Genomic DNA, 62609 nt, shown 5'->3' on the forward strand with positions numbered 1-62609 from the left:
GCCCTCACAACAAATCCTGACTGAAAACAATGGAAAAACATATTCAAAATGCATGCTAACATAAATTGTCCTGCTGATGTTTTTTAACATGGACAAACAGAAAGTTTTTTGAATGGTAAGGCAGACGTATCTCGTTAACTTGTTTGGCTTTGTGTAATGTTACTTCAATATCAGTGATGAAACCCTCTATCCAGTTGCTTTATCCTTTTAACAAAACAGCTCGTGGGACTCGACATCCATCCTCTGCCCATTTTTCCACATCTAAGATTAAAAATTGTGGGAGCTGCTGTTGTTAACCCTTATTTTATTTGTTTCTTCCCACCGGAGCCTCGCTTAACAGTTTCAATAGGGCGGCTGCATGAAATTTGAAATGTTGCAGCCAGAAACTCTTTTCATTGAATAGGTTATGTTCTGCTTAATATAGTGCCTGTTGATCTTCCAGTTATTATTTTACAGTAATTATAGACAAATACCATGTTTCTGTAGTGAGAACTATTAAATATATTTGATCAGTGAGGTTGATATTTAATTAGTTTTACTAAAAACCTTTTTAATTACTATAAGGGCTGGTCACACTAGACTTTTCCCTCCAGTGACTTCCATTCATGCGCATGTGAATGTAGGACACCGGAAACACAAGTGAATTTTACTATGAGAAAGAACACAACTTTTTGCAGCAATGTGGAGTAGATTGTGTATTTTTAAATTTTTTAATGATTTTTATTTGTTTATATATATTTCACATGCTGAAAGTCTATGACCATGACTTTAACTAGCTAATAGCATTAAAGTGTCCTGCATATTACCTAACTGATATGATTTTCCTCCTTTTAAAAACAGACCATTTTCATCTGTGTACACAACTGTTATCATCTGGGCTCTTTCTACAGCATGATGGGAGGACAAGAAAATAATCTCAATCAATTGTCTCAGTTTTTAGACAAACTGTACAGTGTTGATCACATTCATCATCACCCTTGTTACCAACTTTATTGTAAGAAGAAGTATCTCTATAGCCAGGGGTGCACATAACTTTTTTGGTCTGGTTCTCAAGGGAGTACCTGGAGATTTTGCTTGGTACTCACACTTTACACGACACATCCTAAAAGCTGTCCTAATCACTTTCCTCCTGACTGCTCTCCTCACTATCTTCTTTTCTCTCGAACATGGTAGATGATGATAATGATTTTTTTTTTTTTTTTTTTTTTACTAACATTAATGACAGCAAAGGCTGCTGTCACTTTAAGAAGGAAAGAACGGACCGAATAACTGACACACATCCAGTTTCTTTCTCAACACTTCACTTATGACATAACCGAGAGAATACTTGCCGAGACAGGTATTTTGACATAATTTTGTGTGTATGTTTCCTTTCAAGCGCAAGTAAACGCGAAAGCGGAATTAATTCGGTGTTCGAGCGCTGTCTGACTCTCATCATGCACGCGTTTCGGGGGGCTGTGCGCACAGATTACAGTTCGCGAGTCCCGATTTTTGCCTCTTCTTCCGCTTTTAAAGTCGTTTGAATGTGTTAATTGGCGAGACAAAACACGTCCAAATTACAAACTTTCACTCTATGATGGTTAAATATAGCAGTTAATCCGCGAATCACATGCGTGCCGAACCGTTGAACCTTATCCGTATGGATCACGGATTAACTGCGATCCGTTGCACACCTAATAATTAAAGAACACACATATTATCATGATTGCTATCTTACCAGAGATGGAGAAAAATCCTACTCCAGTAAGTAAACGTATCCCTGTGAACCGGTACTCAAAAGCGCTTCCCTCCATGTTTTCTGGTACGCATAGCTTATTTTTACCGCGCATGCGTACCGGCGTACCTCTTATGTGCACCCCTCTCTATAGCTATGAATAACTGTTATAATTTATGTAAGATTCAACTTTATCAGTAACTATGCTTAAAGGGGTGGTTCAGTGTTTTTTTCTAGGCTTGATTGTGTTTTTGGGGCACAGTTTAACATGTCTAAACGCTTATTCTACACCTCTGTTTCCACTGTCATTCGAACGGCTCGTTTGACTTCCTGCTTCTATAAAGCCACTCCCTCTAAAATATGCAATGTGCTCAGATTGGTTAGCTGACCCAGTGTATCCAGAGCCATCGTGATTCGCTGAAGCATCCGGAAACGCCACGCCCCTTATTATTAGTTGTTACATGTGCTTCAGTGGAAATGTAAATAATGGCGTCTATATTGCTGTATCAAATTGAGCCGAATCAGACCCAGATAAAGAGGGTCAAGCAGAAATTCTGCAATCATGGCTTTTAAAGGACGTTAATGAATGGTATTTCATTTAGTATTTGTGTCAAAGTGTTTACATATGCTGTCACTGCTGTTTGTTAGCTTTCAATATACAGTTTTATCCTGATTAAAGCTTTACTGTAGCCGAATACATGACTGAGTAGTTGCATTTTTGTAAAGGTAGCATTTAATTTATGAACAACAGTTTGTCTATGAACATAGACATTTGTTAGTGTTTGTTGGAGAAGTATGCAATAGAATTTAGCTAACTGGCTAGCAAAAAAAAACAAAACAACGAGTTGGTCTTTGTTTACGTCCTCTATGCAACCAAAAATAGCAACATAATACATTTAAAAGACATGTACAAACAATAAAACGTACTTACAGTTTGCAGCCAATAAACAGCAGCTTCTGCTTCTAAAGTGGGAACTGCTCCATCTTCCAGTAAAAGCCTTTGTGTAAATCCAGCATTGAACTCGTGTAGATTCTGGAAGCTTCTTCAGCGCCGTGTGAAAATATCACAGATTATAATGGGTTATATTATCTTTTGACGCACCGCTCGCGTCCGGTGTACTCAACTCTTTCACTTCCATTATGCTGCGCCACGTGTTTTGCAGGGTTTATGATGTCACCAAACCGGGAAGAAGCTTGTTGTAGTCCAAACCACACGTTTTTGTAGGCAATAAAATGCCATAACTTTAAAAGACAATATCTCCGTTTGCATTGAACTTTCAGTGCTGTAACTTTGCAGATGTTGTTTATGCTCAAGCAGCAACATTACACACTAACTAAAGTTAAAAAAGTGAAATCGCAATAAACCACCCCTTTAAGTTATTCTTACAACCCTGTCTGCCATTCTGGAAAGTTCATTTACGTCATATATTTTGGTTCCCTTTCAAGGGAGCTCGTGTTGCGTCGAGAATGATGCAGTGGGAACACTCTGCGTTGCTGAGGCTATGTGTGGATTACGTGCCTGTTATTTTATATATATATATATATATATTCTGTTACGAGCTATGATTGTTTTTGTGTCTAATATTTTAGCTAGGACATTTAGCATGTATTCTTGTGTTTGTTTACTGGCTGCATTTAATTTGAGAACTAAATGAAATATTGTCTGCTTTGGAAGTTTATGTCTGTATAAGAATAGTATATTCAGCCTCTCTAGACTGTTTTTACTTGTCTGGATGATATGGCTGCATTTAATTTTTTAGAAATTAAATGGTAAATACTTTTCAGAAGTTAGACATATGTAGCCTATTAATACTATATTCAGCCTTTCATCCAGACCGTTTATTTGTCTGTTTGATATTTGGCTACATTAAATTCTGGGGAATTATTCATCTGTTTTGGGTGAATCAGATGTCTGTATTAATAAAAATCTTTTTGCAATACATATTCATCCAGACCGTTTTTACTTGTCTGATATTTGGCTGCATTTAATTTTGAGAAATTAAATGACAATTACTTATCTGATTTTGGGGAAATTACATGCCCATTTTATTCACTATATTCTGCCTTTAGTCCAGACTGTGTTTACTTGTCTGGTTGATTTGGCTGCATTTAATTCTGAGGAATTGAATAGTGAATTCCCAAGGGGAAATGGATAACCCATCTCCCTTTGGCGCTATTAGCTGAAATCTCCTCCGGGTAAGACGAAGCTGAGGATTGTTGTTATCGCGAAGAAGGCTTTGGTGAAGAGGTTCTCACATCAGTGGTGTCAGACCTTTGAGGGCATCCCCTCTGGGGGAAATGGATTACACCTCATTTCACTTTGCCTATCTCCCTTCACTGCCTTCAGGGGGCAATTCTGCCAACCCCGCCTCCTCGGTGCTTTGGGGCGCAGAGGTCCCCAGCGAGTTCTAGCTTGGTTGTTCCCTGACAGTTTCCCGTTTCAGGGCACCGAATTGGCTACTCAAGTTATGTCAGAGCCCAGTCTCGAGCGGCTAGTTCTCTTAGTACAAGGTCTTTTCAGGGTAAGATGGATCTGAGGACCGTCAGGGGGCTCGCTCCCTCTGTGGAGGGTCTCAGAGCAATCAATTTGGCTGTTCCCTGCCGGTTTGCCGCTTCAGGGCACCAAATTGGTCACTTGAGTAATACCAGAGACCAGTGTTGAGAGGCTGGTTCTCTTGGCCTCAGAGGGAAAGTTGTTAACACCTCACTATATGGTGCCCGTTTCACTTCAGGGCCATCAAGGGGCTGTTCTGCCAACTCTGCCACCTTGTGTACATAATCCGATCCGAGGACTGTTTTGTTATGATCCCTTGAAAGGGAACATCTCGGTTACGACTGTAACCTTAGTTCCCTGAAGAGGGAACGAGACGTTACATCACCCTGCCATGCTTTCGGCGTGCCTGTGATTGACTTGCTTCGGCCTATCAGAAGCTGACATTGTTTGGTCTGGGTGTGTTGCTTCACAACGGAATCATGCAGAGCGTCCCCACAGAGTCATTCTCGATGCAACGTCTCGTTCCCTCTTTAGGGAACTAAGGTTACAGTTGTAACCGAGATGTTTTTACCGTTTCATTAAATAAAAAAAATAAAAAAATAAATAAAAAAAAACTGTAAACTGTATTGAAAATGTCAAAAATTCTGGTAACATTGTGGCAAACTAAAATAAATGTAAAATAAAACAGTTAAGCTGTTAGCCTGCACCCCCACTTTTGAAAAAACAAAAACAAAGTGCATAGCCAATGAAAACAGATACAGTTCCCTACAATCATAAGTATGGTCTCATTGTAAAGTTATTAGAAATTTATTTTTTATGAAATATCTTTATGAAAATAAAATTGAAGTTGGCCTGTAGAAATGTATAATTGCAGTTAAACCCATGTTCTATTTCAAATCTGTAGATCAGAAGTCTAAAACTATGCATTTTGTGTTTTTAAGACCATGTTTTTTTGTTTTTTGAGAAGACTCTAAAATGCTAGCTGAGGTTTGTCATCTTCTAAATGTGTATTGTCACTATTGCTCTGTGGTGCGAACTGCACCATTCAGTTTCAGAGCCATAACCAGGCTGGAGATGTGTGAATGTGTGCAGGGAAGACTAATTATTATTCTTTTGTCTTTTTTGTCATTAATGATGACTTTCCTTTCACAGTTTTAATCCCTCGTTTCTTTAATCAAACTTCTCCCATCACCTTCTTTGAAATTGCATCAAATGCCCTTCTTGAAAAAAAAGAAAAAAAAAAAAAAACATACCAATGAGCTTTACTATTCAAAATTATTCATAAAACATTCGCTTCTGGTGGCAAGTGCATAAGGGCTAGCTAGTGTGTTAGCTTAGCACACCATCAAAACATACCAATTTATGAGATTAATCTCACTTTATATTGTAAGTCAAGCATTTTAAATAACCTTCTGTGATCTGATGTGGCTTCAAAAAAGGCTATGTCAATTAACATTGCATTATAAATATACTCTGCTGAAAATAAAGTGGGATGCCATGAAAGGTATTTCTGGAATTATGGTTTTATGAATCTCACTCTTGGACTTTCTGCATGAGGGCGCCCTCTGGCTACCAGTATAAATGAAACAGACATTGTCAAATAATATGAACGCTGCTCAAACAACCTTCCTTTACCGACCATTTGTTGAAAACAAACAACATTTTGTATCTATTTAATAGTTTAACTGTTTATCTAAATGTGATGAAGTGCTTGAAGCATTAGAACATGAATGTTGTTCAGCATCATGAATGAATGAAGAAGGAAGAATAAACACCAATCTCTTTGTTCTTCAGTATCTTCAGTGTTTCATTCTTCAGGTTTCTGGATCACTCTTGTTCTCACTGTCCTGTCTTCACAGATTTCAGCTCTTCTTGATGCTCGTCTTCACTTGTAGGCTGATTGGAATATTCCAGCATTTATTGGTGAATTGCTGTAGGAGGAGCCTCACTGATGATGTGACTGCTGTGGGAGGAGCTTCATTGATGATGAATTCCAGTGTGGAATCTGTAAAAAAAAAAAAAAAAATATATATATATATATATATATACAAGTTACTGGGTTTGTTGTTAAAATAAATGCCATTTCTAAGCATTTATGTCTGTCAGTATATTCATTGTAAAGTAAGTGATTCAAACTCAAATTATTTTTATTGCCAATCATAACATTATTTTGCTTCTTTATTCAAATACAGTCAGATATAAAAAAAATATAGAAATGAATACAAATAATGTAATGTCATTTCATGTGAATAAAAATAATGGAAAGAAAAACCTTTTGAAAGCATAAACACCACAGAAATAAATATATAAATATTTTTTTATTGTATTTATTGTGCCATAACCTTTTTAAATGAAGAAGAAATTACTTGACATCCAATGTAGAGAAGCAAAACCACATGAAATGACTCTCTTTATACAAGTTGTGTTGTGTTTATCCATACGCAGCAACTGATCAGATCACTGAATTGATGACTTTGAATTTTAAAAATTAAGTAATCTTTAATCTGTAAGACTATACAGATTTTTCTTTGTTTTGTTATAAATTTGTTGCTTATAAGTATACAGATGCAGAAAAGTGCCTAGATTAAAAATGTTATGTCATCCCTACTCATTATCACACAATAAAATATTACTTGTCAAGTAAATAAATTACATTACTTCACTGCAGAGTGAAACATGACCCAGTAAAAATGACTTCCCATAATCCTGAAAATAGATTAAAGTGTTAGTTAATCATCATGTCGCTCCAAACCTGAAAAAACAACACAAAAAACGAGACATATCTTAATGTCTTATTTTCAAAAGAAGAATGTCAAATTTGGAACTACATGAGTGTGAGTAAATGATGACAGAATTTTCACTTTTAGGTGAACTATACCTTTAAGATAAAGGTTAACGTTTACCCCCTGAAAGCACAAGCGGCCCCTGCTTGGCCCCCTCAGTTACCCTGATCTAGAACCGCCACAGAGTATTTCACTAAGATTTTAGGACTAAAACCAGCTCCTAAATCTGTGAAAAGTTAGGGGTAGTCAAGCTCACTCCTAAGTCACTAAGACCAAATCACAAACAATTCTAAAATGGTTGTTGAATATGGCAAAATGATACCTTGACCTTGTTCTACAATATTTCTATGGTTAAATCACTGACAGAGACTCCTGCCATCAGCCAATCACTGTGGACATAGTTAGTAAGCGTACTGACATCATCCATAGCAACAAGGTCAATCCCATCCTTTCTCTTAGCTTAAAGTGAACCCTGGGTATTAAGACATGTATGGTTTAATATAACAAAGTCTCAGTCTCTTACTGAATGTAGTAGAAAACAATGTATGTTATTTTTAAAAAACCCACTGAAGGTGTGATCTGTCTTGTCTGTTGAAGCGTTGTCAGTGTCCTCTTGCTCTGCAATGTATGTTTCCCTCGGCGAGAACATGATGTGTGGCGTGAGAACGGCTTGTCGGACATAGCAACGGTAACTAAAGGGGGCGGGTCTTTGGTCAAATTGAGCACCAAATCTGTTGCAAATTGGATTACTCCAAGATCTGCAGCAGCCAGAGCAAGAAATGTCTTCTTTTAAATGGTGAATCAACTGTATTAATTCACTACACCTGTATTCAATACACCTGGGTCAATATGACTGGCATTTTATTCTCTTAAACATTTGAAAGTAGGGGGTGGCATATTGCTATTTTTCCCAGAGCGCTGGATTGTTTTCCCCGGCCCTGCACAGCCGATGTTAAACACATCTTAAGACTGCTCTTTATTCCTTAGTTAAAGTTGATCTCAGCAGCGTTGTGAATAGTTTTTAAGAGAGAAAACTCTTACCTAAGATCTTTTGCTATTTAGGAGAACTCTTACTGGTAAATGTTTTGTGAATACAGCCCCAGATTTGAGAGTTAAATGTGTGAATGTTAATAAATTCCAGTCATTCCTGTTTAGGGTGGGCATGATCGCTCATTCACAATTGGCATAATCCCTGTCTGCTGTTAATTACAGAGTCCAGGAATGCTGGGGAATATTTCGGACTCCCTTCTCAGGTTTGGCTTCATTATAATGCAAAAGAGACTATTAGGCTATGTGTCTAACATTAAATATCCAATTAACGTGTCCACCAAAGTGGTTTTAGCCAGCTGAAGAAATGCCAGTTGCTCTTCTGAAAACGGCCTGCTGGGGTGCTTGAGAATGATTTGGAGGCACAATGTTTTTCCCACTGACACATATTGGTTGCTATGATTTGGAATATCCATAACAGTAACGTGTTACTGGTATCTCATTTTTAAGAACTCATGAAATATTATTATGATATATAATAATGCATCAAAATGTAGTGTCTTCAGTTTGCCTAAAAGAACACAAAACGTTCAAATATTTATGCACCATTTACACATGGTACACATTCTTTCTTACCAACTAAATACAAACATTTCCATGAATCCAAAAATTTATGTCAGAGCGACTTTATACACACAGATTCGTTCTGCTTGTGTTTCATCAATGAGGCCAACTGTGAGAAAAGAGCTGATGCTGCAATGTCTATAATGAGAAAATAAAACTGTTTTGTGATTTAGAGACCTCCAGAACAAAATTAGGAACCTTTTAATACATAATACTTATAATACTTAATTATATTTATATTAAAATGTATATCTAATTAACATTATTAGCCTGTTAAATCCAGAGTTCTCGTTTATTTATCATCTAGGGATACTCCTACCAACCACTTGGGGTCGCTGTGGCTTTTTGTCTGAGGTTGAGCTCCTGTTGTTTTTGTCTTCCTAAGCCTCCATGACTTCATCTGTCATGCATCACTAAGTCATGATCTGGGAAATCTCCTCTGGGGCCTGATTTTAAGGTAAATCTTTATTGATATTTTGGGTGTAAATGCAAAAACACATTTATCTTTGTTTAGCTCTTGCATAAGTCTCAATATTCAGAATGAAAACGAGAGAAAGACACGCATATTGAGTCATACTGTTGGTGTTAAACTTTCTGTGACCCACTTCTTTAGCAATAAGAAATGTGCAAACAGAGACATGCGTGGATGGAATTAGACGTTTAATATTGTTATTGTAAAATCTCCAAAAGCATTTGGGCTGTTTTTTTTTTTTTTTTTAAATATGCCTGTTTAAAATGAAAATAGATATAATCTTGTGCATTCTACACCCAGTTAACCAAATTTGCATGCAAAGATAATCAGGACTGCAGAGCTAGTGAATATTATTAACAGCAGCAGCATGTGTAGCCTCTCCATGTTAAAAGGGATATTTAGTTATTTTGAGAGTGTATTACTTAACTAGGCTGTGCACCAAAATCCATTTTCATACATACAGAAGTGGCCAAAAGTGATGTCCGGAGGGGATTTTTGTTTTTAATGACCCTACAAGTTTGATTGAATGGGGAAATTAGTTTGGCTTCACTGCTCAGTTACTTGCATAACAGTCTTAAAAACCAGCATGAAAAGAATTGTGATAAGATCATGGATTGTGATCCTGTCTGGAACAAATAGTGATATGAGGATATTTTTGCCATATCACCCACCCCTAATTACACCACAGGGAGCTCTCTCTTTCAGCTCCAAGTGTGGAGAGGTTGAGTCAGTGATAAGCATGTGACTGAGAATAATGGCCTTTTTAATAATCTTTTGGCCGAAGACTTAGTGTTGGCGGATTGTGGATTTACCAATCGACAACCGTGTCAGACTGATGTCTGCAGAAGTTTTCAATCTCTTAATTGTGTGTACAGCCCCCTACCCTGTCACTGGGAATGTTATGGGTGATGCCCTGGTTCTTTAATATGGGTTTAGTTTAATTTGTGCTGCTATCTATTTTGCTTCCAAACCTCAGTACATTTTTAACTAACTAAAGTTAAAAAAAGACAAATCATGATCAACCACCCATTTAAGGCTTTGGTTATTATGGATAAGCCTCTAGCGTTGGCCTACTTGAACCATAATGACTGTCATGAGTGTGTTTTTAAAGACATAATGCTTGTTTTCAGAGACTGGTTTTCCAGTAGGTGTAACAATTCACTCAAAGCGGAAAAAAAAAAAAAAAACTCATCAAAACATCAGACAACAAAATTTAGTGTGATTTATTGCAAGAGAAGCAGTCATCCTCTTTGTAGTCATCCTCTGTGGATGGATTGTCCACCCACACTGTAAAACTCAATAAGTTCAGAATACTCAAAACATTTGAGCAAACTGATTATTTTTAAGTTAGTAGAAGTTAAAATGTTTGTGACAAGTGGGGCGGGGCCTAACCACAGACTCTACTCATCCTAAAACAAACACAACAGAACCCCTGTAAATCCCAACATAACACAACACTAACTTACGTCTCCCTATGCTAACCGTGTGCAGAAACAAACTAAATAAAACAATTTCAACATTTATTTATACAGTCTGACGTAAAACATGCAGGGAATTAGAAATCTGCTGCAACGCAATCATATTAAGTTCAGCTCACAATCAAATTTGAGTTCACACAACTTTAATTAAAAATGTTCTGTAATTTACTCACTCCAATGTCATCCAAGATGTTCATGTCTTTCTTTCTTCAGTGGAAAAGAAATGAAGGTTTTTGAGGAAATCATTCCAGGATTTTTCTCCATATAATGTCAGTTTCAGTGCAGCTTCAAAGAGCTCTACATGATCCCAGATGAGGAATAAGAGTCTTATTTGTTTTATTTGAATCTTATAAGTTTGAACTAATTCTTATATACTTGCACTAGCATATTATATATGAGAATTTAGTTCAAACTTTGACCTGTGGAGGGCAGTAATACACTTGGCAGTGTCTACACTGCTGGAATTCTACAAGAAGAAGAAGAAGAAGAAGAAGAGCGCTATGGCAAGACGAACATGAAAAAAGTATAAAAGTATGTAAATTTTTATTTTTTCTGAAAATGTCTGATGGTTTCTCTAGATCAGACTCTTATTCCTCGTCTGGGATCATGTAGAGCTCTTTGAAGCTGCACTGAAACTGACATTTGGACCTTGTTACTTGTTACAGGTGCCTGGTTACTGAAACCACACCCGCCTAGCTCGACGTGATCATGTTAGCGGGCAAAGGAGCTAGCTATCTATCTGTCTATCTATCTTAGATACTATCTAAAATATTAATAATGATAAGTTATATCATTAGAAAGTTCTAAATGTTTACTGTCAGTATACAGTGTCTTTTTTATGAGTACAAGTAATTGTAATTTGTGTCAGGTGTGCAAATGACAACACGAAAATCCAACGGGACTTCATACCTTTATAATGAAATGGCGATTGAGAGATGAATCCAATCCATGGCACTTGGGTAAAATGTCCATGAGTGCATTGAAAAACAAAAAACAAAAGCGTTAAATCCATGAAATATTGATATTATCCATTGTTTGTCATTGTAATAAATCTGACGAACAAAACTTTTAGCCAATGCCACAATCCAACAACGTGTGTTCTGTTTATCTTCTGCATGTGTGCACATCTACACATTACAACATTAACGCAGCAAGCCATATTATTGATATTAATTGTATAAAATCCCCAAAAAAAAAAAACAAAAAAAAAAAACCACAAAGACGGCAGATATGCCAAATTCAGTAGCTGGAATAAAGTGTAAGTGAAAGTGATGATATCCAAAAAATATCCATAAAGTGATGGCTCACAGACCTGTCACTCAAGTGACCACGCCCTTAATTATGAGGAACTTTAAGGCTTAATATAATTTAAACAAATGAGTTATAAAAAAATTCACCCCCCTCAGAGTTGTCATGAAGGGCAAAATTAGCTGTATAGACCAAAACTGCAATATGCACCAGCTGTAAACATGCTTTTTTCTGCTGTAAACTTGGGCATTTTAGCACGGGGGTCAATGAGATTCTGCCCTCTTCTGCAGTCTGTCTCTAGCGGCCGTATTGGCTTCAAGAGAAACTGGGGGAGGTTGCCGCTTGGTAAATTATCAGGAAATCTTAATTCGAAAGTGAACTAATCCTTTAAGTACAATAAACTTTCATTATTATTTGAGTGAAACAAACTCATTTCATCTAATTAAGTTCACTGTTCAGTTTTACAGTGGAGGATGTGCCCGAAGCTGAATATCTTATTCGGAAAGGCACAGATAATGGCTTAGAAAATGAGTAATTCTGCAGAATAATAGAAAAAATATTTATGTGAGGCTGACGCAGTCACTCCTTGTGATTGCTCACTAGGAGATAGAATAATATATCTAAACCTCTAACATCTCTACATAATAATGAGTGTGTGAAGTGAATGAGTGCAAATCAAATAATCCAGCTGCCGTCTCAGTGCATCTCTCAGAAATTAGTTTGGCAACAGAACTAAAATACTATATCATGCTGTAATGAAAGTCCACTGAGGCGAGTTGTGGTTGAGAACCCATGTGCAGTTTATTCTAAACGTGAACAAAATACAAAAACAAAGATCTGATTTGACTTGAACAAGAACGTGAAACTCAACAAAAGAGGTTTACAGGGAACAATACTAAACAGAGGAACACTGCAACGTGAGGGCTATATATACACTAATGACTAACAAGACATGAGAAAGCAATGAACAAAGAACCACACAGGACACATACACATGTTCTGCTATTTGATATGTTTATTCAAATCATTTAAACTGTATGATACATGAATGAAATAAGCACAGCACAGTCGCAAATCAAATAGCCACGTTGCGTCTCTCAGAAACCAAACCAGCTTTCTGTCAAGAGTAGCCTAATAATTAACTAAGACACTGAATCATACTCATTTTCTACCACTTGATATGTCTATTTAAATGTTTTAAACTTTGTCTGATAGGCTACATATTCCCCTTTCTCAATCTCTCATGGAGACCCATTCTTTATAATTTCTTCAGAATTGCATTTGTTTGCCTAGTAAAAGTTGTTTTAGCATTTTTCAACCACTGAATATTTTCAAGGTTCCCTAATCAGCTGATAGAGTCCGACTCTTAAATATAACAACAGGCCAAGGCACTCGAGTGTTATTGGAAAAAATATAAAAATCCTTTATTTCTACATTGCTTAAGTATTTAAAGGGAACCCCTGGAATTAAGACTTGTATGGCTTAATATATCTTAAATGATGTCTCTTACTGAAATACTGTGCACCTAAACAAAATGGCGCCCCCCATTGTCCAAATATGTCATGGATTTTTTAAAACGTAAATCTTTCATGGGTTTTCCAGTACATATTCCAGTAAGAGACATCATTTACATTATATTAAGCCATACAAGTCTTAATACCAGGGGTTCCCTTTAAAACCAGGTGACGAGTACTACACACCTATGTGTTGCGGCTAATGAGCCTTCGTCAGAGTCTGACTCTTATTTGAGGTTGTGTCGTCACATAACTCTTCAGAAAGTTCCTCTGGAAAATAAAAAAAAAATTCCCCTCCTTTTATTGAACGTTTTGTATTGTTTTAATTAGAAGATATTTCAGTATTTATTTGTCAGGATTGAGAAAGGTCCCCGAGCCAGGACTTGAAGTCAGTTGGCCTGAACTACAGCTCGAAGCACTGCAGTTAGAATAAATATAAATAAATGTCTTAAAAATCATTAATAAACCAATTATTTTATGTTTATATTTATATTTAGTTATACAAGGCATATTTGTTCAATGATAACTACAAAGTAGTTATAAAAGAAGCATGGGAGGACGCTAATGTGGTTTCACCATACATCCGGTTGCAGAAGTTAAAAAAGTAATAAAGTTTTTGAGTCACAGAACTATCTCCATGGAAATAATTCCTTCAAAAATATCATGCAAGATGTCTGGTGGGTATCCTTTAAAGATGGTGAAAAATGGCTCAATTTTTCTGTCAAGAAACACTGCCTTCTCACTCCAAATGTAAAAGCATACAACTTTGAATTTGCAATGCTGTTTGAATGTGCACCAAGTGTTCCTGTGTTGTCCTTATTTGAAATGCACCAGAGCATACCTCTTTTGACTGATTAAATAAAAAGACAAAACCTTCATGGGTTCTGTCCTGAAAAGCTTTCTATGAATCCACCAATTGAATGAGCTCCTAGGTTGTCTGTGACTGCACATTGCACCGTACCTTTGACATTTTTGGCAAGACTTGAAACAGAAACTCCTTTCCTCTACAAGATTACAAGATCTTTCAAAAGTGGTTCCAGAGGCAATGAATTATGTGCTGGTATATTTCCTAATACCCAATAAACTGCAGTTATCTTCTTTTTTTCCCCTTCCCTTGAAGTTCTGAGTGGATTACAGATTTCAAAGTCATCCACAAATATAAGATCAGGGAAACCCTAAAGTCATTTCCAGACAGAAACATGTTCTCCTTAAAGTATGTGCCATCATAAAATGATGTGGACTGCATTGATTCACACACATTTTTTGTGATATCAAAGCCTACAGCAGCTTTTTCCAGAATTTCCTTATCATTTAGATGTTTAGACTGTAATTAGACAGAATTAGATTCCCACAGAAAGGGAGTTCAAGGATTAGTTCTCTTTCAAATGAAAATTAGCCCAAGCTTTACTCACCCTCAAGCCATTCTAGGTGTATATGACTTTTTTCTTTCCGATGAACATATTTGGAGAAATATTAATAAATATCCTGATGCATCTGAGCTTTATAATAGCAGTGAATGGGATCAGTGATTATGATCCGAAGAAAGTGCTTCCATCCACATCCATCCATCATAAAGATGTACTCCACATGGCTCCAGGGGTTAATAAAGACCTTCTGAAATGAAGCGATGCGTTTATGTAAAAAAATATCCATATTTAACAAGTTATGAAGTAAAGCTTCTGCCAGACCACCTTCCATATTCAACATACGCAGAAAGTGTAAAACTCAGTTCACAAAGCTTATGCTACGCCCTACGCTTTCCCTATTCAACTTACGGAAAAAGTGTGGAGAAAAAAAAAATGGAAAAAGGCGGTCTGGTGGAAGCTACATATTTTACTTCATAACTTCTTTTAAAAATGGATATTTTTTTACACAAATGCAATGCCTTTATTAACCCCCGGAGCCGTGTGGTGTACGTTTATGATGGATGGATGTGGATGGATTTACTTTCTTCAGCTCATACTCACTGATCCCGTTCACTGCCATTATAAAGTTTGAATGTGTCAGGATATTTATTAATATTTCTGCGATTGTGTTCATCAGAAAGAAGAATGTCTTATACACCTAGGATGGATTGAGGGTGAGTAAAGCTTGGGGTCATTTTCATTTTAAAGTGAACTAATCCTTTCAATTTTACAATTCTATATATTTTTTTCTCCAATAGGCCAATTTCACACTTCCGGGTTTTTGGCTTCCGGAACGATCCACGCAGTGTAAAAGTTTTTCCGGTTACAGTGATAGAGATAGCCTCGATCAGAACCAGCTTGGGAATTAAAGTCGTTTTACGAATTAAATGTCATGAAAATGTTTGAACGTTCTTGGTGAATTATTGGTGAGACTACAGAGCTCTCATTAAGAGCTAAATTTAATAAGTAATTTGAAGTGATGGCGGTTAAAGTGGTTATATTCTTCGTGCCTGTTTGGCGCGGCTGTGCATTATCGCGCTCCATGTGCTGTACAGACGGTGCCTGCGTCTCTATCCATCCTAAATAGTAGTCTATGTGTAATATTCAGTGCTATTTAGGGTGGATAGTATGCACATTGGGATGTATAGAGTGCTTTTAGCGACGTGCTGGAGAAATGATCAGCTGGAAGCTCCCTTATCACGCAAGATCCTCTGATTCATGAAACAGGACCACTCGCACCCTGATATTTCTGGATATAAACCTTACAGTCTGATATAAACACTTCAGTCTCTCACTCATTTTCCTGTCGTCATCATCTTAAAGTGTGTATTATAGGCCTACACAGTATTATTGTGCTGTTGCAACATGCAAAGACTGATAGTTGTACAATGTGGTGTTGGAAATTAATTATGTCTTAGTTTGATCATTTTAATTGATCAGGATTAGTTATAACATATGCTTGAATGTGGGATGATGCCATATGATATTACATGCTATATTTTTAAAACATTAAACTCACGACAATATTATGTATCTCGATTTTATATCCCCCATTAAAGTATATATTGGGAGTTATTTTTTTAATTAATAAATTATATAAACAATGTTCGTCGTAGGTAATACGATCGGAGGAATTGCTGAATGAGTAGCTGCGTAGCCTTTACTGTATGACAGCTCATAATAAATCCACCTGCCGGTAAATTCGATCAACGGTCTTAGCGGCCGTACAAGCTACAAACCAGTAGAAAATAATTTCTTTGTAGATTATACAAAAGCGACTTGGAAAACAGACAAAACAGAAAAGGAAAGAAGCGATATTTGAGAAAAGAGCATATCAATCTAATAGACGTAGACGCATAGTGGAACTGACTTTACCCTGCGTCACGTGATTTACGATTCTCGTGAAAAAGGCCTATCAATAACAAAACACACACACACACACACAGGTTTGTTTTTGTGAATTGTGGGGACATTCCATAGACATAATGGTTTTCTACTGTACAAACCGTATTTTCTATCGCACTACACTATCCCGACACCGAAACCTAACCATCACAGGAAACTGCGCATTTTTACTTCCTCACAAAAACACACACAGCGTATCAAAGGCTGCCCCTTCCAAGTGCTGTGCTTTTTCCAATTCTCTGATTACTGATGGGCCAATAGCACATTTATGCTTCGGTCAATAATATTTCTCAATGCTTGCACTGATGTCTCTGATGAAATAAAATGGAATTATTCTACTAACAGATTAATTCAGTCGGCTGGAACATGGAAGCGGTTTTTCAGTTTAAGCAGCAAAGAAGCAACTTTTCTCACTGCAGTATTTTGTACAGCTTCACCTTCCTCATCCATAGACAAAGAAAAATGCCTTTTGAGTCCCTCTGTGTCATTTACATAATCAGCAGCTCTGCCAGGATCCAATGTTCTTTTCAGCACTTTTTAAAAGAACAGCAGGTTTAAAGTCAGCTACTGAATGAGTTGTATGCCTTCTGCTTTTGTGAGTAGCAAATGTTCCATACACATTTGTCTGAAAATCACAACCACAGTAAGCTCATTGGACAGTTTCTTTATAGTTGAGATGATGTGTAATGTGTGGAGAGAGAAAAACACCCTTAAAAATTCCCATTACATTTGCATTGCCATTTAATTTAAACAACAAAGACTATTACAAGCTTAAAAACTTGATCTAATGAATTGAATTACTTTTATATTTTGGAAAAATATGCCATAGTATACAAAAGATTAAGTGATTTAAGAAACAGTTGCTTTTTACACTGTCCAAACAACATTGTAACATTTCTTAATAATAAAAAGTAATAATAAAAAAAGTAAATTTTCTCTCCATCATGTAATTTCAAACCTTGGGAACTTCATTCATCTTCAGAACGCTGCCTTTACTTGCATCAAAGTGTTGGTCACTGTTCACCATCATTGTACAGCTGACAACATCCTTCAGATATCTTTATTTGAACCAAAGTCATAATGATTTGGATTTACATTTTTTTTGTGCAAAACTATCATGAATTCTAAGATGGATCCTACAGTCTATTTCGGCTTACAGTGCTTTGGGGAAATGCCAACCTGACTCAGTGATTCATGATTCACAGTTCACTGTTCAACATATGCACAAACAGTCTGCTACATCATCTTGAAAAATTACTGTAAAAGTTCTTATCTATCAAAGTCGATGGAACTGACTCCTTGACTCCATTTAAAACAGTTTCAGGAATAGAATACAAAACTGTAGTCGTTATTTCACACTAAATTTATTCTTTTCCCTGACACAAAGATTTAAACTGACTTTATTAAAACAACTTTAATTTAGAGATGACATTACCTTGAAATTTTGAGTAACACATCAACATCGTTACCATGCTGTCAATAATATATTTTACAGAGCTAAATTTCAGAAGAAAAACAACATTGGTTGAATTAAATAAACAAGAGAGAAGGTAAAAAACTCTTTAAATAATTATGTATAGTGATCCAGTGATGATGGCAGGAAATTATCTGCAGTTCATTTCTTTTCGTAGGCTCAAAAAGCTGCTTGGACAGGAGATGTCAAGATACTAGAGATAATAGGCCTGCAATATACACAAAAATATATTAGATACAATGATATAAGCTTATTGATGTGTTTAATATTGTTGGCAGGTTTTCATGATTTTTATGATAATGCGGTAAATTAATATTGCTCACCTCATTTCATTCACTCCTTGCTGATATAGTGCACTCAATTGCCATGCACTATATAACTCACAAAAGTTAGAGACAAACTGACAAATCGTGGAAATGTGGAACAACATGAGGGTGAGTAATAATAATGACATTTTTTTCTGGGTGAACTAACCCTTTAACTATTCTTAAAATTTTTTTTATTTATACCTAACATTTTATATCACAGCTCTATGGAGGCTTGTTTACACCACTGAATAAAAAAAAATAAAAAAATGTAATTGCCACTTTTTATCTCACAATTTTGACTTAATTGCTTACAATTGTGAGATATAAACTCGCAATTGCAAGTTATAAAGTCAAAATTGCAAGATATAAACTGCAAATTCAGTCTTTTTTTCCCACAGAATTGGACTTTATAACTTGCAATTGCGAGTTTATATCTCCCAATTCTAAGCATTAGATATAAACTCACAATTGCAAGAAAAAATTAAGAATTGTGATAAAAGAAGTCAGAAGTGAAGCACGTCCGTCTAATCTTCCAGTTAATACCAAAGTATAAAATCCAGCCTCTTACCTCTTCCCACTTCTTTTGACATCCCCAAACCCACATCATGACTGACTTCCAGGAAGTTGAACTGTTCCCCTCTGACGATAAACTCTCAAATCTGCCAGAAACACCTACTTCTTTTTTCCCTGAACAGATCATCTCGGGACTCGACTGCTTCTTGCCATAATGCATCTCGTCCTTCATCATCCTCTTCAGCTACAATCCCTTCTGTCCCTGTTGAGAAATGGTCTGTCAACGCACTCAGGAAAGCGCTATCCAACACTGGTATCCATTTCTTCCAGAGGAATTCAAAAGCTGCCTCTGCTAACGGTCCTGCCCCCCCACCCATTCCTTCCTTCTCCACCATCGGAGCAGACCCAAGCATAAGGCTGCTTCCATTAATGGTCCTTGTGCTGTAAATCATTCACAAATCTTATGATAGTTCAATAATCTCAAATCAGTTTTCACACAGTATTAGTTGTTTTCATGCCTTTTGCAGAACATTGCACCATTTCATGCTTTTCATCTTCAGAGAGATCTTTCTTCCTCCCCATATTGCATGAGAACTGTGACTTGCCTAATAATGTGGAACAACCTCTAAGTAGGGTTTCCATTTACCTAAGTTGACCTGGAAATCTATTTAACAAACCTGCCTGAGATTGACACCAGTTATCTATAACGATATGGAGAAATAAACAAACACTTTCTTTGAAAAACTAAAATCTGAATGTTTATTGTACTGAAATCCTACTGATATGTAACTTGCATAATAAATGGGTACATAGTGTATATTCATGGATACATTAAACTCCCCATTATTCCCACCAAACATTTCTATTTTCACTCAGCCTATGCTTTTCCATTACAGACTGAAGGCGCCTTGTGAGTAACGCGCTGTAAGACACCGTACCATTACTTTTACCTAAAAAGAACAATGCTGCAATTTTCTGGTGTTATTTTTGATTAGTTAGGGCATTCATCAAACTTTTCAACACACAGCCCACCCTCAGATTGTATTCAATCAATGCCCAAATCGTAAAAAAATATATTAACACTGTCTTGGGTAAGCTCAGCTCACCCCTGCCCATGCCTAGATCTGGCCCTGGCCCTGGTCCAAAGTCTCCTTTGTCACTACTGGTTCTGTCCAGCCTCCCACTCCCTCCACCTTTACAGATTCCATCCAGTTCCTCATCCTTGCCTCTGCTGGCTCTCTTCAGCCCTTTGACTCCTACTTCGGTGGCCCTGCCACACTACTCAGATCAACCTTGGACTTCCTGGTCTCCAGCTCTGCCTCGGTGTGAGGATTCCCTAGCTCCACCTCGGGCCTCCAAGCCCTGGACTCCACCTCGGCCTGTCGACCCATCATCTCCACCTTGGTTTCACAGTCCCTCAGCTCCACAGTAGTCTGTCATCCCTCAGGCCCCACTTTGGTCAGTAATCACCCTGGTTGCAACACGGACGTCCAAGTCTCTAGCTACACCTCATCCCTCCACTCCTTTGGTTCTAATGGGCTGCTCATTCCCTCCGGCTCCATCATTGTCCTTACTCTCTTCGGCTCCACCATGGCAGAGTCCCCCAACTCTACCATGGTCCTGCAAGCCTGCAGTTCTGCCTTGGCCCTCCAGTCTAATGGTGTCACCCACAGTCCTTATCTCCTCAGATCCATCTGGGTCTCCAACTCTCACGGCTCCACCTCTGTCAGAAGTCCCCTTGGGACTTTGCCTGGACTCACTGCCTGGACTCAAGCATTCTAAAATAATTGCCCTTCATTAAACAAATTATTCAGTTTTTGCCCCATATATGTGGTTACTTCATTGATTTAAACTTTAAAAACAGATTTAATATCATCCCGCAACATCATAACTGGATCAATGCTGGATCCCCTCCACCTGATACTTGTCTGAATGCTCAAGGAAGCTGTACACCACTGACGCAATAGGAGACAGTGTCTTGGGTTCAGAGCCTCCGCCTGTGGGAAATTAATATTTTGGTGGATGCATTATACCAGGGGTTCTCAACTCTGGCCCTCAAGATCCAGACGGCAGAGTTTAGCTCCAACCTTAACTGTAAAAAATTGCTGTACAAAAATGGCCAAATGCAATTCTGGGTAATATTTGGTGTTTTTAAGAAAGTAGTCTACAGAAATATTCTGTGAATTAACAGCGCTCAAAGTCGGCACTCTGTGGCTGTGTTTCAAATCACACCCTATACCCTCATTCAATATCTCCTACATTATAGAGGGCTGCATTAGGTTTGGGCTCCCATGAGACCCATAGCAAATCTCGCGGGAACGGGCGGTTTTACCTTTGCTGCGGGCGGGAGTGGGTGGACAGAAAACTTTGTGGGAGACCCACGGGGAATGGTGGGATTTGGCGTGTAATAGAAATGGAGTCAACACATGAAGTTGAGAAGAAAATTAAAGCGGCTGTTTACTTGACAAAAGCAAAGCAAGACAAGTCAGACACTTGGAAACAATTCTCAAAATTTGCATGTTTTATTTTGAGCATTCTTGAATTTAGTGTGCCGTCAGAGAGGACATTCAGTGTGTGTGGGTGAATCACGGAAGAAAGACGTGCAAATCTGGGACCGCAGTCAGTCAGCAATATACTTTTCCTTCATAGTAATATGGAGTAGCCTAAGTAATGCAATGCTCAGTGATCAGATTCATTTGTTTAAGTAGGCTATGTTTGTCAGGTTTGGGTGGTGGAAAGATGAAGTGAGGACTCAATAGTGCAGGAAGAAGGGCTTTATTTAATAATAAAAAATAAAACAAAACACAACAAACAAAACTACCCCAAAGGGGAAAACAAAGCTAGGCTTGGCATGGCATGGCATGACATGACATGACTTGACTTGACTTGACTTGAGAACAAACAAGGGAATATACAACGACGAACCAGCACAGGACTGCAATCACAGGGAGAATAAATAGGAGAGCAAACAAGGCAGATAACAAGGGAGGACAGGTGGGGCAAATGAACAAAGACACATGGCACAAAGAAACACATGACAAGCCATGTGGTCACACCAAACATAACAAAAACACAAGCACATGGCCAATGAAGACAAATCACAAGCCATGTGCTTACACAAGACGAGACACAAACACGCAACTATGAGAGAACCCATAAGCCGTGTGTTCACACAAAACAAGGCAACATGAGAGCATGCAGCCCGTGAAACAGACTGCGTGCTACACAACACAAGACAAAAACAACATGAAACAACCATGTGCTACACAAAACATGGCAATACAAGAGCGCCTGGCCAATAAGAACCGACCAGGCGCTAAACAAAACATGAGACAAGAAGGCACGGCAAGTGAAAGTACACTCGATCGCGCGCTCACAATAAAAGACAGGACTGGGAGCGCAAGTGTCCTAATCCCGACACAATTTCTATTTATTTTATTTATTTCGTTTTGTATTTAATTTGTTTAAAGTAAATCTAGCCTACTTTGTAAGTCCTATGTGTTTATTTAATAAGTTAAAGTTATTTCTTATTATGCTTTGGCTAATTTACTTAACAAACAGTTTAAATGTTAACAGTTTAATTGTTTGGTGAGTGTGTATGCAGTAGCTTGCGTTTAAAAACGGTTAAAAACTTGACATGCCTGATCATGGCCGTGATCAACCGTCAAGTGGATTTTGTTATTAATGTTATATTTTTCATATTGTGTGTGATGGTAATAATACTTTTCACTTTTTGGAGAACAAATGGGATAAGCCTTAGACTTGCTAACCTTGTTATAGTAAATAATTTTTATAGTAAAAAGTAAATTAATTTTGAATGTAAAAAATAAACAGAATTGTTTCTGAATAAAAAAATAGTATAGCATTGGTATATTGTAATTTGTCACTCTGCTGCTGTTGTAGAAATATGAAAAGATGTAGAATCATCCCTGTATTCCAGTATTTGACATTTGATTGAATCTTTCCTCTGTCTTCCATGACCCTTCATGTTTATTTCTGTAAATACAGCTAGAGTGTCATGCGAGGTGATAATATCTTCTCACCCAATAACTCGGTAGGGGAGGGAGGCATCCAAACCATCAGATAACCCATGAGGTTATCTAAGGAATTTGACAGGAGCTGATCTGTGAAGCTTCAGTCATGTTTCATTTGGAAACATTTTATTTCAAACAGAAAACAAGTTGGAAAAACAGATACAAATACATAAAACACTGCCTAACAACTAAACAGTATAACAGGGTGTGTTTGTGTGTGTGTGTGTGTGTGTGTGTGTGTGTGTGTGTGTGTGTGTGTGTGTGTGTGTGTTTCAAAACCATTTTCTAAAGTGGTAACTCACTTAAAGTTAAAACACTCACTGATCTTCCCTACACATCAAAAAATAACAGCAATATTTGAACCAAAAAGATAAAACTAATACAGGGTTGCTTTGGTGTTTGCTTTGTTGTGCTGTGTTTAGCCCACTCCACCTCACCAAAGACCACACAAAGCTGGAGATACAACAATGCATATGACACTGTGTTCCAAGTGCAAACTCTAACAACCTTGAAATACTAACCAATCTCTTTTTTTAGGCTGGATCCTTCAACATAGTGCACAAATCTTCCATTTCCTTTGGTGTGTTACAGGGCTTTTTGAGAATCTCTCGACCTTCAGGTGGTTCAGAACACATGTTAGTCCTAAGGCGTTCAGTGTTTTGGAGTCTCTCTTAGACTTGATTGAGACGAAGGAGTACAGCCCACTCAAACTTTGATGACTCTGGATACCATACACTCCATTATTCTCATAGACAAAACATAAAATTACTTTGTTTATATAATGAATGCCATACTGTTAGAACCACAATTTTTTTTCTAGTTGGTGTACACTTACTTGCCACTGATGTCCTTGTATTGTGGTCTTCAGATGGACTGCTCATGCAAAACACTGCTTTAAAAAAATATAGTAATAATAAATAAATAAATGATAAATTACACCAGTACATTTTAATTATACAGGCCTAATACCATCACGGTTAGATTACCATCACTGTCTTGTTGGGTTGTGACCAATAGCTGGTTGTCAGTTGTACTTTGAATTAGATTTCCTGATAAACCCAAAGCATCATTTAGAAAATACGTATGCAAATACACATTACTCAATGAACTCTGAAGCCTAATTGTTGTTACTTCTAAGTGGTCAAAAAAGTGCAATGAACTTACCTGTAATGGACGGGAGCAGGACAATGGAGATGGAGATCCACATGCAGGCTTTATTAATAAGAGCGTAGTCATACAGGCAGTAGATCAAACACCAGCAAACAGTAGCAAGAAGGCAAGGCAAGAGAGTAATCCAAACACAGGCTGTGGTCAAGGCAGGCAGCAAACGATCATCAAACAAAGAAACAGTCCATGGTCAAAAACACAGGCAAGGATAGGAACAAGGAACACGGAGACAAGGTAGAACAAAGGCTAAACAATACTCAGCCTAGTGATGGCCGATTTCGAAACACTGCTTCATGAAGCTCTGAAGCTTTATGAATCTTTTGTTTCGAATTTTCAAAAGATTTAACTGGGAGAACATCTATCAACTAATTAAGTTAATTGATATCAGGTCTGTAACATGATTAGTTATAAAAGGGATGTCTTAGAGAAGCAGAGTCTCTCAGAAGTAAAGATGGGCAGAGCTGTGAAAAAGTGCGTAAAAAGATTGTGGAATACTTTAAAAACAATGTTCCTCAACATCAAATTACAAAGGCTTTGCAAATCTCCTCATCTACAGTGCATAACATCATCAAAAGATTCAAAGAAACTGGATAAATCTCTGTGCGTAAGGGACAAGGCCGAAGACCTTTATTGGATGCCCGTGGTCTTCGGGCCCTCAGACGACACTGCATCAATCATCGGCATGATTGTGTCAATGACATTACTAAATGGGCCCAGAAATACTTCCAGAAACCACTGACGGTAAACACAATCCGCCGTGCCATCTGCAGATACCAACTAAACCACTGTCGGTAAACACAATCCGCTGTGCCATCTGCAGATGCCAACTAAACCATTGTCGGTAAACACGATCCACCGTGCCATCTGCAGATGCCAACTAAACCATTGTCGGTAAACACGATCCGCCGTGCCATCTGCAGATGCCAACTAAACCACTGTCTGTAAACACGATCCGCCGTGCCATCTGCAGATGCCAACTAAACCACTGTCGGTAAACACGATCCGGCATGCCATCTGCAGATGCCGACTAAACCACTGTCAGTAAACACGATCCGCCGTGCCATCTGCAGATGCCAACTAAACCACTGTCGGTAAACACGATCCGGCATGCCATCTGCAGATGCCAACTAAACCACTGTCGGTAAACACAATCCGCCATGCCATCTGCAGATGCCGACTAAACCACTGTCAGTAAACACAATCCGCTGTACCATCTGCAGATGCCAACTAAACCACTGTCTGTAAACACGATCCGCCGTGCCATCTGCAGATGCCAACTAAAGCTCTATCATGCAAAAAGGAAGCCATGTGTGAACATGGTCCAGAAGCACTGTTGTGTCCTGTGGACCAAGGCTCATTTAAAATGGACTGTTTCAAAGTGGAAAAGTGTTCGACATTTGACATTCTTGTTGGAAATCACGGACTCCGTGTCCTCCGGTCTAAAGAGGAGGGAGACCTTCCAGCGTGTTATCAGCGTTCAGTTCAAAATCCAGCATCTCTGATGGTATGGGGGTGCATAAGTGCATACGGTATGGGCATCTTGCATGTTTTGGAGGCACTATGAATGCTGAAAGGTATATAAAGGTTTCAGAGCAACATATGCTCCCCTCCAGATGACGTCTATTTCAGGGAAGGCCTTGTGTATTTCAGCAGGACAATGCAAAACCACATACTACAGCTATTACAACAGCATGGCTTCATCGTAGAAGAGTCCGGGTGCTGAATTTGACTGACTGCAGTCCAGATCTTTCACCTATAGAGAAAAAATACATCAAAGACGACCACAAACTCTTCAGCAGCTGGAAACCTATTTCAACACCAAAACTCCAGAAACTCATAACCTTGATGCCCAGATGTCTTCAAACTGTTTTGAAAAGAAGAGGAGATGCTACACCATGATAAACATGCCCCCGTCCCAACTATTGTGAGACCTGCAGCAGGCATCAAATTTGAAATTAGCTCATTTTGTGCATAAAATTTTAAAATTTCTCAGTTTAAACATGTGTTATGTTATCTGTTCTATTGTGAATAAAATATTGTCTCATGTGATTTGCAAGTCTTTTAGTTTTCATTTTATTTATATTTAAAAAAAGTCCCAATATTTCCGGAATTTGGGTTGTATAATGTGTGTGTGCGTGTGTGCGTGTATATATATATATATATATATATATATGAGAGAGAGAGAGAGAGAGAGAGAGGGGGGGGGGGGGAGATCATATAATCATGTGCAGCAGCATAACACGTTGACAACAGCTGGTTTAAAACAAAACACAAAAGGCTTTCTTTTTTTTAAATAAATAAACTGCTCGTCAAAATGTCAACACAAAGCATGCAAGAAAAGTGGAATCATTCAACAGTGTTAAATGTTAAGTATACATAGGGAGGCACACAACCCGTGCGATGACCCACAAGGTTATCTGAGGAATTTGAGAGGATCTCTGCCTAATGCACTGAAGCTCCAGCCGCGTTTCATTACGATTTAATAAATTCTTTGCGCAAGCCACGGTGCGGATCTGAGAAGAAAAGCAGTGCGAGCTCAAACGCAAATCTTTCCACATGCACGCGTACAGTATCACGATCAGATGACACTAACACGTGTTGTCATATCTCGCTGGCTCCAGTCCAAAATTAATCCAGGATTACACTTTAACACAGAGAGAACTCAATGACTAATAAACGCAGCTGACGGAGGTTTCAGTTTGTCGAAGACTTTATATAAACAGAAGACACAGGCGAGATCCAAAGCCAGATCTAAAAATGAGGTCTAAAGGAGTGTTTGTGCTGGTGTTACTCGGCGCGTTAACTGCTTATTACGTTTATTCACCAATCCCGAATAACATAGAAGAAAGATGGAAATTAATGCTCACTGACTCCTTCTTCAAAAGTTTAAGCCAGTTGGTAAGTTTGCTTGCATTCGTATTTTACATGGATTGAGCTGCCTGAAATATTGACAGCCATCATTTTAATGCCAGTTTAGACGCATGTATATTATCATGATTTGCAACGTCACTGCCATATATCTCGTATCGTGTTATTATTTTGGGCAGGGTTGATCAGAGAGTGTTATTACGCAACTATTCGCAGTTGTAACGCATTTGTTGGGTCAGTTACGCATTTGATTATTTATTTGGATTTCAGAAGCGTGTTTGGCATGACACCACACCAGTGGCTGATCAGGGCTGTGTGTAAATAGAGTGAGGCAGATTTACAGTTTACAGATTATGTCAATTCTTAATCCGACCATTATAGCTTATATAGTAAGCTTTGTGGCTAATAATAGAAGGAAATTGTAGCAGCAAATGCCAATTATAAATGCATGTGTGAAATCCACCTTTAAGTGTTACAACATGATTTGCTTAAACACCTAACTCTGTGGTGGTGTTGTTTCTCTTTCCCCTGGCTCAGTTTGTCAGTTACAAATGACAGTGTTTTGAAATCTATCTTATTAACTGTGTAAATTAATGTCACTGTTGTTACAACTGCTGGTTGAGTTGTAGCAGTTGGTGAGGTGGAACACTAATAAAAATATGGACATCAGTTTACATTTTTGAAGTGACATTCATCTTGTTAATGAAATGTACTGAAAATTCATGATTTTTTAAAAGTATTCCCCATCACCCTGACTCCACTTTTCATTCTAAACATTTCATTTAAAAAAGTAAACAAATAGGAAATGTTTACATTATTAATACATTACTAATAATACTGTACAAACAAATAAAATATGGACAACAACTTCACAGACTGTATTTGTATGTGTGCTATGCTGCATCCCAATTTGCGTACTTGTACTGTGCCCCCCAAAATACATTCTCACATCATAATTCTATCTTTTTTCTTCGCATAGCTTTGTTGATCCTGTCATCTTGTCATCTTGTCACAGTTAGCGTCCTCATATGCTGTCTTCACATGCAGATCAGAAGTTTTCTACTTTTTATGATTACAAGTTTGTCACATTCAAGTGATTTGTTGTTGGAAAGAACAGGAATCATGAAAAAAAAAAAAAAAAAAAAAAAAATTGTTTATTGGGAAAATTTTATTAAAGCCAAAATGATTAGCATAAAACATTCACCGCGCTAAATTGCTCAGCAAATACAGGCTATTTGTGCTGTGTTTAAAACATACAGTATGCTTCAAATGAGTAGGCCTATTCATATTTGTAAATATGCACTACTTTAACAACAAGACAAGGCAGTGTAGTTGTGAAAAAACAGAAAAAAAAAAAAAAAACTAATGAAGAATATCAGTCACAGAAGCAATCGTTCTCCCCTCCTCCATGTTTAAAGTTTATGGCATGCCCAACTCGGGAACACAGGTATCAAAATGACCCCCGAGCTTCCCAGAGTTAAATACAACCTGAGAGCGTTCATGTCCAATTTTTAACTAGGAAACTAATAATTCCACACTCCATATTTCAGTTCATTTAATCTACGTCTTTTATGCAGATAACTGAGAGACCTTCATCTGATCATTTATTTAAGGCAGCATAGATGTATCTTCACTGCCTTTGATGTCCCACAATCCTGTGTGTTGAATTCCCTGACAGTTGAGCTAAAAAATAAAGACGGCATCTGAAAGTTTGTATAAATGTGTGTCTTTGAACAACTTTGTATTTGTAAATAGTTTTAACATTTAACTTTCTATTAAGTTTACAACGTTGCTGCAGATGAATAAAATCAGGTTAGATATTAATTGTTAATCACACAAATCCCTTTATCTAAATCGGTCTCATGCTCCATGATTGTACTTTTTTTTTTCTTTTTTTTTTTTTTGAAGGGAGATTTTAAAAGTAAATGAATGATATGGTTGTGTGCCGCCTGTATACTCTTTGTATTAATCTATAGATATTGATGGGGCACGTCCCCAGTATTTGATATTCTTGCTCTGCTGCTTTGCATATGTATGTTATTAGGATTAGTATAGTCTTAGTGGTCTCAGAGCATTTGTCAATGTCAAAATGATTGAGAAGACCAATCAAATCAAAGAAGGCAGCGCTTTTTGTTGTACAGAAGCCAAGTGCGAATTCCAGCAATTTTAAGGGTAAAGCAGTGTGATGTAAGAAAAAGGATACACAGTAAACATTTAACATCTGACAACTATTATACGGTTGAAATATGAAACTGTAATCCAGTGATACAAACTACTGGTGAAAAACTAATTTTCTTTGTCAAATTTTGTGATTTTGAATTTAAAATATTATTTACGTGATTCATGCAATTCATAATTTAATGGGATGAGAAAAGAAACTGAGCCATTTTTGGCATATTAGGCATTAAGAGTGAATGTGTGCATATTTTAAAATCAAAATATTATTTGCAAATTGTGCAAATGCATTACAATAAATAATTTTACTGTTTTCTTTATTTTTCTTTATTTTCTGTCCTGCATACCCTTCTTAACTGTTCAAGGCACCACTGCTGGAAATAGTACAGTTTTCTTCATTTCTGTCAATGGAAAAAAAAAAAAAAAAAAAAAAAAATACACACATTGTCATGAAAAATGTCACAAAACTGTTTGAACACAGACCAGCCATGGACATATCAGTATACAAAAGTTGCAGACACTTGGGGGTTTCTTGTCAAAAAGATCAAATTATAGAAATAAAGGAGATGACGTATAAAGAAAAATACCCAAAGAACTCGAATATAGTAATGCATTTGATCTCTCTTTCTCTCTCGATGTTGTAAACTGTATATATATATATATATATATATATATATATATATATATATATATATATATATATATATATATATATATACAGACACAGCACACAGCATAAAACATCAATGGTGGGTCATGTTTAGGATGGATAGTATGTGAATTGATATGCATCAGTTACCCTCACAATTGCAGTAACTCATCTGGTGTTACTCTCCAATCTCCCCTGCACATCTCTGTAGCCTGATTATGAGTAACACATTATCAGTAACTAGATTAAAAAGGTTTTCATGGCAAATTTTGATGTTGTTAGATTGCTATCATGTCACTAGCATGTGTTAGCATATTGCTGCCATGTTTCTAACATGTTGTTTTGCATGTTGTGAGAATGTTTCTGGCATGTTTTAACACAGTGGATCTCAACTTTTTTATTTAACATTCAGATTCAGATCATCAGTTCATTAGGAAAGAGTTTCATGAACCGAACTGAGTGTGTCAGATAAAGGAGACATACATTACTGTGCACAGCAGTGGGTCCCCAGGATGGGAGTTGAGGAACACTGTTTTAACACACTGATAGCATGTTCCTAGCTAGTTTTACTATGTTGTTAGCATGACAGTAATATGTTGTGGCACACTTCATGTTGCTGGCCTGTTTTTACACGTTGTGAACACGTTGCTAGTTTGTTTTAATATGATGCTAACATGTTTGAGCACATTGCTTAGTCATGTCGGATAAATCATTTTTTTGAGTTGAATGCACATGAATATTTTGTAATTACGAATTCAGGATTTTTTAAGTTCACTTTTTTGAGTTGTAAGCGTGTCAGTGAGAAAACACGGTGGTCATAGTTAACGAATCCAACTTCTGTAGTTGATGGTAAATTTGTTCAGATTTTTTTTTTTTCATTTACAATAAAACTAGCTAATTTGCATGTATAAAATACAATAGTATTGTACAGTTATAATATAATTGTACTGTATATAGATTCAGTTTACATCATTCAATAAAATGAATTCATGAATTCAATAAAAAGCAAAAACACACTTGATAATTCATAATTTTGCAGACGTAGTAAAAAATGTAAAAAAATAAAAATCCTTGGTGTATTAAGGCCATCTTGATCTACCCAAAATGATTTGGCTTCACCTCATGTTATGATTTATGCTGCATTCACGTCACCGCGTAATTACCGTAATCTTGAGATGACAATACGTGACATTATACTCGGAGCTGTTCATAACCTCATACTGGGAATTATGCGTTTCTGTGGCACCACGATCAATGCCTAAATGAATCTACAGTGGTGAATGCTTTTTACGAGACAGAATCTCATACAGTAATTACGATATGGCGTGAACACACCTTTAGACTTCCCAACTAGTAATAAACTTCCCTGAAGGAATTTAATGCATCATGGGTATTGTAGTTCTAGAGCTCAAGCATGTGAGATCTTTGTAGTTCCAGTGCATTTCGTAAATAAGTAAACAGAGCTTGTTTTTTTCAACTCATCATGCAATTTATATTTTAAAAACAGCATAAATAATCCAGAAAAAGAGCATGAGAGAATGCTACAGTGGTGGGTATATTCTGCCCTTAAGCTTGGCTGCCATAAACTTTGCTGTTGTCATGACAATCAGCGCAACAGGAAAAAATAAGAACTCCAGAATGCATAGTCTGTGTCCGAAAACTTAGGCAGCTGACTTGTTTCCCCGCTGCCCTATAAGGCAATGACTTAGCAGACAGCGTTTGCGCACAAAGGTACCTATCGAAACCGATTTCTGAAAGGCTTCTGAGGCAGTATGATGGTCTAATGATCTACAACAAAATAGAGAGATCATTAACTGAGCAAATATTTGCCACAATACTACTGCAATACTATTTACTAATACAAAGTTGTTCAAAGACATACATTTATACACAAACTAAACTAACCACCAACTGTAACTTTCAGATGGCATCCTTATTTTTTAGCTCAACTGTCAGGGAATTCAACACACAGGATTGTGGGACATCAAAGGCAGTGAAGGATACATCTATGCTGTCTTCAAAAATTGATCAGATGAAGGTCTCTCAGTAGACGTGATATGACTTGATATCTTCTACTATAGTCTTTACTCATCTCACTTTACTCCCACAAAAACAGATTCAGTATTCCTCAAAATGAATAAAAAGACAAGTCTGCTATAATTAAATGCTAAAGAAATAAAATGTACTTTAATTTCACTTTATTAAACAATGTCTTTGCTTCAAGCATAATAATAAGCAAATATGCCTATTGCCTTTAATTAAATGTCAGGTCTGTTCAATTTTTAATTCATAATTTTTTTATTGCTGAAGTAAGAGTGCTCAACTTGCTTTTCCTGCATCCTATTCTTCTGCAATCCAAAATGGTATTGCAGCTGCAAGGTACTTTTGTGTTGCGCCCTCTACTGTAAGGGCATGGATTTGTATTTCCTTCACCCTGATACATTTATTTGACTTTTTTAATTTCACCTACTTACACTATGCTCTAAAAGTTTGTACTGTTTTTGTACATTCTTCTCTGTCATAATTGCGTCTTTAATGGACTGCTCTGTTGCTTAGTTACATGCAACCTGTCACTGTTTAAACTGCCCTGTCAATCATCTTGTCACAGTTATAATCCTCCACATTCAATTTAATTTCCTACCTTATCGGAGAGAAATGTAGTCACACGTGGATCTACCAGTCATGGGTCTTGAAGACTCTCTTCATGTGTTTGCAAAATGATGCATTTTAAAGTTAATGACCAATCATATCTTTATAAAAGTAAAAAAAAAGCACAATGCTGTTGCAGATTTAATATAATGTGGATAACATTGAATAAATTTATTTTCGTCAGGTTAGATACTGATAATTAATCACTCAAACCCCTTTATCTAAACTTCTCTACTCATCTCTGTTTTAATTTTTGCAGTAATTAGTTTATCCACAAGGTGGCAGCCATGCACTGGGGGTGTTGATTCACAAGGTAGTCAAAGAAAAACTGCATAAACAGAACAGACCGTAACACATGCGAGCTACAGTGACAATGGAGGCCGACATTTATGAGAGATTGTGTGAAGAGATTAGAAAGTACCCTCATTTGTACAACTCTAGAATGAAAGAAAATAAAGATGTTTATATCTGTTGTAACTTGTGGTGAGAAATTGCTCAAAAAAGTCATGTGAAGTATACTTCATTATTCATTGTCTTGTGTTAAAGTTATGCATTCGTTCTCAGTGTTCATTAAAAGTGTTATCTCCGTTCGTTCTGCGTCACGCATCTCTCTTCATTTGCATTATACGAGAAACTCCTGAGAGTGAATAAATATTAACAAAGAATTTAACATTTTATAATATTAATTTAAATGCTAATTGTTTCTGAGGTTTAGTTAACATTTAATAACATTTTTAAGTATTAAAAAATTTCAGTATAAATACGTAAGTATGAATATGTATTAGGTAAAAAGAACATTTTTTTTCCTTCAAAAATGTAATTAAATAAAATACAGATTCAGTATAAACTGCACTAGAGTAAAGTACAAATCTCTCCAAATAATATGCAATTATAGTAACCAAGTAAAATTACTCAAGCAATGAGTCTTTTACACCTTTGCTAGGTGGAGTTAGAAATTTTAGTCTCATTGGTAGAATAATAGTAATTTTTTGGAATATTGAAGTGTTTATGATTAATGATTTATCCATGCATGTTTGATTTAATCTTTAAACAGAAATGTCAGCTAGATTGTGTCAGGATTTTTCTCCATTTTGTCACCTGATGGAGTTTGGATTCCTTGCCGCTGTCGCCTTTTGGCTTGCTTATTTGGGGACACTTGATATTCAGCAATGTTTTTGATCTGCCTGCATTGACACCATTGTATGTGAATTGAACTGAGCTGGATGATGACATCACAGTTTAGATAAATTAACTAAATGAATAATTATTGATTTTTACAAAGGAATGAATCAATACTGAACTTACTTAAGCTGGACAGTGACACCATTTTCTTCTAGAACTGCTGTGCAGCCACATTAAAGCTGCACAGCATTTTTGTAAAGCTGCTTTAAAACAATATGCATTGTAAAAAGCGCTATATAAATAAAGGTCACTTGACTTATCTCTTCTCTGATGACGGGCATTTAGCAAATAAGGATTCCATCAATTCCCAATCAAGTTGCGCCCTAAATTATTTCTTGTTTCAGAAGTTATTTCATTCAACACTGTAGGTGATTTAGGATGATCCACGTCCATTAGAGTCCAAACATGCTTTATAATACTAACCTGCAAAATATCAAATGCTATTACTTAAAGAGATTTTAAGTTGGCATGACAATTGTGCGACGAAGGCTAATGCGAACATGCTGGAGTAACATCATTTAACATTAAGTGGCTTAACAAAGGGCTGTTGTGCATTGAAGCAAAAGTTTAGGGTGTTCTGGCTATTAGTGAGATGATCTCAGCTGATCATCCATGCGTCTGACTTGTTCATAACCTTTGTGAGAAAATACAGCCATGCATCATGTGGCAAGCTCTTTTGTGGAAGCCTGAGCACAAAATAACCCAAACCATTCCAATTGATTTGTATTTTTCCCTCTTCACAGGCAGAACTTAGTGAGCAGGTGGGACTTTTGGACTTTTGGAGAGTTATGATGTTCATCACCTTTGCAGAGCGAGTTGTACCTGTGTCAGATGAGAGGGTGCAAGTGGCAGATGAAGTTTTTGATGGGGTAGAGGTGATTGTGTATCAGCCTACCCAGCAAGAAGAAACAGGAGAGCTGAGAAGAGCCATCATTTACCTGCATGGAGGAGGATGGTGTCTTGGCAGCTCCCGTGAGTCCCATTAACCACACACTCAGTATAATGGAATATTCTAGCTTTCGTATCCTAATAATAAAGTAAATATATTTCTATTCAAACTGCCCACTGGAATGTCATTTAATTTATGATCAGGGTCAGAAATCAATGGGAGCTCAGAACAAAAATTCCAACAAAATGAACAAAAATGCCCCCTAAATTCAAGATGCGAAAAATGATACGACTGTCGAGATTGAAGTGGAATGCGAAAATAAATGAAGTGTTGCATCAAAGATGGTATGCTCAAAATGTCAGAGTTTGTTTCAGAGCACACTCACTGACTGAATTCTGCACTCTTGCAAATTCTATTATAATAATCAACAAAGTATGGTATGATGTAAGTGATTCATTGTGCAGTAGACCACTTCAGTGATTAGAACAGTTTTTCTGACGGTGCAGAACTCGTGCTGACCTGAAATCTGCTACAGTGATGGGAATGTTTGTTTTTTCTCTTCTGTATACAGTTTAGTTTGAATGACTTTTGCTTTTCATGCTGCTAAGGTAACTAATGCAAAGTCTTGCTTTTGTAATGCAATTTTGTAATTGTTGACTATTTGTATAACTAAAAAATATCAGTTTGAAAACTGCTTTGAAATTACACAACATGTAGAGAAGCTGTTCTAAAACACCTTCTAAAATGCTATTGGTCTTGCATATTAAAATAAAGTAATGGATAAATAAATACGACCTAGTTGAAAAATGTTTTCAGCCAGAATTTGCTTTAATTCCTTGTTACTGTTTCATCTTTAGAGGCTCAATTAAATAAAAGTCAAATTTATTTTTTTCTTTCTCACCTTAGGTATGGGCCCATATGATCTCCTAGCCAGACACATGGTTACAGAACTCAACGCAGTTATTGTATCTGTCGAGTAAGTATCGGATGTTGTTTATTACACAGCCATTAAATAGTCAACTCAAATATCATCTCTAACCCGATTTGTAATAAAATAGTAATAATTTGTTATAGAATTCCCTCCATTTTTTTCCCCAGTTTAAACAGGTCCTGTTAGTAGCTTTATCTGAATTTGTATCTGAATGGGCAGTTGGACAGTTAATTTTAATGAATTGGTTAAAAAAAAAAAAAAATCACCAGTTTGTTTACATAATCATGCAATGATGTCACATATACACAATTCTATTATTAAATGGAAACTTTGATATTTTACATGTCTAATATAGTGAATAAACAAGTATTAATCGGCTCACCTTTTTACATAAACTATCCCTCATTCAAGTCAGCTGCTCGTTCCCGCATGCTCTTATCAGCAGCTCATTGGTTCTTCACGGACATGTCCGAGTATTAACTGTTTCCTCAGTTCAGTGTACTGGTGACTCGAGAACTGTTCAAACCATTAACTGACTCTTAACTCGAGAGAGAACTGCTATCAGTAAACAGCTTTTGACTGGAGAACTACTGCCATCGGATCACTGTTATATTTCCCATGCATTTTATTTGTTATACTTATGCTTTTCAGCAAAAGACATCAGAATCATATGTTTGCCCCCTTTATGAAACCCTTGGCAGACAGTTCTCAGCATGTTGGACATGCCCGAAAGTCTGTTCTCACTTCCGAGGGAGGGAGATTGTAAAGGCTGGGACTTCCCTTGTTATAGACCATAGAAGCTTGGGTATCTTCTTCTGCTATAGGAAGATATTGGCTTAGGGAGTGGCACCGCTATACAGTCTATATCGGTGGAGCAGGAAACAACAACAAACGTAATTCTGTGTTTTTCTGATGTGAGACTTTTATTTTGAAAGTCGTGTATGAAAGCTGTTGAATCTTCTGTCAGATGCAATTTAAGTAAAGAGTTCCTGAGAAAAACATGTTGCCTGTTTCAGTATGTGCGGTGAGATGAGACGTTGTCAGGATATGTCAGTGTCATTATTCAATGTTATTTTCTTGTTACAAAATAAAAAGTCTCTCACCTCAGAAAAACAAACTTTCCTGTCCTGTCATGCTCCTGGCAGGCATTCCCTCAGCAGTGAGTATTGGTGTAGTGAGTATTGGTTCCCCATTTCGAAGGTTCACTTCAAAAAGGGAACTTCTAGGTTAAGTATGTAACCCTGGTTCCCTGAGAAAGGGGAACGATACACTGCATCTCACTGCCATGTCTAGGGCATGCCTGTACATCTCCTTCAGACAAAGGAGTTGATGACGTGTATTACAGTTGCCCTTTTATACTCGGGAATACGTAACAGTATAGATTCCTCTGTTACTCCAGTCTGAGAAAAATGATCACAACATGTAATCATTGCTACATGCTCACTGTTTCTGCTTAAATGTGCAGTGTGTCAATTTTAGCAGCAACTAGCAGTGAGGTTACAAATTGCTCAGTCCACCACTCACCCCTTCCTTTCGAAGCACATAGAGAAGCTACGGTGACAGACACAGGACAAAGACGTCGTTGTCTGAGATAGCAGAGAGTAGCCAGTCAAGCAATTAGGTTCTTACTTCTAACAAAAAACATATATCATATATTCTAATAAACCAGATGACTACTACTACTTCTTCTTCATGCATATTCAATGTAGTGACGAAGTGTTTTATAAAAACACCAGTGATGAAGAATAACAACAACATAGTGACGAAACATGCTCTGTAGAGCAGTTTGTCCATTTAGGGCTACTGTAGAAACATGCTGGCACAAAATGGCGACTGGTGCATTTTCTAATTGTAATTCTTAATTGTAATTTTTGAAACAATATGTATTATTAAAAGTGCTATACAATTTGAAAAAAAAAAAAAAAGAAGAAAAAGAAATGGGTCAACAACCAGTGTTGGGGAAAGTTACTTTGAAAAGTATTTGAAAGTGTTTTATAACTTGCGTTAGATATTTTGTTGTAAATTTTAAAAGTAATGAGTTACTTTACTAGTTACTTGGAAAAGTAATATGATTATGTAATTCAAGTTACTTGTAATGCGTTACCCTCAACACTGTCAACAACCTCAGTAGCTTTTGTAGCTTTGCATTATGGAAGAGAGGGAGATTAGAATGAATTCTAGAATCTAACTTTGTTAACCTTCCTACAGCATTCCATACTGTAAAGGTGCAGTAAGCGATTTCTGGTAAACGCTGTTGATATTTGAAATCACCAAAACAATCACGCCAACGCAAAAACGATCACACACCTTTCTTGATGCCTCCACCCCCACAATCACGTACACACTATGCAGCACAGGCAGCAACTATGGCGTATGATGGAATCAATAAGTGAAAGCAATGTGCATTACTATGGTAATTAAGGTGAAATGTCCTATTGTTATGTAGCTCCTTTTCTCCTTAGACGGCAAAGTCATTCCTTCCATCCAAAAAACAAACAGTTTTCATGAACAGCTCCCTATATAACACAATAGTCCAAGTAACTAATATATTACAAATGTAACAAGATTAAGGGGTTATAGCGATCACTAAAAGCGGAACCAAAAGAAAAAACATATATTAGAAATGTTTGTTTTCTCACTTTTCAGACAACTTTGAGAGCCGATGCTTGAAACGGGGGGTGTAGGAGGTTTAGAGGGTCCATGCTTATAATAATAATGCAAATGAACAAACAAGAAAAGATGACACATGAGAATATTCAAACTAAAGACAGCATATCTCAAGTTCAATAGCATTTTTCAAAAATCATTACTGCACCTTTAATTAAATAAAATTTTAAACAAATTTAACTCTACAATTCCTGTCAGAAATATTGGAGTAAATAAGATCTTGTAGCCTAGAGTGGAGTGGAGATTGAGCATTTGCTGCAGCAGCTCCTAAACTGCTCTACCTCTTTTTTGGAGATGGTCCTCACTGCTGAACATCTAGATCCAACTCCTCCCACTTTCCATAGCCCTAAACCTACCCGAATCCGCCCCCTGGCTCTAAAGCTACCCATCTCCACCCCCTGGTTCTAGATTCAACTCCTCCCACTTTCCATATACCTTAACCTACCCAACTCCGCCCCTTCGATCTCGAGTGTTCTGCAGTGAAGGGCTACTGCTTTTTTGCAGTGTTTTTAAGTGCAAGTTAAAAGAATATTTCCTTACATATGATGAGGCAGGGTAATCATAACTGGCTTGGTATGGTACCTGAGGGGTTTTATTTATTTTATGTTATTTGTGGTCTTTATTGTTGTGTCTTTTATGGTTGTGATTGTTTTCATATGTGGCTCATAAAATTATACAGGACTTTGGTGAACGGGCTGTTGTTTATAATAGTGCTTAATAAATAAACAATACAAAAAAAAAAAAGGAAGTGGAAAGAGTCAATAACAGATTGATCAGAGATGTGTCAGAAGGACAGAAACATATCAGACTCCTATAATATGCTTTATTCATGGCCAGAGGACCTTGTATCAATCACAGAAAATCCCACAGACAAAAATAATACAACAGAATATATAGGATATGAGCATGGTAAATCATTTTACAATATGATTGGTTCTTCATATGTCAAGCCATTCTGTTACTTGGTAAAACAAGATCTGCCCAAATCATGAGCTTATTAGTTTGTTGGTTAATCAGTATGTCATGGGGCTATTTTATTTAGATAGTTGTCTAGTTTAATTTCCCCTTGTTATATTCAGATATGATTCAGACACACACTGACTGGCCCATGGAGATATTTAGGTTTCAAAAGCATATAAACATTAATCCTACAAGGAAAAAGAAATTGTAGTTATGGTTAATTAAAACATTCCATCGCAAATGAGATTGAAAAACAGCAGAAAAATTAAGAACATGTGGAGTGTGCATGAGATCAGTTTCAGTGCCTGCAGGAACAGGGTTGGGAAACACTGCTATAGTGAATGTGCTGTAGGCCTGTGTTTTGTTGGCTGTTGTGTTTGACCCCCTCCCTTCCACTCCCTATGCTTTCCTCTCCCTTTGCGCCCCTCTTCCAATCATCAATAATTACCACAGGTTTACAGACTCAGTTTTCGAGCCTTTTTCAAATTGTAGGTGTGAAAGGTCAATGCTAAAACGTGATTTTCATTACCCTTAACAAACTTGCATGCCCTAATACCTATGACAGCACTCACTGTTTGGTTTATCTATATCAATTATATCTTTCTATACCTTGCCCTAGTTTGCTAAAAAAGCCGAACAGTGCACTTCCTCAGCCCTATCTCTGTTGGAGCATTTTCAACAAAAGGACATTAGTACGAGGATACGTTGTTCAAAAAAAAAAAAAAAAATAGGGACTCTAGGCTGTTCTTACTGTACACATATTACCTTTTAGTCAACCACAGCAGGAATGACATAAAAAAAATTGCTGATGACATAGCAGTGATCTGATAACCATCAACAATGAATTTGCAGTGAGAGTAAGCCCTCTCTGCTCATACCAGTGCTTCATTATTCTAAACCAGAATCCCTGTAGTATCATGGACAGCAGCAAAAAACAAGGACATGTGATACACAGTGGATCATAGGAAAGAGATAAAGTTGAACATAAAAGCCAAAAGAAACATTGCAAAATAATAATACAATTTTTGATAACCTTAAGACTAAAAGTCTAGTGCACCTCATTTTATCTTCTTTACATATCACTAGCCCCTTATGAAAAGAAGTTTATTCAAGTGTGCTATTAGTATACTTCTTTTAAACTAAAAATAAGAAAGCATACTTTTACTCTACTTTTTATGTACTTCTCAGAAATAAACTTTAAGAAAGCATACTTTTACTCTACTTTTTATGTACTTCTCAGAAATAAACTTTAAGAAAGCATACTTTTACTCTACTTTTTATGTACTTCCCAGAAATAAACTTTAAATTGCACTTAAAACCCAAAAAGCCAGAAGGATCACGAGGCCCCGGTTTCACGGTCTGTACTCATACTGAAAATCAAGATCAAGCAAGCTTTTGCCCTTCTGCTCCACGGGAGGTTTCGGTCCTCCGTGAGCTTGCCTTAGGCCACCTGCGTTACCGTTTGACAGGTGTAGCACTCCAGTCAAACTCCCCACCTGCCACTGTCCCCGGGATGGATCGCCAGGGGGACCTTGGGGAGAGGCCCGCCCCAGCTTGATGCTGAGAGCCCGCCGGGGGCTCACCTCCACGCCTCACTGGGTAAGTGAGGAAACTATAAAACTAGTGGTATTTCACTGGTGGCGCCCGTGGGTCGGAACTCCGGGGCCTCCCACTTATTCTTATTCTATACCCCTCATGTTTCTTCACGGTGCCAGACTAGAGTCAAGCTCAGTAGGGTCTTCTTTCCCCACTGATTCTGACAAGCCCGTTCCCTTGGATGTGGTTTCGCTAGATAGCAGGTAGGGACAGTGAGAATCTCATTCCTCCATTCATGGATTTAGGAGGTGTGTGCCGCCACGTCAGCGTTATCTGACACTGGACGAGACACACGGCTTGTGCGTTATTTGTCTTGGTGAGGATCACGCATGTTCTGTTCTCAAGGGAGCGGAATGCGTGGATTGCGAGGGCTTCTCTATGAAGAAGCTCCATTCATGACGAAAGCTCCATTCATGACAGGCATCTGCACCTTGCAGTTTGGGACCTGCTGCAGCTGAGGTCCAGCGAAGACTGAGATCATGGGAATCGCTGGTTGAGTTGGTGGAGGAATTTGATCAAGGTATTTCTATCTCTTGTTCCCCTGCTGCTCACTCGAGCGATCTGCTAGACATGGATGTACTTTCTTTAAAAGACTCATCCGATCTAACAGACAGCATTTTTTTGGCTTCAAGCCAGGAAGAGCAGGATGTGGCCTCTGAGGGTGATGAAACGCTGATGGAGCCCTCTCAGCCTGCCTGCCCCATGTACGACGAGCTGCTTGAAGTTATGGCCCACGCTACGGAGAGCTTATATCTCCCTTGGAAGCACAAGACACCCCAGATTGCACTTGGAAATATGCAACCCCGATCGCTGCTGGCAGGCGAGGCGAGTGCACTAACAACGACGCTACACACCGCATTCTCTAGCAGTCGTCAGTGCAAAGTGGTTTACCTGCACAACTCTCTCTAGCTGGCCAAGGTTACACATGCAATAGAAGAGTGGATGTCTGTTTATCACAGCTGATGCGCAACAAAATAGTGCTTTATTTTTCATGAAGCGCGGATGACGAACGACAAGGAAGCACATAAAATGAATGTACAGTTCACAAGAGTAAATACAATCAAGAGTTTATTGTTAGTTGTCAACAGCACAGCAGCTCCATACAATCAGACACTCAAACCTACTCACACGTGGAGTGGAATCAAAGCAGCCTCCGCATCTGTTTTCAGCTCTCTCCAGTGGTGGAAAGCTTTTCTAATATTAATGTGGGTCCTAAAGCGCTTGCCCAGTCATAAACCTTCATTCCAGTGATATTCTTTTGATCTCTTTTGTATTGTGTCTCATCTCTCTTTCTTCAAACCTCCCTCTTTCTCTTTCTGTCTCCTCGACCGTCATATTCCCCCTAATGCTGATTGGCTACACGTTTGTTGTTGGTGTCAGTCCGACTAACTTCCAAACAGTGTTTTTGAAATATTGCTTTCCCCACCTTGAAATGGCAAGACTAACGTCGTTACAGGTTAAGCCTACCAGGCAGATCTGCTAAGAGATCTGAATTACGGCCAGGGCCTTTCCCCTGAGGCGGTCGCTGAGCTGCGCCGTACCACAGATCTTGCTCTCCGGGCCACCAAACAAACCGCTGCTGCTATCGGTCGCTCAATGGCGGCAATGGTGGCCATGGAGAGACATCCGTGAGGCAACCTTGCTGACATCAGTGAGAAAGAAAATTGCTTTCTCCTTGATGCGTCAGTATCACCCTCTGCTTTTCTGCAAATCTGTCAAGATGGTGGTCATAAAATTCAGAGAGGGGAGGGCGTGGTCTGTAGCATTTAAGAAATGTATACTGTGCTGTCCCAGATCCGTCCCTCAAACCTCAGAGGGACCTGAGCCGGCCTTGCTCCCCCTCCCCTCAGTGGTGCAGGGCACAAGGAGGCGTAATCAGAAGAAGGCGAAGGACGACCTGAAGAGGGTTACTTAGAGTAAGCATGCTGCCGAACAATCGCGGTGTAGAGGGAAATAACATCTCCTCTCCTCTGATGTTCCTCGCTCCTTCTTCCCTCCCCCCAACACCATTTCAGGGAGGGCATGGTAACTTGGTTTTTCATGCCTAACACACAGCTTCTGAAACTGAACCAATGATGTTATGGCAGAGTGCGTGTTTAAGACCACACGCCCTGCCATTCTAAAGCGTCAGTGGAAAGGGCTGAACCTTCAGGGCTGAAAGGGCTGAAGGGCTTCCTCCAGGTTTCTTAAGCTCCAGGAAGCCCACCTTGAGGCTGGTAGTGCAAGTGCACCCTCCCTACTATGGGTTCTAAGTAAGGCCCTTGTCACGGTCTTCCTTTCTAGTATGCTAAAGTTCAGGTTGTATCTCCCTCTCCCTATGGCAGTGGTCGGCAATAGGCGGCCACAGGCCAAAACTGGCCCACCAGCAATAATATCTGGCCCACGCCTGCAGCCAGATTATTTTGATAGCGTCTAATTATTATCACCTACATCAGACGTGACTTTTTTCATGCAGCGCAGCAACTGCTAAAAGCTGTCTACTCTGAACTCAACAAACCAATCGTTGCAAAGCACTTGGACTACGTCAAAAACAGAACGGGAAATTCGTTCACTGTTGGGAATGTGTTGTCTCACGTGACTCGCATCACACCGCGCTACATCCAGTGTAGACAATATGATTATAAGGGGTTCTTTTACCTTTTGACGCGTTGCGCTGCTCACGTCCGGTGTAGACACGATGTTATATTCTTTGAAAACAGTGACGACTTCATTACAGATAAGACACACCGGCTTTGCATTCAAAAAACTAGGTAGGATGAATGCATAGCTGTCTTTCCATTCTTCTTTGTATGCCCTATTTTCGCTGTCAACTTTCCTCTTTAGACTCTTTGATAGTGCTATTTTCTCTCATTAGCTAGCTTAAATGTTAACATCACTCTTTACACAACGTGATAGTATACATCCAGCGTGCAAACAATTTAAAGTAAATGCAGTTTAGTATGTGAGGATGCCAAGGAATAATTCTGAGTGTAAAAGTAGGCTACTTCAAATAATTATTACAATAAGTTTAAAATGAGACACTTTAAATTAAAATGAGACACATTTGTTATTCACAAATGGAAAGAGGAAATAAAAAATAACTTGTTAAGAGCATGACTCAAACATGACAGTGAAAATGGGCTTATTCAAGTCCTCTTTTATTTTTTGAGTTATTTTTATCTATTCTGCATCTCCCACATATGTGTGTTTTAGCAGGGCGATCTGTGTTGCAAGTTGGTGAATGAAGACACTTGCCAGGTCACTACTGCACTTTATTAATTTATCCAGTGTAAAACCCAGACACTACCACACAAATGTGGCTTTTTGTTAATGACTGTCCTACTACAGGATTTAACACAGAGTAACAGCTCAATACAAGTTAAGAGACTGTAACAGTCTGTCACAGGCAATTCTAGTTGCATTTTCTTTTCTTTTTAAATTAATTTCAATTATCCTTTGACTATGTTCTGGCCCGCCATCTAGTGGTGAATTTTTTTTTTTGGCCCGATGCCAAACTTAATTGCTGACCCCTGCCCTATGGGATCCTATAAGCAGGCAACTTCCTTTTGGCAATGAAGCTGTAGCTGCCTCCCCCAGAGCTGGGATCCCTTAAGCAGGAGTTTCCTTCATTTATCCATAGGGAACTGCCACCCCTGTAGGGGTTTTTTAGGCAGTTTCCCTAGAATGCAAACTTTAGCATACTCTCAGGGTCAAATGCTGCTACGTGGATTACTAAGTAGGCAGCTTACTTGTATAGGTAGCAAAGTAAAAACAGCCTCCCCCATTCAGGGTCTTTTTATGCGGGCAGTTTCCTTGTGTGCATTGGAGATCGTTAATGTGGTCTAGCTTGATCCTCCCAACTGGGGTCTTTAAGAAGGCCCTTTGCTCCCAGAAAAGAGCTCAAGATGATCCCCGGACTATAGGGGCTATCGTGGAGGGTTCCCTCTCCATTTTGGGATACTTTTTTCTTTGGACCTCCACGCTCTGTTCTGGCAGGCAGTTATTGGAGACTATAGCACACCTTTTTGCTGCGATCTGATCAGTCCAATTAATGAATTAATTTTATACGATTTGTGAACTGATTTAACAGGATGATGGAAAAGAATTAGTTCTTGCACAAATGAGCATCTGATGATTACTTCATTTTAAAATAATGATTAATGATATGTTTTATGAAATGTAGTGAACTAAAAAGTATCTTATGCTTTTGAATGTAGTGACGTAAAAATAAAAATTGCTTAAAGTAAAAATATTAGAATAAAGTACAGATACTTAAATACAGGAACGAGGTAAAAATACTTTGTTACTGTCTACCACTGTTTGTTTCCCAAAGTGTCCTCTAGAGGACGCAGTGTGAGTTCCCATTTGAAAGGGAATGTCTCAGGTTACGCATGTAACCATGGTTCCCTTTGAAGGGGAATGAGACACTGCGTCTCTCTGCTATGATTTGGGCCTGCCTGTCTACATCTCCTTCAGACAAAGAAGTTGATGAAGTATAATACAGGTGCCTGTTTATACTTATGGTTCTACCAGTAATGACATCACAAACTGTCGTCGGCCAATGGCATAGTCACTTTTTTTGTTTTACACGTTTCAGACACCATTCACGCTTAGGGATTTCCCCAAGAGGATGCAATGTTTCGTTCCCCTCATCAAGGAACCATGGTTGCATGTGTAACCTGAGAGGTTTTTCCTGAAAAAGTCTTTGAGCCTTGATACGGTCCTGATTATATAGTTGAGCAATGAAAATTAGCCCTTGTTGTTTTGAATGGGTGTTCCTAGTATGCTTTATCATCTTCTCACCTTATTATATTAATTTAATCCATATCGAATAATCAATATTTATGGGAATACTTCTTTTATGGATTGATTAGTGAGTGTTCAAAATAAATATAGAATAGTGTGTACATGATTTAAGTTGTTTTGACTCCCATGTTCCTGCTAGAAGTGATACAAGTCCCTTTCTGCACGTACACCAACTATCATACTGTTAGGTGATCTAAGTGCCTAAGGTCACTTAGGTCAAGTAGATCTCTCTCATGTATAAACTCATATTTTAATACGAACAAGATGTGTGTGTGTGTGTGTGTGTGTGTGTGTTTCCTCTGTCTTCCTCTTTCTCTGTAGGACTGGGACTGGCGCCAACAAGTTGGGAGATGAAACAACTATGGAGGGGTCCTAAGGACTATAGAATAATAATAATATATGAATATGCTGTTATGTGACATTCCCAGGTCACTTTGTCCCTGACTTGAAAGACTTTCTTGCAATATGATAATTGATGTGCAGACATGAAGGACATATTGGAAAGTTATGTTTAATCTATGTGTTAACCAATCAGAACATGGCCCGAGCATGGCCCTGTATTATGTAATAAAAGGCGGAATTCCTTGTATGTGGACTTCTTCCGGAAGAGCGTGCACACACATCAAACAGAGTGACAGAGCAAGAGAACGCCCATCAACATGCTTCATTCGGGTTACGGAAGTTGTCTGCAGCGGAGGACAGCACAGGACTTGCTAGAGAAAGATTTACCATTTTGTTTTTAGACCACAAAATCAACAATGTCAACAAAGAAGTGGGTGTTTTGGTTGTGAGGGAAATATATCCTTGCTTCCCAAAGAACCCAGCGTTAAGTGGAGCTGAGAGATTTGTGCTCAGGCACATTGATGCGCTCTCAACATTAAAATAACCATACAAACCACCTTAAATGAACTATCAAAATAAGGATCAAGTCATGTCTGAAAGTTGCAATCACTTTTTTATTGGTTAAAATGAATGGTGTCACGTCTTGTCATGTCTCTGCCCAGACGGTTGTTGAGCGCAGGCTGAGACTGGATTTTACAATGAAGAACCAGAGACCCTGGAGTTGAATCTGTGTCCAGACTATAAAACCTGATGAATGTGTGTGGAGATGACCATCCTGCCACAGCACAAACATCTTGCAAGGATGAATCCCTAGCATGAGCTTTGGAAGATGCAACACCCCTAGTGGAGTGGGCCCTAACCCCTAGAGTCGAACCCATTCTGCAGCATCTTAGGAGAGGTAGATTGCAACAGTGATCCAATACGAGATCACTGCTGCTTGGTGTCCGTGTCCCCTCTATTGCGACCACCGAAGCAGACCAGAAACTGAAAGGACTTACGCCACTGGCCTGGACATATAGCCTCTTCCTGCTTAGACTTTGTCCAGGTGATGTAGAGCTGTACTGCACACTAGACCTGACTATGTTCCAAAAGTTTCTTCTATGGCTGTTCAGTCACTGGTCTTGCAGGCTTTCTTCCTTCTGCCTCATGCAACACAAGAGTAAGAAAGTCTGCACCTGTTATGTATAGTCTGTGCTTGTACTTGGCCTGCAAGTCTCCTACTTGATGCTATCACATTCACTGAGTGGTTCTTTTAAGGGCAACCGCATGAATTTGAGCTGCTCAACCTTTATTTTTTTTAGCTTTTTAGACAATTTTTAAACAATGTTAACTTAGTCTGGATATGTATGAACAGATCATCTATTGATGTGACTTCATGCTTAAATTGGGAACTCGGACATGTGGATGGAATTATTTCTAGGTGATTTTGGATGGATTCTAGGAAATGAGGCCTACTTTTCTACAGCTGGATGAACTGTAATCTCCACTGCAACCATACAAGTAACTTATTCTGTCTTTCTCCTTGTTAGTGATGGCTTTACTTGGATATGAGAAATTGTAACTTTTTAAGAAGTCTGAAAAGATATTGATTCCCTTTTGGTTCCTGAAGTTGAGACCATACTGCAGCAAAATGGGATTCTACAATTTACAAGGGGCAAGAAAGCAGGGAAAAAAATACATTTGCAGTTAGTTAGGTAGGTACAGGTACAGTTGTTTGAAATTTCCCTACTTTCTGTAGTAGAGTGGACATAAAAAGACAGCTGACTGAGCAAAGACTGTCTACCATCCTAAGAACTTAATTTGTATCAGGACTAAAGAACATAAATCAATGCCATCTATGCTTGGTTATCTCCTTTCCAATGTGCATTCTTTACACTACAAATGCAATGAGCTGCATAGTATAGCAGTGAATTATAACTCAGCAGTTATTGCTGCATCAGAGATTTGGCTAAATGCTGACATTTCAGATTCAGCTAATTTTTCCTGGATACAGAGTACATTGGCTGGATTGTGAGGGTAGTGGGGGAGGAGGAGTTGCTTTGTATGTCTGACAGCATCTCTCAGATTTGACTGACATACTAATCACTCAGTACCTGGATTGTTGCCTTAGAAATATTAAATGCAACCATCAGCAGGCCGCAATCATCATACTTGTTGATAAAAAGAAGTACAAGTCCGAAACCATCTGCAGCAGACATGGTCTGAAAAAGATTGTTGCTGGAGCAACAAGGAAGGCCAGTCAATTAGACCCAATCTTTACTAACATTTCATCCATGTATGAGTCACCAGAGCATTTGCCTCCTGTTGGCTCTTCTGACCATAAGACTATCTTGCTAAAGGCCGAAAATTGGCCTACCAAGCCTATCAAGCAATGTTTTTGTAGAAAACATACCTCTGAAACAAATAGGCAACAGGGCCTTCTCATGAATACTACTGATTTTTCTCATACTCATGAGGATATGGACCCTGAGGCTAAGGTTAGTGCCTTCACTTTACTATCTGGTCTATCTTGGATAAAACAGTTCTGTTTAAGAAAGATTCTATCACTAATAATAAGCCATGGGTGACTGTACAAATTAAAGATCTGATAAAAGATAGACAGTGTGCATTTTGTTCTGCCAATAAAACCTGTTATAGGAATTTAAAATCAATCATAGCCAAAAAATTAAGGACACAAAGAAACAATAGTATAAGCATGAGGTGGAGGAACTGTGAGGCACTACGCCTAAACAATGGTTTAAGTCTGTGAAGGCACTAATGGGCATGGAAGGAGATAAGAGTGATGTGGTGTCTCAGGATCATAACATCATGCAACATGAGTGTGACATCTTGACTAAGCACTTTGCTTCCTTGTGGGATTATGCGAGTCACACTTCTCTGTCTGAGGAAGAAGTTACCTGTCGTCCTACTAGAGTATACCACCTCTGAGTATTGGACAAGTTAAGGCTAGACTCCACAAAGTGAATTGGGTTTTTAAAACTTTTCTTGAGGATTTAGCACCAGTGTTATGTGATATCTTCCATTCATGCATGCAACATAATATTTTTTCCAAAACAATGGAAGGAGGCTATAGTTAAGGTTGTTCCTAAAAAAGCAAAGCCCAGTTTTCCAGCAGATTACCGCCAGATTTCTTTACTCAGCTGTTTTGGAAAAAATGTATGAAGGAATCTTCAGAGATGCTATTCTGGAGGATGCAGTTGCTAAAATTGAACCATCGCAACATGGCTTTATGGCGAACAGATCGGCTTACACTGCTCTGATTCAAATTTTGCAAGACTGGCACAAAGCACTCAACAGCAACCCTAAACTGGATATTCATGCTATTATTGTTGATTTTACTCAAGCTTTTAACACTATTGATCATTGTAAAATGCTTCAAGTTTTAGCTGACATGAATGTCATATGACTCCTTTGTAAGGAGCTATCTGAGTAACAGAGAGCAAAAGGTGAAGTGGGGCTCCTGTGTGTCTAACTCTTATTTAGTTCAGTTAGGACCACTTTGACAATGAAACATATTTATTGTTATTAATATACAACATTTGGTTTGGTGGTATGGTTCCATATGGGGGTTCAACTTTACAATAATAAAGATTATCTGGGCCTGTAATAACCCCCCCGGAACCTTCAGCATAACATTGAAACAATTACTGTTCAAGTAATGCAATGAAAGATATGAATAGAGATGGTGAATGAGACGACGTTCGAGGGCTGCTTGGAAGGCTTATCTTGATGCAGTGATCTGAAACAGAGAGAGAGTGCAGAACATACAGCTACATGAAATAGCAATAGCCTACTGATGTCTAATTGGAGAGACTGAACAGCTGATAGTCAGCTGATGCTGAGCTATGCCTACGTGGCCTGCCTGAACTAATACTTTCCAGCTAGATTTCCAGCTGGTGTTCCTCAGGAGGGACTTCTAAAAAATATTTCATTTTATCTGTTTTTTAATTTGTTTTAATCCAGGTACATGAGGTTGTTTCGATTGTGTGTTTTGTTTGACAGACTTCAGGGTTTTGTGCTGCAATATCCTGCCTTGTCAAACTTTAAATAAAACTAGACTAAACTTTCTTGAGTGAAGTCAATGCTAGTACGAGAGCCACTTTAAGAGCCAACTTTTTTTTTCTGAGACTCAAATTGGGCTTCTGCTAATGCTCCCAGGACCAATGCTAGGTCTCAAATTATTTGGTATTTTGGTGTTACAGGAACAACAGTTACCATAGTAAATACACAATACTAACATGAACTATTAATGAAACATATGGACACTGATCCTTATGAATAGAATGAACATCATACCTGCATGCAAATCCTTCTTAGCTAACACACACAAAGTACAAACAATGTAATTTATTGGTTATTTTTGGCAGTTTCATGACTTACTATTTGACAATGTAACAACGACGTTGCATGCTTATTTATTTTGCTCTTCATAGTGAAGTGATTTACAGCGCCCGCCCGCCACCACATTTTCATGTGTAATTAAAGAGTGTTGCGTTACGAGCAGTTTAACATCTGACAGGACAGGAAAGTGTTTTTCTTAGGTGAGAGACTTTTTATTTTGCAACAAGTTATGAAAATAAGAATAATAACAGACATTTAGCCTGACAACATCTCATCTGACCTCAGATACTGAATAAGGACAACGTGTTTTTCAAAGGCATTCTTTACCTAAACTGCGTCTGACAGGAGTCAACCACTTTCATTCACAACTTTGAAAATAAAAGTCTTGATTCAGAAAAAAAAAAAGAAAAAAACACCTTGTTTCCTTGACCCACTCAAAACGGTCTTGCGACCAACTTTTGGGTCGCGACCCTCCAGTTGAGAAACGCTGCTTTAGACCATTGTCACACCTAGGGATGTTTCCATAGCGTCAGAAACCGATCTCGTTCCTGATTCAGGTTACTAAGATTCCAGACGTAACAGAGACATTTCCTAAGCTTTGTTTTGCAAGAAGTGAGAAGTCTGTTGGAGCTTGCAAAGCAACAATAAACACAGATCAAGCTTAGTGACCTCAGTTGCCACTACAGGAAGCTCAGACACTATTACAGATGGGATGCTACTTTTTTGTACTTTTTAACATTTTATTAAAATACATTAAAACTGCAACATGTGTAGTTTGTGGTGACTATGGATAGCCATGCTATCCACAACATTACTCCTACTTGAGTGATATTGAATTGAGAGAATACTGACAGAAAAATAGAATTAAGAATAGCAATACCAGCATAATTTGCTCTGTGCAGGTATCGTCTGGCCCCAGCTTATCATTTTCCTGTCCAGTTTGAGGATGTGTATCGTGTGGTGAAGTACTTTCTTCGTGTTGAGGTGCTGAAGGTCTACCATATTAATCCAGAACGGATTGCTGTGTCTGGAGACAGTGCAGGAGGCAACCTTGCAGCTGCAGTGACTCAGCAGGTAAGATCTAAAAAACTACTTGAAGGACTAGAGTAGGATTTACAATTTTTAGTATAATACTTTTTATAGGACTCTGACAGATGAAATCTACAATAATCAATTCATTATTCTGCAAATGTTGTGCCGTATACTAATTAGTAGCATGTTACCTACACTATATATTTTTTCATCATTAGGTTTTTTTTTTTCATTCATTTAACTTGTCACAATAACTACTTCTTTTCTAAATGATTTTAAGAGTTTTGAAATGTGCAACTTTCTTCAGCAGAACTGCTTGAAAAAAACAGTTAACTTAATACAACAGGTTGCAACTTTTGCAACACTTTGATTTTACTTTTAAACTTAATACATTTAACTGAAGTTGTTTTATTTCACTGAGTTGGATTTTTACACAGGAATGTATAAACTTGATATGTTTAATATGTATATATTTATGTATACTCAGTTGCAGAAGGACCCACAACAGCATGTCCAGCTAAAGGCCCAGGCTCTAATCTACCCTGTCCTGCAAGCCTTGGATCTTAACACTCCCTCCTACCAGCAGAACCAATACATGCCTATACTGCCTCGCACACTGATGGTGAGGTTTTGGAGCGAGTATTTCACCAGCGACAAATCATTTTTCAGAGCCATGATGGCAAACAGACATAATAACCATGAATCAGCTGCTCTGCTTAAATTTGTCAATTGGAGTTCATACTTACCTGATTCTTATCGCCAGACTTACAATTACAGTGCTCCACCTGTGGTCACTGGAAAAAGTCCAGTGCACTCTATTGGTCCCCATCATTTGCTTGCAGATCCACGAGCATCGCCATTGCTAGTGCCGGACACAACATTGCGTTTACTGCCTAAGGCCTATGTGTTGACCTGCGAGTATGATGTACTGCGGGATGATGGTTTGATGTATGTCACACGTTTGCGTAATGCTGGAGTTGATGTCACACATGAACATTACCCCAGTGGATTTCACGGTGCACTAATGTTAACTATGTGGCCCACAGACTTTGATATTGGGCACAGGATGATGGACAACTATGTAACATGGCTTAAGCAAAATCTATAAGATTAATGTAGAATGCAACAGTGCTTTATGCATTGGTTTTGGTTGACTGGGTTATATAATTTCTTTTTTTTACATTTATTTTGTTCTTGTTTTTTCTGTTGTTTACAGTGCACCACTTTTTATCTTAAAAAGGGCACACTTTTGATTGTATTAATCCATTATGGTACAGGCATTCCTATTATGACCAAATCTGGTCTTAAGAAACACTGGACTGTATTGTTTTTAAAGGTCAATCATAAATGAAGAGTGTTGGTTATATGTATCCATTGCTATCACTTAACTATGTATATGTTACTAATGAAGTTGTTCAACACATTAACATTTTTAGTTGATCAATCTTCTTTTGCCAGTTGACTCTAACATGACACTAATATTGTTTTATTTTATTTATTATTATTATTATTATTATTATTACTATTATTATTTCTCTAAATCTTTTACAATTTTCACTGACTGCTTGACATTTTGACAGGTTTGGTTTGATATGCAGTAAACTGTCTGATGAAGTTCCTGGTTCTTTGAATTCTTATCTTTAAAAAATGGTGAGAAGATCGACTTTAAAGAGCTGTGATGGACTTTAATATTACTTTCCTGTCCGGTAACAAGATTGAAGTAAGATCAAAGTAAGATAAAATCTTCAGTAGGAACAAGTAATTTGCTTCTGAGAACTGACAATTTTCATGACACCATGGCTTGAATCAACAACTCTTTTTGCTCTCACTAAACAAATTAAAGTGCTTCACTAAGTATGAAAGGTGAATCAGCTGCTGTACTTAAATGCTGTACTTAAATTTGTCAATTGCAGAAAGGCCAGATAGTTTGTAAATTTCTTCTCCACCAATGAAAATAGTTCCAAAAAACAAATAATAATAATAATCAAGCTTTGTGTGTCACAAATCAACACATTCTGAAAGCTGGCCTGGAACAGTGTGGCTGAGTGGAGTGAAGCAACATATATTTCCCTTTGCCCACTCAAAGTGTTCTGTAATCACTCGGCTTCAGCACCACTCAAAATTTTCCATTTCCTCATTAGAGAGAGAAACACAGTCTGAGAAATCATGCAGTGAGAGAAAATGCTTAAAACAAATCAGAATTATGCAACCATGCACCATAGCATCTCACAAGAATGTGTTCTAAGTGTCGCCTACAAACAACTTCAGTCATTTGATGCTATGCAACAAGAAGAGTTTACAAAACCAACAAGCATCAACTACATGTATGCTTGTTCCTATACCCAGCTAAGCTACTGAAATAGGTGTTACCTATAATTTCAGAAACCTTTCCCAACATTATTAGCGCTTCACTTTCTTTAGGAAATGTCCTATAACTTTTAAGCTGCCAGTCATCAGAGCCCTTATCAAGACCAATCTCAAATCTCCCATATACTAATATATATATATATATATATATATATATATATATATATATATATATATATATATATATATATATATATATATATATATATATATATATATATATGAATTTAAGCATATTCAAGTCAGCCTTTTATGTTCTTCTTGGTCAAGAGCCTGTTTCAGGAAAGCTGCAAAGCTTATGAGCAAAAGAACACCATCTCCTTGGTCAAACATGGAGGTGGTCCAGTCTTGTTATGGGGGTTCTTTGCTTTTGCAGCAAGTAGAAAGCTTGACTGTATGAAGGACATCATGAATTCTTTGAAATATTAAGCCATTTTGGCAAAGATGATGATGCCTTCGGTGCAGAGACTGAAGTTTGGTGATCAATGGACTTTCCTGCTGGATAGCCATCACAAAGTGTACGGTTGAGCTCAAAACTATTGGCACCCTTGGTAAATATGATCAAAGATGACTAAAAATAAATCTGCATTTTTTTATCCTTTTGATCTTTAATTCATAAAATTTGCACAAAAAATAAATTATAATATATATATATAAATAACCTTTGAAGGAAAATAACTGAAAGTGGGGGATCACATTATGAAATAAATGTTTTTCTCCAAAACACGTTCGCCACAATTATTGGCACCCCTAGATTTTTTATGAGTAAAATATCTCTGAAGTATATTCCCATTCATATTCCCCTCAATTGTCCAGCCATGACGTCCTGTTCCACAGGAATATAAACATGAGGAAACACAAAGACCAAATTCCTGTAATCATTAATCACAATGAGTAAAACCAAAGAATATAGTTCTGAGGTGCAGCAAAAGATTGTTGAGCTTCACAAAATAGAAAGTGGCTGTAAGAAAATATCTAAAGCATTGGAAATCCCCATTTCCACTATCAGGGCAATAATTGGTAACACTTTATAATAACGTTCAGTTATAAGTCATTTATGAATTATTAGTAATGATTAACGAATCATTTACTGTTACAGAGCCCCATGTTTGTCTTCCCCTGTGACCTAGTTTCCCCGTTCTGTTGATTAGTTCATTTGATCCACCTGTGTCTTGTTAATCCCATCACCTTGTTTAGCTCACTTTGTTAGTCATCTGTATTTATACCCTGTGTTCCCATTCACTCCTTGTCCGTTCTCGTTGTTGTCAGATGCTAGTTTGGTGTACTCTGCCTTTGTTTATATTAAAGTCTTATATGTTTGTGGAAATCTGTTATCTGCCTCATCTCTACACCACCAGCCGTAACAGAAGAACGGACCAATACATTTTTTGCGGCGATTTTCTTTTTGTTTGTTTTTTTCCCCTTTCTCCGTCACCATGGACCCTGCTGTTGCCCTTTTGTGCCTGGAGCAGAGGGACCGCTCCCTGGAATCACACACCCTGGATTTTTTGGAGTTGGCGTGCCTCACACACTATCCAGACCGCTCGCTCTGCGTGTTCTACATCTCCAGCCTTAGTGAGCGGTCCCGGGCACGCCTCCCAGGGAGCGGTCCTCAGAAGGACTTCGCCGCACTCGTGGAGTGGGTGCTGGTAAACAACAACTCTCCGTTTACCATCTGCCCCGCGGAGGATGACTTCGCCGCCAGCCCCACTCCACTGCCAGAAGCCAGTCAGTCAACATCGACGAACGTCACAACGGAGATGTTTCACGAGCCCACCGCAGACCGAGGAGGCCAGCCCACCGCGATGGATGAGCCAGGGCCGAGGAAAGGATCGGACCGTACCATCGCCCCGGAGCCAACCTCACAGCAAGGTTCTGACCAGGTGCGTGAGCCGGTAACATCATCTGACGTCGTGGGAGTGCTTGTGGAGCTCGAGGGCTGGGAGAAAAGCTCCACCCACAACACCACCACGACGAAAACTATGACTGACACTGGCAAATATGCTGAGGAACTGAAAGACATTTTTACAGTTGATTTAATTGATTTTTTCGGAGAGGTGACTTCCCATTCCCCTGATTCTCCTGTTTTTAATGATTCTCCTGAGCCTCCAGAGGACCAATCTCCAGTGTTCTCCAGATCTCCGTCTCCTGAGTTCCCTGTCTGCCCACCCAGCCTCCCTCTCCCGCCTCCTCCGTCACCCAGTCTCACAGCCAGTTCCTCAGCCCCACCATCACCTCTGCCCTTCAGCTGCTCGACATCTCCCACATGCCAGGTGGGGATGTCGAGCATCTTCAGGTCCTCCACTACATCCACTCAAGAGGATCCCCTGCCTCCACTTCCAGCCTCCACGCCCCCTGCTCCACCTCGGCCCGTCGACACTTCGGCGTCACCCTGGCTCCTCCCTCCCTCGGCTCCACCGGACACCATCGGCCATACGGCTTCTCCGGGCTCCCTTGTCTTTCCGGCTCCGCCTTGGTCAGTCGTCCACCTGCCTGCACCTACGGCTCCGTCTGGCTCCTCCTTCCCTCCAGCTCCGCCTACATCCTCGGTCCCACCGGCTCAGCCTCTGCCCTCTGGATGTCCGCCTCCTCCTCGGACGCTCGTCGCCATGGCTCCTCCTCGGTCTCCAGGACCATCGGCTGCACGTGGGCTCGTCGGCTCTTCAGTTACACCTGGGTCTCCAGCTGCATCTCCGTTGGTCGTCCCCAGGGTGTCGTCTGCCCCCAAGCCGACTCCACCATGGCTCCTCCCACCTGCGACTCTACCCTGGGGCCTCGTCCTGGCTGGCTTCTGGGGTAACATCTGGCTCCCCCTGCTCCTGGCTTCCCCCTGGCTCCTCCCACCCTCCACTCCCCCTTGGACTGTCTTTGTTGTTTTCTATGGACTCTTTTCTTTTTTGTTTGTACTCCGCCCTCCTCCAGAACCCCCTCCCTCCCTCCTCTGGACTCTTACGGCGCGAGGACGCGCCTATTCGGGAGGGGGCGAACTGTTACAGAGCCCCATGTTTGTCTTCCCCTGTGACCTAGTTTCCCCGTTCTGTTGATTAGTTCATTTGATCCACCTGTGTCTTGTTAATCATCCCATCACCTTGTTTAGCTCACTTTGTTAGTCATCTGTATTTATACCCTGTGTTCCCATTCACTCCTTGTCCATTCTCGTTGTTGTCAGATGCTAGTTTGGTGTACTCTGCCTTTGTTTATATTAAAGTCTTATATGTTTGTGGAAATCTGTTATCTGCCTCATCTCTACACCACCAGCCGTAACATTTACGAAACATGAATATACACTCATAAATTAATAAATTATATATTAATATTTTATGAATGTTTATTCAGTTATAAGTCATTTTTAAATGATTTGTTAATGATGAACAAATCATTTACAAAACAAGGATATACATTTATAAATGATTAATAAGTGATATACTAACATTTTATGAATGTTTTATTAATTCAGTTAGAAGTCATTTATAATTTATTAGTTAATGATGAACAAATAATTTACAAAACATGACTACGTTCATAAATGATTAGTAAGTGTTATCCTAACAATTTACAAATGTGTTGTAAGTTATCTTAAAAAATGTTCAAATTATGAAATAAATCAAACAGATCATTAGTAGATGGTTTATAAATTATTAGTTGATACATTATGTATCACTTATAAATCATTGAAGTATTTATGTCAAAATTGTTTTAGTGTTATTATCTCAATAAACAATTGTTAATCGTGAACAAAATAATTAATTCACTTTAATTGCAATGAAAATTAATTGCCATTAAAGTGAAATTACTAAACCTAAACATACGAGCTTGATAAAAATGCTCATTTTAGAAGAAAATTTCAGATGGCACTTAGAGGCTTTTGCATCTGAATTCTTCAAATGATGAACAACCATTAGTAAATGATCAGTATATGATTTATTGATGAAGTTGTAAGCTGGTCTGTGTTCAAAAGCACAAACATGCAGATATGCTGAAGCACTATTTTTAAGAAGAGTAATTTATTTGTTTTGAAGTGGATAAACATTTATAAATGCCTTACAGTTAGGGGATTCCAGTGGATTATGTTAAATCCTTTCACTCTTCAGCACAGACTTGTGTTCTGTGTTCTGTGTGTGGGATCTAGTGATAAAGTGAACCTCTGAACCGGTTTTACCTTCCACTGAAGCTCACATCAGATGCTCACATCATTTTGCTCATCATTAACAAATAATTTATAAGTGTCTCATAACTGAATTAATAAAACATTCATAAAATGTTAACATATTACTTATTGATCATTTATGAATGTATAGCCATGTTTTGTAAATGATTTGTTCATCATTAACTAATAATTTATAAGTGACTACTAAATGTTATTTTAAAGTGTTACCCAAGAATTAAGAAGTTTCAATCAACTAAAGATGATACAAATCTGCCTGGATTTTTTTTTTTTGGAGGGTTTCAAGAAAAATACTCTGCTCTCATCCAGAAACAATCTCCAGCATATTCAGCTGTCAGACAAGACTGGAACTTCAAAAGTGACCAGCTTCTATGGTCAGATGAAACTAAAATAAGAGTTTTTTTGGCAGCAAACCCACCAAATGAGTTTGGTGCACACAGGGATAAAAAATACCCCATGCCTACGGTTAAATATACTGCTGGATCTTTAATGTTGTGGGCCTATTTTTCCACTGGAGGTCATGGACATCTTGTTCAGATTCATAGCATCGTGGATTCTATCAAATACTAACAGATAAAAATCAAAACCTGAATGCTTCTGCTAGAAATCTTATAATGGGTCGTGGTTGATCTTCCATCAGGACATTGATCCAAAACAAAGATCAAAAACAACACAAAAATGTGTCACTGAGCACAAAATAAAGCTTCTGCCATGGTCGTCCCAGTTCCCTGACCTGAACCGTAAAGAAAATGAGTGGAGTGAACTGAAGAGAAGAAGAACCAACATGGAGCTGGGAATCTGAAGGATCTGGAGAGATTCTGCTATCTTGGCAAAAGGAGGTTGCAAAAAATATTGAATACAAAGGTGCCAATAATTTTGGCTGTGTTTTGGAGGAAAAAAAATAATTTTCAATTATTTTATTTCAATGAAAGGTTAGATTTTTGTGACATTTCTTTAAATAAAAGATCAAAAGGATTAACAATGCAGATTTATTTTTACAAGCTTCTTTGTTCATATTTACCAAGGGTGCCAATAATTCCGAGCACCACTGTACATCCAAATCTACTAAAACTTGGTTCAGGGATCAGTCGTAGAATGTTCTTGAGTGACCTATATTGTCTTAGGTTGAAATCTAATTGAAAATATTTGGTGGAATTTGCAGTGATAATGTCAGAGTTCATATGTTTTCATTGTGTTTCCCAGTGTGTCTGATTGTTTTACATTCACCTGTTCAGTTCAATATCTTATCAGTCCTTCTTATTTAGTCCTCCCACTCCACATCCAGAGACCAGCCATCTGCCACAGACAACATGCACGATGGAGAGATGAGAGCCCACCACAGACCATGGACTTCAACTTATGGCAATGGACGGGACCAAACCTGAAGAGAGAACAGGAGGAGTCGTCACCCCAGAGCTTGAACCACAACCCGTGTGCCTGACTAGGTGCGTGAGCCCATTACATTGTGTGTTGCAGAGGGAGTGTTAGTGGAGTTCGAGGGCTGAGAGGAAAGCCCCACCCGCAACCTGGATGGGATCACTATGGTAACTGGAAAAACTGTTGGACTGTTGGATGTGTTTGAGGAGGTAATTTCTTCTGTCCCCACCGGTTCTTCATCTTCATCTCCTGCACCCAAGTGTGTGAATCTGCTTCGGTGCCTCAGGTCACCAGCTTCGCCTAAACCAGAGGATCCCCTGGCTCCACCTCCAGCATCTGAACCCAACACTCCATCGCAGCCTGTTGGGTGTTGATGCATCGTCTCTGCCTTGGCTCCTCCCTCCCTCGGTTCCACTGGAAACCTTCAGCCTTACGACTCTACCGGGCTCCCTCGTCCCACAGGCTCTGCCTTGGTCAGACGTCGTCCTACCTGCACCTTCAGTTCCGCATGGCTCCGCCTTCGTCCATGACCAGTGGCGTCTCCATCGGCTGTCCCCAGGGTGGCACCTCTCAAGTTTCCACCATGGCTCCTCCCACCTTCGACTCCACCCTGGGGCCTTGTCATGGTTGGTCTCTGGTCCAACATCTGGCTCCTCCTGCTCCAGGCTCCCGCTTGGCTCCTCTCACCTTCCACTCCCCCATGGATTGTTCTGTTTTTTATTGACTGTTTTTGTCCCTCTTCCTCATTCTCCTCCAGAGCCCCCGCTCTCCCTCCTCAGTTGGACCTTGCATGGCATGAGGAAGTGCCTTTCCAGAGGGGGGCGTACTGTCAGAGTTCATATGTTTCATTGTGTTTCCCTGTGATCCAGTTTCCCAGTTTGTCTAATTGTTTGATTACATTCACCTGTTCAGTTCATTATCTTCTCAATCCTGCCTATTTAAGCCCTGTGTTCTTTGTCTGGAGTTGTCAGTGTTAAGGCGTATTATGTTTGCTTTCCTGATTTCTCCTGTTGTACATGCTTGGATTAAAGACTATATTATTTAAATCTTCGTCTTCGTGCACAAGCTTTTTCAAGTGAGGAATGAGCTGAGATTGCAGTAGAGATGTGACAGAAGCTTCTAAGCAGTTACAGGCAGCGTTATTTGGAGGTTCTAAAGAATAAAATATTATACACAAAATTTGACTTCTGGGGATTGAATAATTTTGTATAGGTATGTTTAGAGCCAGTTTGATTTTTTTTTTTTTTTTTCATCAACTTTACTTTCTCAGAATCACTCAAATGTGTAATAATAAACTTTGTATAATAGTTTACTGATGCCTTTGATTAATTGTTTTCATAAAATTTTGGGTACTGTACCTGAAAAATATGTTCTTAGAATGTTTTGCTAACATTCTCATTCAGTTATAAAAATGTAATTTTTTTATGTTTTTTAATGTATTATTCTTGGTTTATGTAAAAGTTACATAAGGAACATTACATTCTATCATTTTGAAAATGTTATGAAAACTTTTTTTCCTAATGTTTTCTGAACATTCAAAACAGTACATCACCGGGCTCACACACAGACAATTTAGTATTGCCAACTTGCCTATGCTTCATGTTTTTTTGTTTGTTTGTTTTTTGTTTTGTTTTACTGTGGAGGAAATTGTACCTGGAAGAAACTCACACTGACAATCTTCTAACTCCTAGCTCAGCAAGGACTCGAACTGGGGACATTCTATGCTGTGAGGTCACAGTGCTACCCTACTGTGCTGCTTTCTTGATATTTATTGTAAATATTTACATAAACATGGATTTCAAATTAATAGAATTCTGACATATTAACAATTACTGTGGAAAAGACAAATTTTTCCAGAGTATTTTCCCAGAGCATGAAAGATTCTAAGTGCATTAAATATTTTAATTACACACAAAAAAACAAAAAACAAAACAAAATAAAAAATAAAAAAAAAACAGAGAAGACTTTATATTTGCTGTAGTAGTACACTAAATTGTGTAAGAGTCTCTGGGAAGTTCTGAGTGATTAGTGTGATGTGTTAGGTTAAATTCCAGCAGGGAAAGTTCCCATAACTTTCAATAACACTCTTTAAAAGTTATGTAAATGTTAGGACAAAACGTTCTTAAAACATTTAAAAAAACTATGATTTGAACATTCAGAAAACTTTCAGAAATAACATTTTCATAATTTAATGGGAATGTTAGCAAAACATTCTAAGAGCATATTTTTATTAGCTTTTTATAAAACCAGTGTATTAGTCCTGCTTGCCTGCATATTTAATATACAACTTCCATTCATTGTTTGTTCCTTGTGCATGTTCTCTTCAATTCTCTTGATCAAAAAGTAGTAACATTTAAAAACTGTTGGATGAACATCCAACTAAAGTAAACCATTTCAAAAATATGTTCCACGAACAACATATAAATAACTTTTTGTGCTAACATTTTGAGAACTTTTTTAAAGACCAGATAACTTTTATTGACTGTTCTATTAATGTTACTGGAAGAAAGTTTGTTCATAACTTTGAGAGAACCTTGCCAAAACGTTAGCCAAAGAGAACGTTATCTGAGCTGGGAATCTGTTAAATGAGACTACAGGGCGTTAAGATTTTAAGATACTATAAACATTATAGCATGATTTTCTGTAAAGCTGCTTTGAATCAATGTGTATTATGAAAAGTACTACACAAAAAATTTGAATTAGACTTTAAAAAATAACACTCTAAGGATGTTTCATTAAAATTGTTCTCACAACGTTTTATGCAAACATTCTAAAAACATTTTCTCTCAATGATATGAGAATGTTCATCAAGTTGAAAAAACATGGTAAGGATGTTTCATGAATGTTGTTCTCACAATGTTTTCTCTCTATATTACAAGAACATTCATTACATACAAATTACATCATAAGGATGTTCTATGAATGTTATTCTCAGAACGTTTTATGATAACATTATGAAAACATTCAGCAGATAATAATAACATTATAAAGATGTTTTGTGAATGTTATTCTAAGAACGTTTTCTCTCAACATTACAAGAACATTCATTAAAGGGTTAGTTCCCCCAAAAATGAAAATAATGTAATTTATTACTCACCCTCATGCCGTTCCACACCCGTAAGTCCTTCATTAATCTTCAGAACACAAATTAAGATATTTTTTATGAAATCCGATGGCTCAGTGAGGCCAATGACATTTCCTCTCTCAAGATCCATTAATGTACTAAAAGCATATTTAAATCAGTTCATGTGAGTACAGTGGTTCAATATTAATATTATAAAGCAATGAGAATATTTTTGGTGCACCAAAAAAACAAAATAACAACTTATATAGTGATGGCCGATTTCAAAACACTGCTTCAGGAAGAATCGGAGCATAATGAATCAGCGTATCGAATCTTGCTGATTCGACACGCCGATTCATAACGCTCCAAAGCTTCCTGAAGCAGTGTTTTGAAATCGACCATCACTAAATAAGTTTTTTTTTTTTTTTGGTGCACCAAAAATATTCTCG

General features: G+C 38.2%; 1 protein-coding gene across 1 annotated transcript; it reads left to right on the top strand.

Annotated features, from left to right (window-relative positions):
- Positions 1–26735: 26735 nt before the first annotated feature.
- On the top strand, positions 26736–53651 carry aadac (arylacetamide deacetylase). The gene is made up of 5 exons (XM_067365604.1): positions 26736–27019; positions 34388–34616; positions 35440–35509; positions 51058–51229; positions 51675–53651. Exons 1-5 carry the CDS (start codon positions 26879–26881, stop codon positions 52293–52295), a joined length of 1233 nt encoding a protein of 410 aa, XP_067221705.1. The 5' UTR covers positions 26736–26878; the 3' UTR covers positions 52296–53651.
- The last annotated feature ends 8958 nt before the right edge of the window (positions 53652–62609 follow it).

Source organism: Chanodichthys erythropterus, chromosome 17, assembly GCF_024489055.1.
Source record: "Chanodichthys erythropterus isolate Z2021 chromosome 17, ASM2448905v1, whole genome shotgun sequence".
NCBI classification, from domain to species: Eukaryota; Metazoa; Chordata; class Actinopteri; order Cypriniformes; family Xenocyprididae; genus Chanodichthys; species Chanodichthys erythropterus.

Coding starts and splice junctions, on each gene's coding strand:
- aadac (XM_067365604.1), top strand. CDS start 26,879: ATGAGGTCTAAAGGAGTGTTTGTGCTGGTGTTACTCGGCGCGTTAACT. Junction 34,617..35,439: donor ATGGTGTCTTGGCAGCTCCC/GTGAGTCCCATT, acceptor TTCTCACCTTAG/GTATGGGCCCATATGATCTC. Junction 35,510..51,057: donor GCAGTTATTGTATCTGTCGA/GTAAGTATCGGA, acceptor TGCTCTGTGCAG/GTATCGTCTGGCCCCAGCTT.